This window comes from Lampris incognitus, chromosome 2 (assembly GCF_029633865.1).
Source record: "Lampris incognitus isolate fLamInc1 chromosome 2, fLamInc1.hap2, whole genome shotgun sequence".
NCBI classification, from domain to species: domain Eukaryota; kingdom Metazoa; phylum Chordata; class Actinopteri; order Lampriformes; family Lampridae; genus Lampris; species Lampris incognitus.
Genome location: NC_079212.1, coordinates 126,539,346 through 126,611,434, shown reverse-complemented (window position 1 = coordinate 126,611,434; position 72,089 = coordinate 126,539,346). Strand labels below are relative to the sequence as shown.

Genomic DNA, 72,089 nt, shown 5'->3' with positions numbered 1-72,089 from the left:
TAGCCACGCCCCCTTCTTCATTGAAAACCCTGCTGGAAGCAACATGTCGTGCTGCTGTGTACCATCCTAAATTCAACTGACACATTAAGATGCCATATGGCTAAATGTTTACTCCTCCTGCTATTATTGCAACAGACATTATGTACTTGTAGGCCTACTGTATGCATTGAGCTGCAGAGGTTGCATGTACATTTAACGTTACTGTATGCATTGAGCTGCAGAGGTTGCACCATGTACAGCCAGTTAAATAATATTGGGGTGACCAGTTTCAGTGTGACTAAAACATTAGAAGGGAGACAGAAGTTTGACGTTGAAAAATGTTTGCTCCTGTTTGTAGTCGCATTGGTGACTTCATAGCAGAAGATGAAGAGGACATGAAGAGGAACATGAGGGAGATAGGTGAGTTGTTACTGTCAGTACAATACAATTTTTCCAACATGTAGATTACTGCATTGTATAATATGTATATATATATATTCACTAATCTTTCAATAGTGGATAGCTCTGTTCTGACACATCATCTTGATAACAGGAAAATGTGTGGATTTATATTGCTTCCCACATGTATGACATATCCTCATGTGTCCAGTGAGGTTTGGGCGACTCTACCTGATCATGACTACGACGTGCCCCTTTCTGTGGAAGACAAGCTTGACGCAGTAAAGAAACGCATCGCTTTCCTGGAGGACGAAAATAAAAAGCTGAAAAGTGAGCGTTTTGGTCTAGAACGCTTCCAGTGTGCACCCAATCTGATCAGGTTTTACACTGGTTTTAAGGATTACCACACCCTCAAAGGACTCTTCCTAGCTTTACAGCCTACTGCAGAGTCCATGGTGCAATGGACTCAAATGCAAAGGAACAGCCATAACCTAGAACACATTTCTGTGTCTGGCTTCCATGCAGAGCATTTATCGCTGATTGATCAGTTTTTCCTGTTCTTGTGCCGTGTGAGGCAGGGCTTTTTTGCTCTGGATTTATCTGTACGATTCAATGTGTCGCCGGCCACAGTCAGCAGGAACTGTACGACGTGGGCCAACTATTTGCTCTTTATGTTAGGGACCCTCCCAATATGGCCTAGTAGAGCAGCAGTAGACGAGCTAATGCTACCAGTATTCAGGGAATTCTACCCAAACACAAGAGTGATACTAGACTGCACAGAGATCCGCATCGAGACAGCTAGTTCGAAGGTTTTGAACACCATGACATACTCCCATTATAAAAGTAACACTACACTGAAATCCCTAATTGGGATCACTCCCTCAGGGTCAGTTAGCCTGGTAAGTAATCTATACACAGGATGTATTTCTGATAAGGAGATAAGAGGTCAGGTGTTCTGGACCTCTTAGAGTCAGGTGATGAGGTCATGGCCGATAAGTGCTTCCTTATCAAAGACCTGCTCGATGAAATAGATGTAAAACTTGTCATCCCTGCATTTTTAGGCCCAAGTGGACAGTTTAGCTGTGATGAGCTCACAGACACACAGAGTATTGCTGGCTTGAGAATACACGTCGAACGGTCAATAAGACGCATAAAGGAGTACCACATTTTGATGGAGTCATACCCCTTTCACTAAGTGGAACAGTCAACCAACTGTGGACTGTGTATGCTCTCCTAACAAATTTTCAGGGACCACTGTTTTAAACCTTTGTTAAATTCAGCTGACAAGAAAATAGTGCACACAAACTTTAGATTGAAACATATTTAACTTCATTTCAGTACAGTCCCATTTTTTAGCCCCACACCTTGAGATGAGCAATCACTATCTTAGTTTAGTAAACAACTGATGATTTGAGTTGGTAGCGAGTTCCAGTTTATTGCTACAACAGAATGACAGTTGACCGAACATATTTTAGTTTAAAATGAACCAACAGTTTTGTTAAAGTTAAAGGACAAAGAATGAAAATATTGTAGATGGGACAATCTAATATATAAATATTGAATGTACAGTATAAAAATGAAATATATCTTATTTTTTTATTTTATTGTGATTAAACAGCTTCTTTGAATACAGCCCTGTGTGTGTGTCTCTCCTCACTGGCACAGGAGAAGCAGAAAGTACTCGAAAAAGAAAAGATCCAGCTTAGTTTTCATATTGTAGTGAATTCGGGGGACAACGCAACCACAGGAACTGCCGCGGCCGGGAAACAAACCCGTACCGCCCGCACCGCAGGAGACATCGCTAACCGCTCGACTAAAGGGTCAGGTCCACGAACCAGCGTGTCTTCTTATCCATGCACGTTACACTACCCCCCTCCTTCGGGAAGCGCGTCCCCGCGCTTAAGCATATCAGCTCCTTCACGCCTCAGGGCGCCTACGCTTCCGATGGCCTTATGGTCGCTCCATCCCACTTCTGACACCAATGTAGCGAATTCGGGGGACAACGCAACCACAGGAACTGCCGCGGCCGGGCGAACCTGTATCGCCCGCACCGCAGGAGACATCGCTAACCGCTTGACTAAAGGGTCAGATCCACGAGCCAGCGTGTCTTCTTATCCATGCACGTTACACTATTGTGGTAAATGACGGTAGGTGCTCGAGGTTGGTAGTCCAAACCATGTTTGCTGCTGGCCCCGGCTGCATTGATTTCCGATTGAGTAAGAAGGGGGGCGTGGCTAAATCCCCACCGCTTGTTTTAAAAAAAATCCAAGATGGCCGCGGCGTGAAATGGGCGTATACACCACTCTTAGCCAAGACCTCCTAGCTAAGGGTTAAACGAGTCTATGTATCCGTGCACGCTACACTACCCACCTACTCCCCTCCTTCGGGATAGGGCGTCCCCAGCCGGACCGTTTCAATTCGAGGGGCAGCCCTACCGGATCGTCACAGCCGGGGCGCGAACTCGTGTATTCCGAACTGCGGGCGACACCGTTAACCAGTCGACTAAAGGGTCCGAACCGTTAGTCAAGGACCAACGTGTGTACTTATCCATGCACGTTTCAATACTAATTGGAAATAAAGATATTAATTAAGTGCATTTTTTCCACTCTGTTACACTTATTTAAAGAAGCTATCTACAAGTATTGCATTCATTCAAGAATCAGGCCTTACTGATATGAAACTTTTGAAACGTAAGAGGGACTGGATCGGCCACATCTTTTTCCCTCTTTTACATCTAAAGCGAGAGGGATTGCTGTACTTACAAACAAAAACATAGTGTTTGACTTGAACTCATTTGAAAAAGATAAGAATGGTAGATTCTTGCTTATTGATTGTGTTTTGAATATGAATAGGGTGACATTGGTAAATATATACGGTCCCGACTATGACAACCCAGCCTTCTTTAATGACCTACTTCTTAGACTAGCGGCGGTTGAGGGAGCCTGCCTTATTGTTGGAGACTTGAATCTGGTCCTTAACCCAGCTATTGACCGCTCACTGCCCAAGGCACTTACACCACCTAAGGCAGCTTCAATACTGAATCACGGCATAAAAGAACTTGGAATATGTGGTATTTGGTGTACTCTCAAACTTAACAAGAAAGATTTCTCCTTTTTCTCTTATATCCACAATTCTTACTCTAGGCCCCCACTGTAGTCACGCAAGGTGGTGACTACAGTGGACAGCTATTCAAAAGCCCTTTTCTTGTATATGCATGGGTTTTAATGGTATAGTTGCACATCAGCCACCACAGTGGATGCTAGTGTACCATCCCATATACTGCGACCCACTGGCCAGAACAACACAAGCTGAATAGTACTCCTCTGAAAATAATTCCTTTCTTGGGCACAAAGAAAAGCCTCTCATCAATCACAAAGAACCCCATAATTTTGAACACCTTTGGGGCATGGCAGGAGTCCCACACAATTATAATATTATAATTATGATTAATTAATATAATATCCATCCATCCATTAACCCAGCCACTGAGGATGCACAAACCAGTGCATCCTTAGTGCCGGTCCCAAGCCCGGACAAAGGGGGAGGGTTGCGTCAGGAAGGGCATCCGGCGTAAAATCTTTGCCAAATCAAATATGCGGATCATAAATAAGACTTACATACCGGATCGGTCGAGGCCCGGGTTACCAACGACCGCCACCGGTACTGTTAACCAGCAGGGTGTCGGTGGAAACTATGCTACTGTTGGGCGAAGGAGAAGGAGAGGGGGAAGGCATGTCCAGAGGCAGCTAGAGAGGAGGAAGGGTAGGCATGTGGAGGTGAGAGTTGGAACTTTGAATGTTGGCACTATGACTGGTAAAGGGAGAGAGCTGGCTGACATGATGGAAAGAAGAAAGGTAGGCATACTGTGTGTGCAAGAGACCAGGTGGAAGGGGAGTAAGGCCAGGAGTATCGGAGGTGGGTTCAAACTCTTCTACCATGGTGTGAATGGGAGGAGTAATGGGATAGGGGTAATTCTGAAGGAAGAGTATGTCAAGAGCGTGCTGGAGGTGAAGAGAGTGTCAGACAGAGTGATGAGCATGAAGCTGGAAATTGAAGGTTTATTGCTGAATGTTATCAGCGCATATGCCCCGCAAGTTGGGTGTGAGATGGATGAAAAAGAAGAATTCTGGAGTGAGTTGGACGACATGGTGGAGAGGGTACCCAAGGAGGAGAGAGTGGCGATTGGAGCGGACTTCAATGGACATGTTGGTGAAGGGAACAGAGGTGATGAGGAGGTGATGGGAAGGTATGGAGTCAAGAAGAGAAATGTGGAAGGACAGATGGTGGTCGGTTTTGTGAAAAGGATGGAAATGGCTGTGGTGAATACATATTTCAAGAAGAGGAAGGAACACAGGGTGACATACAAGAGTGGAGGAAAGTGCACACAGGTGGACTATATCTTATGTAGAAGGCGCCATCTAAAAGGGATTGGAGACTGCAAGGTGGTGACAGGGGAGAACGTAGCTAGGCAGCATCGGATGGTGGTCTGTAGGATGACTTTGGAGACCAAGAAGAGGAAGCGAGTGAAGACACAGCCGAAGATCAAATGGTGGAAGTTGAAGAAGGAAGACTGTTGTGTGGAGTTCAGGCAGGAGTTAAGACAGGCACTGGGTGGTAGTGAAGAGTTGCCAGATGGCTGGACAACCACTGCAGAAATAGTGAGGGAGACAGCTAGGAAGGTACTTGGTGTGTCATCAGGACAGAGGAAGGAAGACAAGGAGACTTGGTGGTGGAATGAGGAAGTACAGCAAATTATACAGAGGAAAAGGTTGGCAAAGAAGAAGTGGGATAGTAAGAGAGATAAAGAAAGTAGACAGGAGTACAAGGAGATGCAGCGTAAAGCAAAGAAAGAGGTGGCAAAGGCAAAGGAAAAGGCGTATGGTGAGTTGTATGACAGATTAGACACTAAGGAAGGAGAAAAGGACTTGTACCGATTGGCTAGACAGAGGGACCAAGCTGCAAAGGATGTGCAGCAAGTTAGGGCGATCAAGGATAGAGATGGAAATGTGCTGACAAGCGAGGAGAGTGTGCTAAGAAGGTGGAAGGAATACTTTGAGGGGCTGATGAATGAAGAAAATGAGAGAGAGAGAAGTTTGGATGATGTAGGGATAGTGAATCAGGAAGTTCAGCGGATTAGCAAGGAGGAAGTGAGGGCAGCTATGAAGAGGATGAAGAGTGGAAAGGCAGTTGGTCCTGATGACATACCTGTGGAGGCATGGAGATGTTTAGGAGAGATGGCAGTGGAGTTTTTAACTAGATTGTTTAACACAATCTTGGAAAGTGAGAGGATGCCTGAGGAGTGGAGAAGAAGCATACTGGTACCGATTTTCAAGAACAAGGGCGATGTGCAGAACTGTAACAACTACAGAGGTATAAAGTTGATCAGCCACAGCATGAAGATTTGGGAAAGAGTAATAGAAGCTAGGTTAAGAGGAGAGGTGATGATCAGCGAGCAGCAGTATGGGTTCATGCCATGAAAGAGCACCACAGATGCGATGTTTGCTTTGAGAATGTTGATTGAGAAGTATAGAGAAGGCCAGAAAGAGTTGCATTGTGTCTGTAGATTTAGAGAAAGCTTATGACAGAGTGCCGAGAGAGGAGGTGTGGTATTGTATGAGGAAGTCAGGAGTTGCAGAGAAGTATGTAGGAGTGGTGCAGGATACGTATGAGGGAAGTGTGACAATGGTGAGGTGTGCGGTTGGAATGACAGATGGGTTCAAGGTGGAGGTGGGATTACATCAAGGATCGGCTCTGAGCCCTTTCTTGTTTGCAATGGTGATGGACAGGTTGACGGACAAGATCAGGCAGGAGTCTCCATGGACGATGATGTTCGCGGATGACATTGTGATCTGTAGCGAGAGTAGGGTGCTGGTTGAGGAGAGCCTGGAGAGGTGGAGGTATGCACTGGAGAGAAGAGGAATGAAAGTCAGTAGGAGCAAGACGGAATACCTATGCGTGAATGAGAGAGAGGACAGTGGAATGGTGAGGATGCAAGGAGTGGAGGTGACAAAGGTATTTGAGTTTAAATAATTGGGGTCAACTGTCCAAAGTAACGGGGAGTGCAGTAGAGAGGTGAAAAAGAGAGTGCAGGCAGGTTGGAGTGGGTGGAGAAGTGTGTCAGGAGTGATTTGCGACAGAAGGGTACCAGCAAGAGTTAAAGGGAAAGTTTACAAGATGGTTGTGAGACCAGCTATGTTATATGGTTTGGAGACAGTGGCACTGACGAAAAGACAGGAGGCGGAGCTGGAGGTGGCAGAGTTGAAGATGCTAAGATTTTCACTGGGAGTAACGAAGAAGGACAGGATTAGGAGCGATTATATTAGAGGGACCGCTCAGGTTGGACGGTTTGGAGACAAAGCAAGAGAGGCAAGATTGAGATGGCTTGGACATGTGTGGAGGAGAGATGCTGAGTATATTGGGAGAAGGATGCTAAATATGGAGCTGCCAGGGAAGAGGAGAAGAGGAAGGCCAAAGAGGAGGTTTATGGATGTGGTGAGGGAAGACATGCAGGTGGCTGGTGTGACAGAGGAAGACGCAGAAGACAGGAAGAAATGGAAACGGATGATCCGCTGTGGCAACCCCTGACGGGAGCAGCCGAAAGTAGTAGTAGTAGATCCATCCATCCATTCATTATCCAAACCGCTTATCCTGCTCTCAGGGTCGCTGGAGCTTATCCCAGCAGTCATTGGGTGGCAGGTAGGGAGACACTCTGGACAGGCCGCCAGGCCACCCCACCCCACACCACACCACACCACACCCCACCCCACACCCCACACACACACACCTAGGGACAATTTAGTACGGCCGATTCACTTGACCTACATGTATTTGGACTGTGGGAGGAAACCGGAGCACCCGGAGGAAGCTCATGCAGACAAGGGAAGAACACGCAAACTCCACACAGGGTATGACCCGGGATGACCCCCAAGGTTGGACTACCCCGGGGCTCAAACCTTCTTGCTGTGAGGCGACCGCGCTAACCACTCTGCCACGATGCCGCTATATGTTATAATATTAATATAATATAATTAATTAATTATAATTATAATAGATATCTCATTACTAAGAAAGGCCCCTTTATGGGATAACCCCAACATTCAAAATCTTATAGCTGATGGAACATTAAAGAAATGGGTCAATAATGGCATCAAAACTGAGACTGGCAATATACTGTCTACATTTCAACAATTATCTTCCAAATTTAATTTACCAAGACACAATATCTTTAGATTCCTTCAAATCACACATTGGGTCCAAGATAATTCAGTATATTTCCCATTTATTCCAAATGAATCACCCCTTGAGGATCATTTGCTTAACATACCAGTGTCCTCCACTAGGAGGCCGATATCGTCGTTATACAACATTCTATATAGAAATCTACCAATCTATGATAGGCTGTCTATTCAACGCAAATGGGAGACACAACTAGAATGCAATTACGATGACTCCAATTAGCAAAATATTTTGGAAAGATCTCAGACAGTTCTAGTCTCTACAAAACATAGGCAAATGCAATTTAATATTTTTCACGGAACATATCTCACCCCACACAGGCCAGGGCATATAGCTGCCATGTGCCAGAGGTGTAAGATAACTGAAGGCAATCTGCTCCATATGCACTGGAGTTGCCCTTACCTGGAAGAGTTTTGGAAGTTCATTATAACCACTGTTTCAGATATCATAAGAGTACTGAATACCATATGATCCCAGGATTTGGTTATTGGGTGACATTGACATGCTTACAGTAACTCACCATAAGAAATATTTCGTATTATTTGCCAGCACAGCGGGGGTGGGGGGGATTATCCTTATAAATTGAAAATCAGAAAACTCACCATCACAAAAGCACTGGCTGAATGAACTTCTATCATATTGCACTCCACAGAAAATTCTGTACAATGTCGGCAGAAAAGCTGCAATATTTAACAGAATCTGGGGCTCCTTCTTGGACTCTCCCCCTTCTCTAAATCCACATATCTGAGTCACTTGGTAGAACTGCTGTTGTATTATTATTCTTTTAACATATCTTTAAAGGACTCGAATTTGTGAATGAATGTTGAGTATTGCACCATTCTTGGGATGGGGTGGGTGGGAGGGTTTGTTTATTTTATTTTGCTTTGTTCTTCCCCTTTTCTCCATATTTTATTTTTTTCTCGTTATTTTCAATTATTGCACTTACAACAAAAATAACAGTGTGTTTGTTTGGTGCATTGTCAATAAATAAATCTTTAAAAAAAACAAAAAACTACAGGCCCATTGCCCTAATGTCTATGGTCATGGCATACTTAGAGATACTAGTGTTGGCCCACCTGAAGGAAATCACAGGAACCCTGCTCGACCCCCTACAATTTACCTACCAAGCAAACAGATCAGTAGTGGAGGATGCAGTCAACATGGGAATGCACTACATCTTCCAACAGCTCAACTCTGCAGGGACACACGCAAGGGTCCTGTTTGTGGACGTCAGCTCAGCGTTCAACACCATCATCCCAGAAATCCTCCACTCCAAAAAAATAAATAAATAAAAGCCGCAGAGAAAATCATTGGTGCCAACCTGCCCCTCACTCAGGACTTATACACCTCCAGACTCAGAAAATGGGCAGGCAACATCACTCACTGCAGACCCATCACACCATGGTCACAACCTGTTCCAACTCCTCCCCTCTGGTAGGCGCTACAGAGCACTTTAGCCCAAAACAACCAGATATAAAGACGGGTTCTTTCTGCAGGGTGTCATTCAAATGAATACTTAACACTGTCAAATAAATCCAACCATTTTGTATATACTGTACTGTACATTGTACATATACTGATACACTCTGTCATGTCCATCTACCTCAGGCCTGTATGTAAGTAACCTGCTAACATCTACTTAAGCATCTCTGATATATTCTCTGCACCATAGCACTTTATCACCTCTTATTTCACCTGTATATAGTCAATCCTTGTGTAGCTATCTGAAGATTGTTGTGTTGTAGTGTTGTTATTCTATGTTAAGTACATGGAGAGAGCCACGAAAACTGGAGTCAAATTCCATGTATGTACCTACATGGCCAATAAACATGACTGATTCTGATAAATTGGACCTTCCCTTTTGGTGATACTCTAGCTGCCATAGCATCCATTCAGCCATTCCATTATCCAAACCGCTTATCCTGCTCTCAGGGTTGCGGGGATGCTGGAGTCTGGCCCAGCAGTCATTGGGTGGCAGGCGGGGAGACACCCTGGACAGGCCATCACAGGGCCCACGCGCGCGCGCGCACACGCACACACGCACACGCGCACACACACACACACACACACACACACACACACACACACACACACACACACACACACACACACAGTTTAGTATGGCCGATTTGTCTGACCTACATGTCTTTGGAGTGTGGGAGGGAACCGGAGCACCCGGAGGAAACCCATGCAGACACGGGGAGAACATGCAAACTCCACACAGAGGACGACCCAGGACGACCCCCAAGGTTGGACTACCCTGGCGCTTGAACCCAGGACCTTCTTGTTGTGACAGCAATTATTGGTTAACAATGCTGGCTATAGATGGTATTTGACTCATCACTTAATTGTTCCAGAACTTCTTAGCTTCCTGTACATCTGTATAGGAAAATACATAAAACATAATATTCAAATAAGCACATTGCATTTTAACCATTTGTCAAATGAAATGGACTATCAAAAGAACTGAAAACAAGTGATTAAAAAATTTTTTTTTCCATTTATGTTGGTCTCCATATTTGATCTTTGACCAGATCTGAATTTATTTTCTAGGGTCTCTCTTAAAATCAATGTGTGTGTGTGTGTGTGTGTGCGTGTGTGTAAGTGTTTCAGGTATTTCTGGGAAAGCAGTGGGAGGATGCAGTGTGCTTAGCATTTATTTATAGTCAATGAATCTACAACCATGGAGCCTGGACTCCGCATGAAACTATCCTCAGACGCCTGGATACACAACAGTAGCCCTACTGGCTAGCTGTCAGCTGATTGGCTCGGATGAAACGGGACTTAGGAAGTTATAATGACTCAACATGATGGCTATGCGGAATCCCTAGCCACTATACAGCACTATATAAATAAAATTTTACTTACTTACACTGTAGAGCACAGAGCAACCTCTTCATGTCAGATAAATACACAGTAAGGGCATCTCAAAGAAAATATTCTGTTTTGAAAAGATACTGTAGGTGGAAAACCTCAAGCACTTCAGAAAAACTCTTTGTGAGATATGTATTCACCACAGCTATTAGCATCCTTTTCGCAAAATCCACCACCATCCGTCCTTCCACATTCCTCTCCTTGACACCATGCCTGCCCATCACCTCCTCATCACCTCCGTTCCCTTCACGAACATGCCCATTGAAGTCTGCTCCAATCACCACTCTCTCCTCCTTGGGTCCACTCCACCACTTCGTCCAATTCACTCCAGAATTCTTCTTTCTCTTCCATCTCACACCCAACTTGTGGGGCATACGCACTGATAACGTTCATCATCACATCACAGAAAGGTGAATCAGTTGATCTGGACACAAAGTTTATGAGATGAATTGATGAACTGATTCTGTGATTTCCTTACCTGGATTACTGAGCATGCATAAAGACATTCATCTTCACACCTTTGATTTCCAGCTTAATACTCATCACTCTGTCCAACAGTCTCTTCACCTCCAGCACACTCTTGACATACTCTTCCTTCAGAATTACCCGTCTACCCCATTTCTCCTCCTATCTGACCCTGGTAGAGGACTTTGAACCCGTCTCCAATGTTCCTGGGCTTACCCCCCTGCCACCTCGTCTCTTGCATACACCGTATAGCTACCTTCTCTCAGTCATATCAGCCAGCTCTCTTCTTTTACCATAGTGCCAACATTCATCGTTCTGACGCTCACCTCCACACTCTTACCCTTCCTCCTCTCCCACTGCCTTTGGACATGTCTTCCCCCTCCCCTTCTCCTTCGCCAACAGTAGCAAGGTTTCCACTGGCACCCTGCTGGCCAACAGTACCGGTGGCAGTCGTTGGTAACCCGGGTCTTGACCGATCCGGTATGGAAATCTAATTTATGATCCACATATTTGATTTGGCAAAGGTTTTACACCGGATGCCCTTTCTGACACAACCCTTCCCATTTAGCCGGGCTTGGGCCCGGCACTAACAATGCATTGTCTTGTGCATCCCCAGTAGCTGGGTTATTAAATCTACTTAAGTATCACAAGTAAAAGTAACTGCTGTTAATCCAAAAAACACAGTCAAATATCATTATCATCCATCCATCCATCCATTATCTATACTCACTTAATCCAATTCAGGGTCATGGCTATCCCAGCATGCATTAGTGGAAGGTAGGGAGATAACCTGGATAGGTGACCAGTCCATCAATATACAGATAAAACAAACAAACAAACAAACAAACAAAATAAGTATAGCTAGATTGATAACAGAAAGTGGGCCTTTATTTAAAAAAAAGAAAAGAAAAAAGAATTGCCTCCATTTAAGGATCAGAGGTGTAAATCAAAGTCAAGTTAATTTTATTTGTATAGCCCTGTTAGGGTTTGTAGAACGAACCCAATAGCGACAACACAAGACAAAGTAAAGCACCAACCTGGCAGGACTCGTAGAGGAGAGCCGGCCGGGCCAGGACAGAAGGGGGAGGCGCTTCAGGCCGAACTTGAGAATAGCTTCTTAAAAATGGGAAAACGTAAACTGCCCCCTTAATCCGAAAAGGAAAAAAAGTAAACTGCTCCTTTAAAGTCCGAAAGGGAAAAAACATAAACTGCTCCTTTAAAGTCCGAAAGGGAAAAAACACAAACTGCTCCTTTAAAGTCCGAAAGGGGAAAAAACACAAACTGCTCCTTTAAGGTAGAAGTCCAACCGAGTCATAAGATCCACAGTGAGAGAGGAGAAATTAGAATATCAAAAACTTGATCTCAACTAGAAAATCACGATGGGAAAATCCAATGGGGAAAACACAAAGAGAGTTCTTCTCCGAACAAGCTCTCAAGGAGAACTGACACAAGGGAATAATCAAACAAGCAAAAACACGGAGAATACTACAATCTGTACTCCACCGGGAGACACAGAAATGTCACAAAACTCGAGACGAAGAATTTACTCACGGGACTGTTCAGGACGAACTCGCGACGAGTTCTGGAAAGCAAACAAACTTATACTAGAGTGGTTAACGAGTAGGTAGGCTGCAGGTGTTTCAGACGCGCCCTTCCCCCGCTCTCATTGCTGGTTGCCAGGTTGGTCAACAGACCGAGCCCTAACAGTACCCCCCCCTCTACGGGAGCCACCAGGCGACCTGCCAGGCTTGTCAGGGTGACGGCGATAGAACTCAGCGAGCAGACCAGGGTCCATGATGAGCTGGCGGGATACCCAGCTTCGTTCCTCCACCCCATAGCCCTCCCAGTCAACCAAATACTGGAACCCCCGTCCCCTGCGTCGGACGTCCATCAGCCGACGGACCTTCCACTGTGGATGCCCATCCACAATCTCAGGGGGAGGCGGAGCTGGGGCCGGAGGCATAAGGGGGCTCTCGGAGACAGGCTTTACTCGGGACACATGAAAAACCGGATGGATCTTCATGGAGGCCGGGAGCTTAAGACGCACAACTGCAGGACTGGGTACTTCCTGGATCTCGAAGGGTCCAACGAACCGGGGATTCAGCTTCTTGGCAGAGGACTGAAGGGGGAGATCCTTGGTGGACAGCCAGACTCTCTGTCCGGGTTGGTAAGCTGGTGCTGTGGATCGGCGACGGTTAGCTCCTCGTCTGGCACGTTCCGTAGCACGGAGCAGCGCAGCCCTGGTGATCTCCCAGACACGACGACAGCGGTCCAGATGAGTCTGCAAGGAGGGAACCTCCACTTCGGACTCCTGTGCAGAGAAGACGGGCGGCTGGTAACCCAGGGATGCCTCAAAGGGCGAGAGGCCGGTGGCGGAGCTGACCAGGGAGTTGACCGCATACTCGACCCAGGGGAGAAACTGACTCCAGGAGGTTGGCTTCTTGGCAGCGACGCAACGGAGAGCAGATTCCACACTCTGGTTCATCCTCTCAGTCTGTCCGTTAGTCTGCGGATGATATCCCGACGAAAGGCTGACCGAGGCGCCCAACCCCTTGCAGAAAGCACGCCACACACGGGAAACAAACTGGGGCCCTCTGTCTGACACAATGTCCTTGGGAAGTCCATGCAAACGGAAGACGTGGCTCATCAGGAGGTCAGCGGTTTCTGAAGCAGAAGGAAGCTTAGGCAAAGCCACCAGGTGAACACCCTTGCTGAAGCGATCCACCACCGTCAGGATCACTGTGTTGCCCTGAGACGGAGGAAGTCCAGAGACAAAATCCAACGCCACATGGGACCAGGGCCGACTGGGAATAGGAAGGGGCTGCAGCAGACCAGCCGGTGCCTGGTGAGAGGCCTTGCTGCGGGCACAGATGGTGCAGGCCATGACGAACTCCTTGACGTCCCTCCTCATAGTGGGCCACCAGAACCGTCGAGCTATGAAAGTGAACGTGCGGTGGACTCCAGGGTGGCAAGCGAGCTGACTGGTGTGGCCCCATTTGAGGACCCGAGACCTCACTGAGTCCGGAACAAACAGTCGGCGAGGCGGCACGTTGCTCGGGGCTGGACTGGAGCGCAAGGCGCGCTTGACCACCGTTTCAAGGCCCCAGGTCACCACGCCAACGACCTTGGTCTCAGGGAGGACGGGACTTGGTTCCACCGTTACAGGTTCCTTAAGGTGTTGACGAGACAGAGCATCTGCCTTGGTGTTGCGGGAGCCAGGACGATAAGTCAGTGTGAAGTCGAACCGACTGAGGAAGCTGGCCCACCGTGCCTGCCGACCATTGAGACGTTTGGTTGCCCGGATGAACGTCAGGTTCTTATGATCAGTCCAGATGGTAAATGGATGCTCTGCCCCCTCCCCGCCAATGGCGCCATTCCTCAAGTGCAGCCACTACAGCGAGAAGCTCCCGATTACCAACATCGTAGTTCTCCTCGGCGGGAAGGAACCGGCGGGAGAAGAACGCGCAAGGATGAACCTTCTGGTCGGCCTCTGATCGTTGGGAGAGCACAGCCCCCAATCCGGTGTCCGAAGCGTCCACCTCAACTATGAACTGCCTCTTGGGATCGGGATGGAGTAGGACGGGGGCACTGGTGAACCTCTCCTTGAGCGACAGAAATGCAGAGCGAGCAGCTGGGGACCAGACGAACGGCTGAGAGGGGGAGGTTAGACGGGTGAGGGGTTCTGCTACAGAGCTGTAGTTTCGGACGAACCTCCTGTAAAAGTTCGCGAACCCGAGGAAGCTCTGCAGTTCCTTACGTGACTTAGGATCCGGCCATTCCACCACCGCTTTGATCTTGCGAGGATCAGCTCGAGTCTTGCCTCCCTCCACGATAAAACCTAAGTAGTCCACTGACTCAGAATGGAACAGGCATTTCTCAGCCTTGACGAACAGCCGGTTACGAAGGAGGCGTTCGAGAACCTGCCGCACGTGCTGGACATGCTCCTTGAGGGACCTGGAGAAGATGAGGATGTCATCAAGGTAGACGACAACGAATTGGTCGAGCATGTCGCGAAGGATGTCATTCATGAGTGCCTGGAACACCGCCGGGGCGTTGGTGAGGCCGAACGGCATTACCAGGTACTCATAATGACCACGGGGAGTCTTAAAGGCTGTCTTCCACTCGTCCCCTTTCCGGATCCGAACGAGATGGTAGGCGTTCCGGAGATCCAGCTTAGTGAAGACAGTCGCCTGGGTCAGGGGTTCGAGGGTGGAGCTCATCAGAGGCAGGGGGTATTTATTCTTGATGGTGATGTCGTTGAGTTGGCGATAATCAATGCAGGGTCGGAGACCACCATCCTTCTTCTTAACGAAAAAGAAACCAGCTGCCACCTGGGAGGATGAGGGTCGGATGAGCCCTGCCGCCAACGATTCTGAAATGTAATCGTCCATAGCAGCCTTCTCGGGAATGGAAAGGCTGTAAAGACGACTGCTAGGGAGAGAGGCCCCAGGACGGAGGTTGATAGCACAATCATATGGCCGATGCGGAGGGAGAGACTGAGCCCGCGTCTTGCTGAAGACCTCCCCGAGATCATGATACTCGGGAGGAACAGAGGAAAGATCGGGAGGAGGGGCAATCGGAACAGTCTGGACTGCTGGACCAGGTGCGGCCTGAAGACACCGGGCGTGACAGGAGGAGCTCCACTCCAAAATGTTACCAGACGACCAAGCAATGTGTGGCTCATGCTGAGCCAACCAGGGACGCCCCAAGATCACAGGAACTAAGGGAGACTGGATGACGAAGAACTGAAGGCTCTCCACATGGTTTCCAGCAATAGTGAGAGACACGGGACAGGACTGTCGGGTAACACTGGCCAGGCGGCGCTCATCCAGAGCAAAGGCCTCAATTGGCCTCTCCAATTCCTCACATGGAATGTTAGCTTGAGCAGCAAACGTAGAGTCCAAGAAACACCCATCAGCTCCCGAATCGATGAGTGCGCCTACAGTGAGCCGCTGGTCTGCCCAAGCCAGGGTAACGTTCACAAGATGGTTAGCCGGAGCAGGATGGCGGGAACAGGAAAGACGGCTCACTAGGATCTCCCGGGGTCCCAGTGAGCCTAATCTTTTGGCCGCGTAGGACACTCGCTGATCCGGTGTCCCTTAAGACCGCAGTAAAGACAGAGACCTGCCTTGAACCGGGCCTCACGTTCAGCGGGAGTCAGTCGTGTACGCCCAAGCTGCATAGGTTCCTCCTCTGTCACTGTCTGGGAGGAGAAGAGGCTTGCCACAGGGGAAGTGGAGTGCGACGAAGAAGAGCCCCCTTCGGAAGCTCTGGATGGCTGAGAGGTAGAAACGGTTCCCCGTAGACCTCGCTCGCGCCTTCTCTCGCGGAGACGTCCATCGATGCGGATGGCAAGGCTGATAAGGTCGTCGAGAGAGGTAGGATCCTCCCGGGTGGCTAGCTGATCCTTGACGGCATCGCTGAGGCCCCTACGGAAGGTTACCCGAAGTGACTGGTCGTTCCAGCCACTCTCAGCCGCAGCCAGCCTGAACTCGACTGAGTAGTCAGTGACACTGCCACTGCCCTGCTGGATCCTGCTCAATCGGACACCCGGATCCTGACCGTACACTGGATGATGGAATACCTTCCGAAGCTCAGCCACAAAGTCATCGTAGGAAGAGCAGAAACTGGCCCCCATGGACCAGGAAGCAGTGGCCCACTGAGCAGCGCGGCCAGTCAGCAGGTTAGTCACGTAAGCAACTCTTGCAGCATCTGTGGTGAACCCCCTGGAATGGTGGGCGAAGACAAGCTCACACTGCATGATGAACGTGGCACAGGTCTCAAAGTTGCCATCAAAAGGCCTGGGATTGGAGATACTGGGCTCCCGGAAATCCGAAACATAAACGGTAGGATTGTCCAAGGCAACGGCTGCGGGCACTGCTGGAGGAGGGGCGGCCGGAACTGGTGGGACAGCTGGCTGGATGGTGATAGCCGCTGTGAGAGTTTGCAACTGCTTAAGAACCTCCTCTTGTTGGCTCGCGAGCGCCGCTTGCTGGGCCGAAAGAGAATCCACCGAAGCCTGGAGGGGTTGCACCTGAGCCCGGAGGCCCTGCATGGCAACAGCGGCCTCTTGTAGTTGCTGGCCGTGGGAGGCTGTAAGCTGAATCTGCTTATAGAGAGCAGCCTGGACAGGATTGGCGTCTAGGTTGTCTGGGTTCATAGTGAGGGCGAGTTCGTACTGTTAAGGTTTGTAGAACGAACCCAATAGCGACAACACAAGACAAAGTAAAGCACCAACCTGGCAGGACTCGTAGAGGAGAGCCGGCCGGGCCTGGACAGAAGGGGGAGGCGCTTCAGGCGGAACTTGAGAATAGCTTCTTAAAAATGGGAAAACGTAAACTGCCCCCTTAAAGTCCGAAAAGGAAAAAACGTAAACTGCTCCCTTAAAGTCCGAAAGGGAAAAAACGTAAACTGCTCCTTTAAAGTCCGAAAGGGAAAAAACGTAAACTGCTCCTTTAAAGTCCGAAAGGGAAAAAACACAAACTGCTCCTTTAAAGTCCGAAAGGGGAAAAAACACAAACTGCCCCTTTAAGGTAGAAGTCCAACCGAGTAATAAGATCCACAGTGAGAGAGGAGAAATTAGAGTATCAAAAACTTGATCTCAACTAGAAAATCACGATGGGAAAATCCAATGGGGAAAACACAAAGAGAGTTCTTCTCCGAACAAGCTCTCAAGGAGAACTGACACAAGGGAATAATCAAACAAGCAAAAACACGGAGAATACTACAATCTGTACTCCACCGGGAGACACAGAAATGTCACAAAACTCGAGACGAAGAATTTACTCACGGGACTGTTCAGGGCGAACTCGCGACGAGTTCTGGAAAGCAAACAAACTTATACTAGAGTGGTTAACGAGTAGGTAGGCTGCAGGTGTTTCAGACGCGCCCTTCCCCCGCTCTCATTGCTGGTTGCCAGGTTGGTCAACAGACCGAGCCCTAACAGTACCCCCCCCTCTACGGGAGCCACCAGGCGACCTGCCAGGCTTGTCAGGGTGACGGCGATAGAACTCAGCGAGCAGACCAGGGTCCATGATGAGCTGGCGGGATACCCAGCTTCGTTCCTCCACCCCATAGCCCTCCCAGTCAACCAAATACTGGAACCCCCGTCCCCTGCGTCGGACGTCCATCAGCCGACGGACCTTCCACTGTGGATGCCCATCCACAATCTCAGGGGGAGGCGGAGCTGGGGCCGGAGGCATAAGGGGGCTCTCGGAGACAGGCTTTACTCGGGACACATGAAAAACCGGATGGATCTTCATGGAGGCCGGGAGCTTAAGACGCACAACTGCAGGACTGGGTACTTCCTGGATCTCGAAGGGTCTAACGAACTGGGGATTCAGCTTCTTGGCAGAGGACTGAAGGGGGAGATCCTTGGTGGACAGCCAGACTCTCTGTCCGGGTTGGTAAGCTGGTGCTGTGGATCGGCGACGGTTAGCTCCTCGTCTGGCACGTTCCGTAGCACGGAGCAGCGCAGCCCTGGTGATCTCCCAGACACGACGACAGCGGTCCAGATGAGTCTGCACGGAGGGAACCTCCACTTCGGACTCCTGTGCAGAGAAGACGGGCGGCTGGTAACCCAGGGATGCCTCAAAGGGCGAGAGGCCGGTGGCGGAGCTGACCAGGGAGTTGACCGCATACTCGACCCAGGGGAGAAACTGACTCCAGGAGGTTGGCTTCTTGGCAGCGACGCAACGGAGAGCAGATTCCACACTCTGGTTCATCCTCTCAGTCTGTCCGTTAGTCTGCGGATGATATCCTGACGAAAGGCTGACCGAGGCGCCCAACCCCTTGCAGAAAGCACGCCACACACGGGAAACAAACTGGGGCCCTCTGTCTGACACAATGTCCTTGGGAAGTCCATGCAAACGGAAGACGTGGCTCATCAGGAGGTCAGCGGTTTCTGAAGCAGAAGGAAGCTTAGGCAAAGCCACCAGGTGAACACCCTTGCTGAAGCGATCCACCACCGTCAGGATCACTGTGTTGCCCTGAGACGGAGGAAGTCCAGAGACAAAATCCAACGCCACATGGGACCAGGGCCGACTGGGAATAGGAAGGGGCTGCAGCAGACCAGCCGGTGCCTGGTGAGAGGCCTTGCTGCGGGCACAGATGGTGCAGGCCATGACGAACTCCTTGACGTCCCTCCTCATAGTGGGCCACCAGAACCGTCGAGCTATGAAAGTGAAAGTGCGGTGGACTCCAGGGTGGCAAGCGAGCTGACTGGTGTGGCCCCATTTGAGGACCCGAGACCTCACTGAGTCCGGAACAAACAGTCGGCGAGGCGGCACGTTGCTTGGGGCTGGACTGGAGCGCAAGGCGCGCTTGACCACCGTTTCAAGGCCCCAGGTCACCACGCCAACGACCTTGGTCTCAGGGAGGACGGGACTTGGCTCCACCGTTACAGGTTCCTTAAGGTGTTGACGAGACAGAGCATCTGCCTTGGTGTTGCGGGAGCCAGGACGATAAGTCAGTGTGAAGTCGAACCGACTGAGGAAGCTGGCCCACCGTGCCTGCCGACCATTGAGACGTTTGGTTGCCCGGATGAACGTCAGGTTCTTATGATCAGTCCAGATGGTAAATGGATGCTCTGCCCCCTCCAGCCAATGGCGCCATTCCTCAAGTGCAGCCACTACAGCGAGAAGCTCCCGATTACCAACATCGTAGTTCTCCTCGGCGGGAAGGAACCGGCGGGAGAAGAACGCGCAAGGATGAACCTTCTGGTCGGTCTCTGATCGTTGGGAGAGCACAGCCCCCAATCCGGTGTCCGAAGCGTCCACCTCAACTATGAACTGCCTCTTGGGATCGGGATGGAGTAGGACGGGGGCACTGGTGAACCTCTCCTTGAGCGACAGAAATGCAGAGCGAGCAGCTGGGGACCAGACGAACGGCTGAGAGGGGGAGGTTAGACGGGTGAGGGGTTCTGCTACAGAGCTGTAGTTTCGGACGAACCTCCTGTAAAAGTTCGCGAACCCGAGGAAGCTCTGCAGTTCCTTACGTGACTTAGGATCCGGCCATTCCACCACCGCTTTGATCTTGCGAGGATCAGCTCGAGTCTTGCCTCCCTCCACGATAAAACCTAAGTAGTCCACTGACTCAGAATGGAACAGGCATTTCTCAGCCTTGACGAACAGCCGGTTACGAAGGAGGCGTTCGAGAACCTGCCGCACGTGCTGGACATGCTCCTCGAGGGACCTGGAGAAGATGAGGATGTCATCATGGTAGACGACAACGAATTGGTCGAGCATGTCGCGAAGGATGTCATTCATGAGTGCCTGGAACACCGCCGGGGCATTGGTGAGGCCGAACGGCATTACCAGGTACTCATAATGACCACGGGGAGTCTTAAAGGCTGTCTTCCACTCGTCCCCTTTCCGGATCCGAACGAGATGGTAGGCGTTCCGGAGATCCAGCTTAGTGAAGACAGTCGCCTGGGTCAGGGGTTCGAGGGTGGAGCTCATCAGAGGCAGGGGGTATTTATTCTTGATGGTGATGTCGTTGAGTTGGCGATAATCAATGCAGGGTCGGAGACCACCATCCTTCTTCTTAACGAAAAAGAAACCAGCTGCCACCTGGGAGGATGAGGGTCGGATGAGCCCTGCCGCCAACGATTCTGAAATGTAATCGTCCATAGCAGCCTTCTCGGGAATGGAAAGGCTGTAAAGACGACTGCTAGGGAGAGAGGCCCCAGGACGGAGGTTGATAGCACAATCATATGGCCGATGCGGAGGGAGAGACTGAGCCCGCGTCTTGCTGAAGACCTCCCCGAGATCATGATACTCGGGAGGAACAGAGGAAAGATCGGGAGGAGGGGCAATCGGAACAGTCTGGACTGCTGGACCAGGTGCGGCCTGAAGACACCGGGCGTGACAGGAGGAGCTCCACTCCAAAATGTTACCAGACGACCAAGCAATGTGTGGCTCATGCTGAGCCAACCAGGGACGCCCCAAGATCACAGGAACTAAGGGAGACTGGATGACGAAGAACTGAAGGCTCTCCACATGGTTTCCAGCAATAGTGAGAGACACGGGACAGGACTGTCGGGTAACACTGGCCAGGCGGCGCTCACCCAGAGCAAAGGCCTCTATTGGCCTCTCCAATTCCTCACATGGAATGTTAGCTTGAGCAGCAAACGTAGAGTCCAAGAAACACCCATCAGCTCCCGAATCGATGAGTGCGCCTACAGTGAGCCGCTGGTCTGCCCAAGCCAGGGTAACGCTCACAAGATGGTTAGCCGGAGCAGGATGGCGGGAACAGGAAAGACGGCTCACTAGGATCTCCCGGGGTCCCAGTGAGCCTAATCTTTTGGCCGCGTAGGACACTCGCTGATCCGGTGTCCCTTAAGACCGCAGTAAAGACAGAGACCTGCCTTGAACCGGGCCTCACGTTCAGCGGGAGTCAGTCGTGTACGCCCAAGCTGCATAGGTTCCTCCTCTGTCACTGTCTGGGAGGAGGAGAGGCTTGCCACAGGGGAAGTGGAGTGCGACGAAGAAGAGCCCCCTTCGGAAGCTCTGGATGGCTGAGAGGTAGAAACGGTTCCCCGTAGACCTCGCTCGCGCCTTCTCTCGCGGAGACGTCCATCGATGCGGATGGCAAGGCTGATAAGGTCGTCGAGAGAGGTAGGATCCTCCCGGGTGGCTAGCTGATCCTTGACGGCATCGCTGAGGCCCCTACGGAAGGTTACCCGAAGTGACTGGTCGTTCCAGCCACTCTCAGCCGCAGCCAGCCTGAACTCGACTGAGTAGTCAGTGACACTGCCACTGCCCTGCTGGATCCTGCTCAATCGGACACCCGGATCCTGACCGTACACTGGATGATGGAATACCTTCCGAAGCTCAGCCACAAAGTCATCGTAGGAAGAGCAGAAACTGGCCCCCATGGACCAGGAAGCAGTGGCCCACTGAGCAGCGCGGCCAGTCAGCAGGTTAGTCACGTAAGCAACTCTTGCAGCATCTGTGGTGAACCCCCTGGAATGGTGGGCGAAGACAAGCTCACACTGCATGATGAACGTGGCACAGGTCTCAAAGTTGCCATCAAAAGGCCTGGGATTGGAGATACTGGGCTCCCGGAAATCCGAAACATAAACGGTAGGATTGTCTAAGGCAACGGCTGCGGGCACTGCTGGAGGAGGGGCGGCCGGAACTGGTGGGACAGCTGGCTGCATGGTGATAGCCGCTGTGAGAGTTTGCAACTGCTTAAGAACCTCCTCTTGTTGGCTCGCGAGCGCCGCTTGCTGGGCCGAAAGAGAATCCACCGAAGCCTGGAGGGGTTGCACCTGAGCCCGGAGGCCCTGCATGGCAACAGCGGCCTCTTGTAGTTGCTGGCCGTGGGAGGCTGTAAGCTGAATCTGCTTATAGAGAGCAGCCTGGACAGGATTGGCGTCTGGGTTGTCTGGGTTCATAGTGAAGGCGAGTTCGTACTGTTAGGGTTTGTAGAACGAACCCAATAGCGACAACACAAGACAAAGTAAAGCACCAACCTGGCAGGACTCGTAGAGGAGAGCCGGCCGGGCCAGGACAGAAGGGGGAGGCGCTTCAGGCCGAACTTGAGAATAGCTTCTTAAAAATGGGAAAACGTAAACTGCCCCCTTAATCCGAAAAGGAAAAAAAGTAAACTGCTCCTTTAAAGTCCGAAAGGGAAAAAACGTAAACTGCTCCTTTAAAGTCCGAAAGGGAAAAAACACAAACTGCTCCTTTAAAGTCCGAAAGGGGAAAAAACACAAACTGCTCCTTTAAGGTAGAAGTCCAACCGAGTCATAAGATCCACAGTGAGAGAGGAGAAATTAGAATATCAAAAACTTGATCTCAACTAGAAAATCACGATGGGAAAATCCAATGGGGAAAACACAAAGAGAGTTCTTCTCCGAACAAGCTCTCAAGGAGAACTGACACAAGGGAATAATCAAACAAGCAAAAACACGGAGAATACTACAATCTGTACTCCACCGGGAGACACAGAAATGTCACAAAACTCGAGACGAAGAATTTACTCACGGGACTGTTCAGGACGAACTCGCGACGAGTTCTGGAAAGCAAGCAAACTTATACTAGAGTGGTTAACGAGTAGGTAGGCTGCAGGTGTTTCAGACGCGCCCTTCCCCCGCTCTCATTGCTGGTTGCCAGGTTGGTCAACAGACCGAGCCCTAACAAGCCCATTATCACAAATTACAAATTTCCCTCAGTGGGCTTTACAGCAATACAACATCCGGTCCTTAGACCCTTGCAAAGGATAAGGAAGATTTCTCTAAACAACAACTTTTAACGGGGAGAAAAAATAGTTACAGGAAGAACAACAGAGGATGCATCTCTCCCCCAAGACGGACAGATGTGCAATGGATGTTGTGTGTACACAATTTACAGATTACAACATTGAAAGAGGATAACAGAATTATAAAATATATGAAGAATATGATGAGGAGGATGCCAAGAATTCACATTGTGCAAAAAGCAAATCCCCATAAGTTTTATGATATTTGGATCATTAAAGAGGTCACGGAAGACATGTTTCTATGTTGTATTGAATTGTGGAAACATCACAAGGGAACAGTGTTTGAATCCCAGTGTGTACCTTGCTCAGGAAAATCTCTTGATAATCTTTAACGAGCAACAAGAAAATCAGTTATGAATAGCTCCCTTATTATATCTGGTCATACTATTCCACTACTATGCTGACCGCAGGCATTGTGGGGTATGTGTTGCTTTTTCCGAATGTCGACATGTCTAGATGTAGGACTGATAGAGCTACAAGACCACCCATTAGGTCCTGCTGGGGGTTCTTTCTTCAGCTGGGGCTTCAACCTGGGTAAGCGCTCCTTCCGAAGGATTGTTTGCTTTTACACATTGTGGCCTTAAATGTAAGACTTCTCTGATTGGTAGTCCTTTTGAAAGCTCTCGATTACCATTTTGTTGAAATTGTGTCAAAAATATATCTGTTTGACATCCGGGTTGCGTGGCGGTCTAGTCCATTGCCTATCAATACGGGGATCACCGGATCGGATCCCCGTGTTACCTCTGGCTTGGTCAGACGTCCTACAGACACAACTGGCCGTGCTGCGGGCGGGAAGCCGGATGTGGGTATGTGTCCTGGTCGCTGCACTAGCGCCCCCTTTGGTCAGTCGGGGTGCCTGTTCGGGGGGGGAGGAGGAACTGGGGGGGAATAGCGTGATCCTCCCACGTGCTACGTTCTCCTGGCGAAACTCCTCACTGTCAGGTGAAAAGAAGCGGCTGGCGACTCCACATGTATCGGAGGAGGCATGTGATAGTCTGCAGCCCTCCCCGGATTGACAGCAGAGTGGGGTAATTGGCCAAATACAATAGGGGAGAAAAAAAAGGGGGGGGGTAAAAAAAATAAATATTCAGTTCAATTCATAACTTTATTGCGGATTCAGGGTTCATAACAGACAAAGACAAATAGGTAAAAGACAAACCCCAAACAATACAAAGCGTAAACACAATAAATAACATAAATGGAACAAGTCAGTGTCTTATAAGAAGGCAGCTATACCAGTGGTCTCACTGCCGGGATTGGTAGCGTATGGCACTGAATCTTATATTAGTTAAACTGCTGATGATTACATTATCAGAGTCATTGAGCCGGCAAATAAATTTATACATGAGCTTTCTTAGAAGAGTCTGAAAGGTATTGACTCCTGCAGCCACAAACATTTCATTTGCACTACACCATCTAGGTCTTTTTAGTAGTATTCTTATAGCATCATTATAAGCTACTCGAAGCCTCTGTAGGCTTGCTTTTTTATAGTTTGACCACAGGTGTGCAGTATAAAGTGGTGTACAATATGCTCTGAACAGAGACATCCTCACACAAACTGAACACATACCAAACTTGCGTGACAGTGTTTGGTTGTGCATACATCATGCCGCATTGTCTATATGTAGCGCTATCTATCCCTTTTTACTGTCAAGGACAACACTCCTGAGTTCTCTATACAACTCGGTATCCAATAAACTATTGAAGTATGTTAACTTCGCTTCTTATGTGTTTAAAGTATGTTCTAAAGGCTCTAAATGTCTTACAGTGTCATCTGGTAACTCCAACTAAAAAGGTTGACTACCTCTTTAAGGTGCTTAAATATGGCATATGACCCCTTAAGGCAATCTAACATGGTTTAGACACCTCAATGTGTCACCGAGTAACTTATATTAAAACGGTGGATTAGCCCTTTAAGGTTCTAAAATGTGGTGTATTAGCCCTTTAAGGTTATATACTATGGTCTACACATCTCTGGGTGTCACTAGGTTACTTCCAGTAAAAAGGTGGACTAGCCCTTTAAGGTTGTCTCAACATGTCACTTACCATAGCCTAGACACCACAGGAATAAACACACATGAATAATCCACACTCACACAGGTACATAGAATTATATATACAAATGTATTATGAGTAATAATTATTAGAATGAATGAAAGTAATAAGCCTCAATGGCTAACAAGCATCTGCATTCATATACACACAAATTAATCAGACTAACACATTAGCATACAGCTCAACAACCCTATAACTAAGCCGGCAATAAAATAAAAGAAAGTCAACCCCCAGTTGCAGGCCTGTTTCTTTATCGGGTACGTTGGGACCCTAAACAGCCCTCTTCGCTCCCCTTGGAAGCCCGCACTTCCAGCTTGTACTCACAAAGAATGAATGCTCCTCTTCGTCTCGCGCTTCCTGCCGCAGCGCAGCAGCGAACGTCAGGCCGGCAGCCATCCTAGCTAACTGGCTAGTCAGCCGTTAGCACCATCTCACGGTCGAACCGTGCGCTCGCCTCGGCAGCACAACAAGGCAACAGACGACTCCTTCTGCGTTCCTCGATGGTCGCATGAACACAACATTACACTGTAACTGATAACGTTACTTCGCTAAACTAGAAGACGGCCCGACTCACTGTGGGGCAAGCCCCTTACCGCACCCAGTCCATTCGCGCGTCTTGCTGTGCTAGCAACGAACACCGACTGGCTAGCTCGCTCCGTAACGTTGCTGGGTCCACATATGTGACTGACGAGTAGTCAGTTTGTCTCCCCAGTCCACACAAACAGTTCCCGGGATGGGTCTCGGTCAGACACCCGCACACATCACTGTTCACTAAACTTCAATTACATTTCTCTCACCGCAAAATAGCATATGACAACTCGACATCAAACTGCTCCGTTTTGCTCACACAAGGGACGAGTGACCTACTTTCTCTACCAGTTCAGTCTGCTCGCGCTGACGTTCCCCGCTGCCCTCTCAACCAATCACATTCAAGGTAAGTTATTCTGTCCACAGCCAACCAATCACAACAATGGTAAGTTTTCAACATAAAAGTAAATGCATTTCACATTGGTAAACAACTGTTTTGCAGAACAATATCAACAATATAATATATTCATATTCAAAAGGTAAACAAAATAACGAACATAGGCCAAACTCTTATCTAATAGTGCAATATAATATATCTAAGGCCTATAATTTAACCACAGGGTTACATATAAATATCATTATCGTCTGTCATTTGTTCAGTAATACAGTGTCCAAGATATTTCACCTTGTTACATACATGCTCCACACCATACACATAACATATATCAAAGAGCTGCTGGAGACCAGCGCTACAGGGACTAAGAATGACAAGGTCATTGCATACATAATATGGTTCCCCAAGGTATTACCAATCATACACCCAGTGTTACAGGCTTTCAGCTGCTTGGACAAGTCATCAATACATAAATTGTAGAGAACTGGAGACAGAATTCCCCCTTGTCTGACACCATTTCTAACCCCAAATGGGGCTGAAACGCCATTACCCTATTTCACTTACATAGTCTGGTGGGCATACTAATAAGCCAGAATTCTCACAAAGTATTGAGGCACCCCTCTTTGACTCAATTTAACAAACAACTTTCTATGATTAACACAATCAAAAACTTTAAAAGCATCAATAAAACATAAGAACTGATGAGTTTTGGCCTCTGTATTTGATTACCATTTCCTTTAAGGCATATATACATAAGTCAGTGCCATGTTTAGCTTTAAAACCAAACTGGTTATCTGTGGAGTTGATAAATCCATGCCCTCTATCCAGCAGGATTCTTTTTAGGATTTTTGACAGTATGCTAGCTAGAGCTATAGGCCTGTAGTTATCTAGGCTGCATACTTTACCAGCTTTGTCCTTAATGACTGGCACTAACAGTACAGACAACATGAGTCTGGTAACAAGCCATGGACCATAAAGCCAGTAAAACAGATAGCAAGGAGAGGAGCTATCCTCGGACTGGCATATTTAAGGTGTTCAGCAGTAATATGATCTAAGCCACTTGCCTTGTTAAAAGACAGCTTGTTTATAGCTTGGTACGCCTCGTGTGAAATGACCACCATTGAATCATCACTCTCAAAATTGCCCACCTTATACAGATCACTGTGGACACAATTGAAGAAGATACTATAATGCTGTCGCCATAACTCAGCAATATTGTCTGTACCAGAGATACCATCAACAGTGCATGGTAGAGATGTTTTATAGTTGTTGAGAGCTCTCACTTCTTTCCAAAAAGTAGCAGGATCATTTCTTAGCAGCTTCTTAGCCATGGAATCTGTCCTCATGGCTTGCTCATTTTTACAGATGAAGCAAATGGCGTACTTGTATCTTGCATTAGTGAGCTTCTTGTGTCCAAGCTTGGGCCTTTGTCAGGGTCTGCCTGCCATAGCCCATGATTTAAAGGCTTCACACACTCCTCATGATACCCAGCTACATACTTGTTCCAACCAGGCCTGACATTATGTGTCTTATTTTTATACTTATAGTAGGGCTTACTACCTTCATACAGGGCACTAACAATATCATCATACATGCAGCAGAGATCTCTCCTATGCCTCATATCCTTAAAATGAATGTCTCTGCACATAACTGCATCTCTAAGCAGATGTATATTACCTAATGTTTCATCTGTATGGGCATGATAGGCTAAGATGTCCTCCTTTGTAAGAGTTAACCAGTCCAACCTTTCTTCATTATCACTATCAATCAATCAATCAATCAATCTATCTATCAAGTTGCATTTTCTCCATTACTAGACAGCACAGGTAGATGTTGAATATTTATAGCCATAGCAAGAGGTATGTGATCAGTTGTTGCTGCCCCATGCATAATACCCATACTCCCTAACAAGGCATGTGCATCAGGAGTGCAAAAACAGTGGTCCAGCCATGACGTAGTGTACCAGGCCTCACTTATGTATGTAAAAGTATTTGTAGGCAACAAGACTTTGCTTGACAATATCAGATTATTATCTTGACAGAACTGAACCATGTGATTAGCAAATAACGAATTCCTGTCTGAGATATCAGCATTCAAATCCCCAATGACATACACACTGGCAGAAGTATTATCTCGAATAAAGGAAGTGATGAATGCAAGCCTATTTAAATATTCATCTTCATTCTGCTGGAATTCATAGGGAGTATACACATTTAAGATAAATAATTCCCTGTCTTTGTTAGTAAACTGTATTGCAATGCACCAGTCAACACCAAGCCTAACCACATTTATCAATGAGTCGAGTTTCTTATTCCATAGAATAGCCACACCCCCTGGTGTCCTGCCTCTGACTATATATATATATATACATATACATATATATACATATACATATACATATGTGTGTGTGTGTGTGTGTGTGTGTGTTTGTGTGTGTATGTGTGTGTATGTGTGGGTGTGTGTGGGTGATTCTTCAATTTGGGGCACTTTTAGCTTTTGAAATTTTGAAAAAATAAAAAATTACTTTAAAATCTTTTTTTTCCCATAAGCTCTATTAAGTGTTAAGTGGTCTGGAACAAATATCTTAGCATAGCTTTGATCGTCCTACAAAATAAGTTTGATATTATGATGCTTTTTTCAAAGTTGTAACAGCAAAATGTGATGGTAATGACACGTGATGGTAATGACAATTTTCACTTTTTGGAGAAAAAGTTGGCTAAGTCTTGGATTTGCTAACCTAACTTGTTAGCTAGCACACAATGTGCAATGACTATATGTGAAAAAGGTGAAATTTCTTATTTCTGAACTAAAATACTCAATTAGTAACTTGTTTGGTAATGATACCTAATAAACATACTCTCAGATCAGGACATATAAATCTTCAAATTACTTACATTTGTGGACAAGAAAAAGTCACGCTTCCGCCATGACTGGTCATGCGCCTCTGGCTCTTCTCATTTCCATGGCACCCACATTGCTGTTGTTTGAAAAAAGGTTATTGCTCTCTAAAATGTTCGGTGGGATGGTAATGACAGATGTATGAGGGACAGCGATATTTAACTATAAAAAATGTGCAAATTGCACATAGATAAGCCATATGAATTTGAAATATTATGAGAAAATGCAAAGTAAAGCTTTAATTAATCTAACCATTTTTATTATTTTATTATAGAGGGGAAGTTAAAAAATCTGGGTTGGGGACAAGGCCAAAACAGTGAGATTCTGGCACATCTGAATTTTCAACATACTGAAAAAGTATTAAAATGTCATCATTGAGACACACATCTTTTTTTCATAGCTAACACAGCCTAACTAACAAATACAATAATTGTTTCTTTTTCAAAAAATAAAGTTTTTTTCTTGACTATCTACCCTGGGGACAGAAAAACTCCCTTAATTGAAGAAACACCCTTATATCCATCTCTCTCTCTCTCTCTCTCTCTCTCTCTCTCTCTCTCTCTCTCTCTCTCTCTCTCTCTCTCTCTCTCTCTCTCTCTCTCTCTCTCTCTCTCTCTCTCTCTCTCTCTCTCTCTCTCTCTCTCTCTCTCTCTCTCTCTCTCTCTCTCTCTATATATATATATCTATCGTTCATTATTCATCCGTCATCCTGTGATGGATGAATGATGACTTGAGCGATGATTAAAGTGAGGAAGAATTGCGCATCATCAACCCCACTCTCTCGTCCGAGACCACCAGTGGCAAGACTAAGCGAGACGACTGGCAGTGGAGACGGACGCAGATTTTTCCTCAGAGTTTCTTTCCGAAGCCTTTCCTGTAGACAAGTATACCCGCAAGGCATCAGAGTTTTATCCAGTGAGTCAAGTAAATTCTTTATGAGACAGCACAAGCCTGTTTCATGCTTTCATAAGCAATCATTAGCTGTCAGCACAGTGGCTTTGTTGACAGCTGATGATTGCCTATGGCATGAAACAGGCTTGTGCTGTTTCATATTGAATTTACTTGACTCACTGGATTATTTTGCTCCTTATTTGTTGAGCATTTATATAAATTTAGCACACAAAGTAAGGAAATTTGTGTTTGGTAGATTATTTCTTTGTTGTAACACTTCTTGGCAATAAATCTTATATCAGGCACCTGATTGTCAGCACCTGGGGAACCAGAAGCTCAAAACAAGAGTTAATAGCAACAGCAAAATAAGCTGTTTGGCATTGGCAGAGAAGACTTTGCAAATTTTTCATGGGCACAACTCACATACTCAGCTCTGCTGCTCATCCCACAAATGCATGTACCTTACAAATGTGGCGCCATGTAAAAGGGAAATAAACAGGCTTTCCAACGGTATAAGATTTATTGCCAAGAAGCATTGTTACAACAAAGAAATAATCTACCAAACACACATTTCCTTACTTTTTGTGCTAAGTATATATAAAATCCTGTTATTGACAGGTCACTCACTGTCTTTGCGTGGAACAGTAAACGTTTGGATGCTAGAAAGACATAACAGACTCAAGTTTCATTGTTATCCTTATTGTTTTATTATTTAACACAGCAATGCAGAGATTACAACATTACACCTGCACTGGTACACACACGTGTATACACACACACCTGCATGCGGCCGAACAAAGAAATACCCTCCCACCATGGTGTCTGTAGACATGAACTGAGGGTCAGGTGATGCTTGCCATCAGTGGATCATTAACTTAAGTTTACTGAATACCAGTACAAACTAGCTCAGATTTAAACAGGGTACATTGGGGCACTGAATGATGTAGGTACTGGGGGGCTTAGCCTAAAAAACATAGGGTTTGAGGGATTCTGTGAAGGGAAGTGAGAGTCAAGGGAAATACCATGTTACCTTGTGTCAAAATTATTAGTATCGGTAACTATCACACAGCACATATTGTGAATGTTTATCAAATATTATATGAATGGATTATCAGTTTCCATATTCACTGGAAACTTTGAGCCAGCACACAAAATTAACTGTGGTGTCAACTGCAAAAGCTGAACTTGCAGCTTTTGGACTGTGACCCATATCAGATAATCTCTAAAATCACCACACAAGTCATTTATCCCAATTCTAGTACAACACATCAACACATCAAGATAAATCTTTAAGAGTGTTACAGCCTATTGACAAGTCAAACTTCAGAGCAAAGTTCTTCTCACAGGCTTGTCACTGGCTTTGACGTTTCCCTCCGTTTGGGAGAAATATGCAGACATACATGAAAGACAAAAAAGCTTACAAAATATACAAAAAGCACAACATCCCATACTTACTTTCCATACTTTTTCTCCAAAGATATTATCACCCTTAATAACTGACATGCAGATCTTTGACTTTTCTAATCTTTGGTACCACTAAGTTTAGCAACAACAACCCCATTATCAGATCTAAAAGTTGTACTGGGGTTAAGTGTATCTGTGTAGAGGTATGTTTATAGGCCTTTGGTGCACTGATGTAGTAGATACAAAGATTAGCCAAAACATTAAAACCATTGACAGGTAAGTGAATAACATTGATTATCTCATTACAATGGCACCTGTCAAGGGGTGGGATATATAAGGCAGCAAGTGGACAGTCAGTTCTTAAAGTTGATGTATTGGAAGCAGGAAAAATGGCCAAGCACAAGGATCTGAGTAACTTTAACAAGGGCCAAATTGTGATGGCTAGACAACTGGGTCAGAGCATCTCCAAAACGGCAGGTCCTGTGGAGTGCGCCTGATATGCAGTGGTCAGTACCTACCAAAAGTGGTCCAAAGAAGGACAACCAGTAAACCGGCAACAAGGTCATGGGCTCCCAAGGCTCATTGATGTACATGGGGAACAAAGACTAGCCCGTCTGGTCTGATCCCACAGAAGAGCTACTGTAGCTCAATTGTTGAAAAAGTTTATGCTGGCTATGACAGACAGATGTCAGAACACACAGTACATCACAGTACATCACAGCTTGTTGCATATGGGGCTGTGTAGCTGCAGACCGGTCAGAGTGTCCATGATGACCCCTGTCCACCGCCGAAAGCACCTACAATGGGCACGTGAGTGTCAGAACTGGACCATGGAGCAATATAGAAGAAGGTGGCCTGGTTTGATGAATCACATTTTCTTTTACATCATGTGGATGGCCAGGTTTGTGTGCGTCATTTATCTGGGGAAGAGATGGCACCAAGATGCACTATGGGAAGAAGGCAAGCCGGCGGAGGCAGTGTGATGCTCTGGGCAAACCTTGGGTCCTGGCTTTCATATGGATGCTATTTTGGCACTTGCAGAACAGGTACACCCCTTTATGGCAACGGTATTTCCTGATGGCAGTGGCCTCTTTCAGCAGGATAATGCGCCCTGCCACACTGCAACAATAGTCCAGGGATGGTTTGAGGAACATAACAAAGAGTTCAAGGTGTTGCCTTGGCCTCCAAATTCCCCAGATCTCAATCTGATGGAGCATCTGTGGGATGTGCTAGAAAAACAAGTCCAATCGATGGAGGCCCCACCTCACAATTTACAGGACTTAAAGGATCTGCTGCTAAAGTCTTGATACCAGATACCAGAGAACACCTTCAGAGGTCTTGTGTAGTCCATGCTTCAATGGATCAGAGCTGTTTTTGTGGCATGAGGGGGACTTACACACTATTAGGGTGGGTGGTTTTAATGTTTTGGCTGATCGGTATATATTTATATTGCGAAGAAGAGGCATTGTTTATCTAGTCAGATAATTAGTGAAAATAAACCAGGGTTCTGTTGTGTTTAAATTTTATATTGTATCAGATAGATGATAATTTAAAGTGGTTTAATAACTCAGAACCTTTTGTTTTTACACATCTAGCCTTTTTTGGGAGCGAAGCATAGTCATGGCTAAATCTAGATATAAATAAACCAAGTCTATTTTAATCTAATTATTGTGTTTCCTCATAGCATGATCACAAACAATGTTGAAACATGAGTAAATGTAAACACTGCCCTGTGTTTTTCACCATTTACATATCGCCGTATGATAAAATAAGGGGTCATGTAGCCTGCCTCTGAGTTATTATTCTGCTCTCCATGTTAATTGCTTTTTTGTTTGTTTCCATTTTAGTGAATACTCCTGAAAGCCATTTCCACGTCTAACACACCGTTGGCATGCATACTATCATTCCGCTAATTGTTGTGCATAATATGTTTGTTTCTGTTATTGTGTAACTGTATCGTTTGTGATAATATGTGGAGTGTCTGCTGTTGTCCATGTATGTATTGTGCTGCGGAGTTTAACATATAGTGAAAAATTCCACTGGCCTTGGTCGTGTGGCTAATAAAACTATCTAATCTAATTTAACCTAATCTAATCCAATCTAGTCTAGTCTAATCTAATCTAAGTACAATAGTCACTATTTGCACAGTCATGAAATGTGAAAATGTCCTTTTGGCATGACCGTATTTTTGATATTTGCAAAAAGGCCATAATGTGAAAAAACTACCTTGATTTGATTACAAATTGTAAATGATTAGTTTATTTCTTAAGTCCATACACAAAGCTGAATTGCCTTGTTAAGGCCAGCCTCTTACGTCTTATGTAGTAACCTATTCAATTCGGCAAGAGGTTATTGGGAAAAAAGACCAACCCTTTGCTTTGGCAGGAAGTGAAGGTTTGAATTTAAACGCTAACCCAAATACAAGTATACACTGTGTACATTAACTCATATTTGCAAAAACAAACAACTCAATGAGATAGATCAGACCTCATTGGAGGGAGAGAACTGAGACACCCAGCAAGACTGGTGGCTGAATGTCGAAATAAGTAAGAATATCACAAACGAGTCTTCATATGTTACTTCCAATTTACTCCCAGTATGCCTCACCTTTTCCGCCATGGCAACAGGCTCGTTGGATAGCTGCTTTATGGTGGGTTTCTAAACTGAATTGGCTTTTTTTCGATACCTCGTTCAAACCGGTTTGTAGTTCAGAAGTTGACCTCCCAGACACTCCCCTAAAGCCTTACGAGCCCTCCAATCAAATCACGCCATTCACATGTTATGTAATTGGAAGTCTGCATGTGTGCAACTCTCTGGGTTTGGATTGAGGTGGAGAGCAACGGTATTCACTTGTTCGCTCTCTTCAAGCCGGTGGGGAGGACTCGAGTCTTCAATTTGCGGAGTAAGACTGACTTTCTAACATTTCTTTGAAAATTTAGACTGCGTTTCCTTGTGCAGTAGTGAGTCTCATGTTCTGAAGCGTTAGTCTGATCGTGCTGCTTTGCATTCATTCATTGCCATGTCAGGTTGTTGTTGTTTTTTCATGGAAAAAAATGTGGCGAATATTTGTTTACAACTGCTTTAAAAGGGTACCTGTCATGAGTATTTTGCGGGTTGATAAACCTGATGTCGCACGCATGAGGATAGGATAGTTTTGAAAACTCCTTGCAATATTTCGCTGGATGATTGCCTCATGTTGAGCCCATCGATTCATCCCCTGTAGAATATGTATCCAAGAGACATGACTGACTCGGTTTTAACACGAAAAGTCAACGCAGTGAACAACACGAAGTTAGATATGTCCATCATTACAACGTGATCTGCATGACTTCTTCCACGCACACATTAGTTAGCTCCCTGCGCCTTCGTGCAGAAAACAAGGCATTTATTTTGCTTCGTACTTTTAAAGTGGACTTTGGTTAATTACACTTCCATTTCACCAGAAATAGCAACATGTTGATTGATTGTTTGAGTGTTTTACTGTTGTTGTTTTTTATAATCAGCGCGGTTTCACAATCAAAACAGCGTGACAGGCAGGCGAGTTGTTAGTTTCTCCTCTGCGCACATGTATTGAAAACAGGGGACACACACTGCACTGGCACATTTGACCAACGCTTCATCTGCGTAGTTGTCAAGTGCCGCTGGACGCCTCCTGTATTCTTATTGGTCAAAACCAAAGGCATGCCCAAGCTCTGTAATGTGATTGGCTGCAGCAGGTCGTTGGGGAAAGCGCAACCCACCCCCAAGGGTCAGCCAGCTCCAGCTCTGAAAGGCAACATGGCTGATATGTTATAATGTGTAATCTAGTTTAATTAGACACATTCATATCCTGCCTGCAGTGACACCCCGGTCTATTAGACGGCGCACGGTGATATGTTTGAATAACATTACAAAATAAATAGCAATAGGCATTATTAATGGTAAATAATGAGCGGTCTTCAACTATGTTCTTCAACTATTCAACTATTCTTTTCTTTTCTTTTTTTATTGTTTCAGTTCTTTTAACAATACAATATAATTATTCAAATAACAATTCAATTCAAACAAATATTACTGTAAACATACATATAAGCGAATAAAAGAAAGACTAAAAAATATATGCCAGGGGTCAACATAAGAAGTAAAAACATTAATATGGGAGCAGTTTTAATAGCGTTTTTGTTTTATTTTGCTGAAGTTATTATCTTAATATATAGTACAATTTATTTCTTGAAAACACGAAAGTGAGGTTTAACTTTATCAAATTTACATTTGTGAATGTAAAGCTTTGCAAAAAAATATAATGAGATTGATTAGAACATACTCTTTTTCATGTATTGTGCTCCAGTAGAAGCTCAAAGTTACAGATATTATCCAAGACAAATCTACAAATATCTTGCCACAGTTTATAGGTATGTATACATTTCCGAAATAGATGGACAACAGTCTCAGTATGAGAATAACAGAAGGCACAGCTTAAATCGGTATCATTTTTAAAATTTAACTAAGAAAGCGCTAACCAGGTAATACTTTAAATGATACTTCTTTAACCTTCTTGACCAAAAGAATTTCTGTGGGAGAGTCCACACTTGTTTTTAAGTTGTTTACACGACTATTCCAAAAAGCTATTCCAGGTGAAACGGAACAATATTCCATTCAAAAAGAGCACGGATCTCATGATTGTTCTTATATCCAGATGGGTCAAACCCGTGACCCTGAGAGCAGGATAAGCAGTTAAGATAATGAATGAAAAAGGGTCAAACAATGTTATCATTGAACCATCTCATCTCATCATTAGCTGCTTCTCTGGGGTTGGGTTGCGGTCCATGAACCATTCCTTGAAAAATAGAAATCTGTTTTTGTAAAGCACATCTATTATTTCATATAGAACAGCGTTGTGGTGAAAAATTGTGCTTGTGTATCATAGACCATGCAAGCAGTGCTTTTTTTGTCAAAGTTAGAAAGGTGAATAGGAATCTTTTCAAAGTTATAATCGTACACTAATACAAATTGTAATCCACCAATTTCAGAGAATATATGATTGGAAATACAATTCCATATTGAATTTGAAAAAAAAACGTTTTTTTTAAGAATTACTCAATCCAGTTAATCTTAAAGGTATTGTTCAAAGTATTGAAATCCAGAAAATTGAGACCCCCCCATTCTTATATGTATTCATAATGACTAATTTTATTATGTAATGCTTTTTATTCTTCTATAAAATTTTGAAAATTAGCAGGTCTATGTCTTTGATTGTTTTATTATCGATATGTAACGAGAGGGCAGCATAGGTAAGCATAGAAATGCCCTCTGCTTTTTTTTTTATTGAAGTTCTACCTTTCAAAGACATCCCTGAGAAGTCCTGGTTAAATGTCCTCTGCCTTTTCTATGATTGAGGTAACATTCAAAGTACTTCTAGTTTTTTTTTAAATTTTTGTATCCTTACTGATAGAGATCCCTAACAGTATCTTTGACAGGAATGTTTGATATTGAGCAAATAAGAGTCTTTCACTGCAGATTCATATTTGTTTATATTCAAGTATAGTCCAGAAGCCTTAGAGAATACATGAATTAAATCTAGAGCACAAGATACATCAAGTCTTTTTTTTTAAAACGGTGTCATCTGCTAGCTAATTAATGACAATTTCTTGTTCAGCTATTGTAACGCCTTTCAAAGTTCTTGTTTTAATATGACTGGTTATAAGCTGGTTGATGAGGGGGAAGACATAAGGAGAAATTGGGCAACCCTGCCTGATCCCCAGTTTTACATCAAATCATGGTGTTTTGCCAGAGTTTGATTTAATAGAGCTATTACTATTAGCAAATAAAGTGTGACTGTCTTTGCTAAAATAATGCCCAAAACCAAATTTTTCGAGTGAATTGAAAATAAATTTGTGTTTGACTGAATCAAAAGCCTTGTGGAAATCTAAAAAGAGGATGGAACTGTTATCATGGATTAGTTCAGAGTAATCTAACATATCTAGTACTACTCTAATAGCATTTGATATGTGCCTATTATTCCTGAACCAAGATTGTGATTCGTCTATGATAGTATCCAAAATTGACTTAAGACATTTGGCAAAGGCAGTTGCTAGCACCTTGTAATCATTATTTAGAAGACAAATAGTATGCCAATTATCAATGGACAGTACATCCTTTTTGGGTTTTGGAATAAGTGTGATTAATCCTTGTGTTAATGTAGGAGTGAGCGATTCATTAGATATATTTTCTGAGAAAGCCTTCAATAAAAATGGGGGGAAATGTTCTGTAAAATTCTGATGTAATTCCATCCACCCTAGGAGATTTTTTTATGCTTAAGGCTATTAATGAAATCAGTCACCTTTTGTAGAGTCAGTGGAGCATCACAGCATTCTTGGTCTATAATATTAATGGGATTAACCAAGTAGGCATTTTTCTGAAAGCTCCGCATACACAAGTCATGACATGTTGTTGATGTTTTCAGAAATGGCAGAGACCATGAAAGTTCATTTTTTGGTGGATGTAAGTTAATGTATGATCATTTTAGTTATATAGAGTTTTTCATAGTAATTCTATGTCTGAGGAAAATGTTGATGTTCCCAATGGCCTCATCTTTTTCCTCTGTCATTATGACTCTGCATTTCCTGCATTACATGGAGGAGGAGGAGACTTTTGGCATCCATGTTGCGTAGCAGCTGTGTTCTCACAACTGAACCACTTGAACGCCCAAGCATAACATGTACCCAACTTCCGAAGTCGTGTTTATGACATGGGAAGCATGAAAGCAGCATATTCTTAGGGAGAACACATGATCAGCCCCCTCTGTTTTGCCTACAGGAGCATCAGAGATGCCGAGACCCATGTGATGTAGGCAACACACATGGAGTTCAGCACATCTGACTAATGAAAAATGAGGCCAATACAAATGCGCAATACTCTCTAAAAACAGAAAACAAGGTAAGCATTGTAATGCAAACACAATCATACGCGCAATAGTTTTTTTAAACTCTTTTTTTTTTCTTCCTTGTATCTGTTGCTGCCTTTCCAGAATCGTGTAAGGTTCGAGGATGAAGATTGCTGTGATTGGTCAGAGCCTCTTTGGCCAGGAGGTATACAAGGAGCTAAGGAAGGAAGGCCACACCATCGTCGGAGTCTTCACTATACCTGATAAGGATGGCAAGGCAGACCCATTGGGTGAGAGTGGCAATGACTGGTATTATGTAGGGAAACGAATGACACCAGAGTTGTTTCAGTAAACCATGATTAACACATGGGAACGTGCAGTTACAACAATAGGGAATTGAATGCTGTGAATAAGAACTTTTCAGTTGAGGTTTTGCCAGTGATATAACCTCCACACGCGCACCAAAAAAAAAAAAAGATTCTGGGGCATCTGGGTGGCGTGTTGGTTCTATTCCATTGCCTACCAACACAGAGATCGCCGACTCAAATCCCCGTGTTACCTCCGGTTTGGTCAGGCAGCCTTACAGACACAATTGGCCATGTCTGTGGGTGGGAAGCCGGATGTGGGTATGTGTCCTGGTCGCTGCACTAGCGCCTCCTCTGGTTCGTCGGGGCACTTGTTCAGGGGGGAATAGCATGATCCTCCCACGCGCTACGTCCCCCTGGCGAAACTTCTCACTGTTAGGTGAAAAGAAGCGGCTGGCGACTCCACATGTATTGGATGAGGCATGTGGTAGTCTGCAGCCCTCCCCAGCTCGGCAGAGGGGGTGGAGCAGCGACCAGGACGTCTTAGAGAGCGGGGTGATTGGCCAGGTACAGTTGGGGAGAAAAAGGGGGGAATAAAAATCCCCTCCCAAAAAAAGATTCTTTCTGGAAATTTGTCATATGGTATAGATCTACAGTATACAGACAAATGTATTATTTTGGGATAAATTGTAAAAAAAACAAAACTTCACAATGGCAAAAGGAATTTGAACTCGTAGTATTACTTTTCCTATCATCCCTACACCCTAAACTAACAAAAAGAAAATAAAAGTATTTCTCTTATCAATGTGGCATGGTTATGACTTTAGATAGTCTCTTTCACTGCAAAGTGGTTCAACTGTCTTATCTCCTCATGTTTGATATGGAAGTGACAGACAATAATTAGCAAATATTTTAAGTTTTACCGTTGTTACTATACTGTCGACATCTGTGTTTGTAAAATCAGGAGGAACTGGTAAATAAAGATCATCTTGTCAGGGTGTGTTTTGGCTGAAAGATATGTAGTCGGTCTCGCTTATGAACCTTAACACAAACATACATGTAGAAATTCTTTTGGTCAAGCAGGTTAAAGAAGTCTCATTTAAAATGTTACCTGGTTAGCTTTTTATTTTTGCAACACAATATCTGTCTTCCTACAACCTAATGTCCCTAAATTCAAAGATAAACCTTTACCCTTGAGATCCATACATTACAAATACAAAAGCATTACCACTCTTATATTTGTTCTTTCCTCACAGCTGCCGAGGCTGAGAAGGACGGTATGCCTGTCTTTAAGTTCCCCCGCTGGCGTGTGAAGGGCCAGGCTATCCCAGAAGTGGTAGCCCAGTACAGAGCCACCGGCGCCGAGCTCAACGTCTTGCCCTTCTGCTCCCAGTTTATCCCCATGGAGGTCATTGACCACCCCAAACATGGGTCCATCATCTACCACCCGTCCCTGTTACCACGGCACAGGGGCGCCTCCGCCATCAATTGGTGAGCCAATGGCAGGAAAGAACTTGCATTTAATGGTTCAGCAAACCAGAGAAAGCACAGCAAAAGCTTTGTTAGTGCACTCTCTGTATAGTTAACCGGTCATTGTTTGTTCAAGCATATTAAATCACTGAAACACTGTTGCGAGGTAACACTTCGGACACAGGATTTTGTGATTGTTTTGATGGAGGGAGACGCATTGTTTCACTTTGATCAGTTAGAAAAAAGGGATTCAATATTTGCCAAAAGCAAACAAACCTAACAGAGTAATGATAAGTATTTGCGATATGTATGTATGTATGTATGTATGTATGTATGTATGTATGTATGTATGTATGTATGTATGTATGTATGTATGTATGTATGTATGTATGTATGTATGTATGCATCAGCATTCAAAACGGCCCAGTCTCTTGCACACTGACTCTGACCAAACAGGACTTTGATCCATGGTGACAAAAAAGGCGGGTTCACAGTGTTTTGGGCTGATGATGGATTGGACACCGGACCAATCCTGCTGCAGAGGGAGTGTGATGTGGAACCTGACGACACTGTCAACACCATCTATAAGAGATTCCTCTTCCCAGAGGGAGTCAAAGGCACTGTAAGTATTGTGATGCATTTTGAAATTTGTGTGTGTGTGTGTATTTGTGTATTTATACAGTGCATCCGGAAAGTATTCACACCCCTTTACTTTCCCCACATTTTATGTTACAGCCTTATTCCAAAATGGATTAAATTCCTTTTTTTTCTCATCAATCTACACACAATACCCCATAATGACAAAGTGAAAAAGGTTTTGTAGAAATTTTTGCAAATTTATTAAAAATAAAAAACTGAAATATTACATGTACATAAGTATTCACACCCTTTGCTATGACGCTCAAAATTGAGCTCAGGTTCATCCTGTTTCCACTGATCATCCTTGAGATGTTTCTACATCTTGATTGGAGTCCTCCCGTAGTAAATTCAATTGATTGGACATGACTTGGAGAGGCACACACCTGTCTATATAAGGTCCCACTGTTGACAGTGCATGTCAGAGCAGAAACCAAGCCACGAAGTCAAAGGAATTGTCTGTGGACCTCCGAGACAGGATTGTATCGAGGCACAGATCTGGGGAAGGGTACAAAAAAATTTCTACAGCTTTGAAGGTCCCGAAGAGCACAGTGGTCTCTATCATTCGTAAATGGAAGAAGTTTGGATCCACCAGGACTCTTCCTAGAGCTGGCCGCCCAGCCAAACGGAGCAATCGGGGGAGAAGGGCCTTGGTCAGGGAGGTGACCAAGAACCCGATGGTCACTCTGACAGAGCTCCAGTGTTCCTCTGTGGAGATGGGAGAACCTTCCAGAAAGACAACCGTCTCTGCAGCACTCCACCAATCAGGCCTTTATGGTAGAGTGGCCAGATGGAAGCCTCTGCTCAGTAAAAGGCACATGACAGCCCGCTTGGAGTTTTCCAGAAAGCATCTTAAGGACTCTCAGACCATGAGAAACAAGATTCTCTGGTCTGATGAAACCAAGATTGAACTCTTTGGCCTGACTGCCAAACGTCACATCTGGAGGAAACCAGGCACCTCTCATCACCTTGCTAATACCATCCCTACAGTGAAGCATGGTGGTGGCAGCATCATGCTGTGGGGATGTTTTTCAGCGGCATGAACTGGGAGACTAGCCAGGATTGAAGGAAAGATGAATGGAGCAAAGTACAGAGAGATCCTTGATGAAAACGTGCTCAGGACCTCAGACTGGGGCGAAGTTTTACCTTTCAACACGACAACGACCCTAAGCACACAGCCAAGACAACGAAGGAGTGGCTTCGGGACAAGTCTGTGAATGTCCTTAAGTGGCCCAGCAAGAGCCCAGACTTAAACCCCATTGAACATCTCTGGAAAGACCTGAAAATAGCTGTGCAGCAACGCTCCCCATCTAACCTTACAGAGCTCGAGAGGATCTGCAGAGAAGAATGGGAGAAATACCCCAAATATAGGTGTGCCAAGCTTGTAGCTTCATACCCAAGAAGACTTGAGGTTGTAATCGCTGCCAAGGGTGCCTCAACCAAGTACTGAGTAAAGGGTGTGAATACTTATGTACATGCAATATTTCAGTTTTTTATTTTTAATAAATTTGCAAAAATATCTACAAAACCTTTTTCGCTTTGTCATTATGGGGTATTGTATGTACATTGATGAGAAAAAAAAGGAATTTAATCCATTTTGTAATAAGGCTGTAACATAACAAAATGTGGGGAAAGTGAAGGGGTGTGAATACTTTCCGGGTTGCACTGTATATATATAATCAAACGTTTGGACACACCTACTGATAGTAGGGTTTTTCTTTATTTTTACTAAATTTGATCAAGATCGTGCCTCGGTTCTGTGCTCTCTTGTACTTTTTCTGTTTTATTTATTTTTGTTTCCAGCACCCACTCACTGATCACATACAGCTAGGAAGAACTTTTAAGCCTCCAACTGTCCACTGGACAAACTGAATAGACTTTTTTACTGACTTAAACTGAAGGTTTTCATGAAACTCTTGCTGACCTTTTGCCTCTGTGTGGGCTCCGGCGGAGACACCGATGAGGTAAGCGAGCTGGCGTGCTCATTAAACTGTGACAGCGGGGATTCCGAACCACACTTCTGTCAGTCCACCTGGCGAATGAAGATTGGTGTATGGATGTCACAGTGTTGAAGAAATCATGCAGCGCTCACATAGAGACCTTTTTCATTGACTGTAAACCATTCCATTCACCGCTGGAATTTTCATCATTTATTCTGGTCGGTGTATATATCCCACCCCAAGCCTGTGTTAAAGAGGCGTTAAAACACCTGGCTGATCAAATTACAAACATGGAGCACAAATATCCAGACCCCTTACTCATTTTTCTTGGGGATTTTAACAGAGAAAACCTCAGCCACGAACTTGCAAATACAGACGGCATGTTAAATGTCCCATCAGAGACAATCACTCTGGATCATTGCTACGCAATATTAAAGGACACCTATCGCTCTGTCACCCGTGCAGCCCTGGGCCTCTCTGATCACTGTCTGATTCATCTCATCCCAACCTACAGGCAGAAACTAAAATCTGCAAAGTGTTTGGTTAAAACGGTGAAGAAATGGACCAATGAGTCAAAACTGGAGCTCAAGGCCTGCTTTGACTGTACTGATAGGAGTGTTTTTGAGGCTGCATCTACAGACCTGGATGAACTTACTGACACTGTGACATTGCACATAAGCTTTTGTGAGGACATGTGTGTGCCCACCAAAACTTTCTGTACTTTCTACAACAATAAGTACCCAATTTCACCTCGGGGATGAATAAAGTATTCTGATTCTGAATAAGCCCTGGTTCACAGCAAAACTCAGGCAGCTTCGTCACTCCAAAGAGGAGTGAAGGTAGGATCCAGTATAACAAAGCCAGAAATACACTCACAAAGAAGATCAGAGTGGCAAAAAGGTGCTACTCTGAAAAGTTGAAAAATTAGTTTTCCACCAATGACTCAGTATCAGTCTGGAGAGTTTCAAAAGACATTACCAAGTACAGGAGACCATCCCCCCACACTGCAGGGAATCATGATTACCTAAATGGGTTTTACTGCAGGTTTGATAAGCGCACTTTCGTACCCCTCACCCTCACCGACCACAACACACAACCAACTACACCCCCTGCCAGCCCCTTTCCCCTCCCCACTGACCCCCGACCCACACTCAGGATCTGTGTTGAGGATGTGTGCCAGCTCTTCCAGAGACAAAAGACCAGGAAGGCACTGGGCCAAGATGGCGTGTTCCCCTACTTTCTTACAGTCTGTGCTAACTAGCTGGCCCGCATTTTCACACTGATTTTCAACAGATCATTGGAGCTGTATGAAGTCTCCTCCTGCTTCAAGAGCTCCACTATCATCTCGGTCCCCAAGACACCCCATCTCCCAGGATTAAATGACTACAGGCCCATTGCCTTTATGTCTGTGGTCATGAAATCCTTCGACAGACAGGAGACCTGAAGGAAATCACAGGCTCCCTGCTTGATCCCCTGCAGTTGCCTACCAAGAAAATAGGTCAGTTGAGGATGCGGTCAACATGGGATTGCACCTGTGTTACCTCCGGCTTGGTCGGGCGTCCCTACAGACACAATTGGCCATGTTTGCAGGGGGGAAGCTGGATGTGGGTATGTGTCGCTGCACTAATGCCTCCTCTAGTCAGTCGGGGCACCTGTTCGGGGGGGCAGGGGGGAATAGCATGGTCCTATGCGCAACGTCCCCCTGGCGAAACTCCTCACTGTCTGGTGAAAAGAAGTGGCTGGCGACTCCACATGTATTGGAGGAGGATGTGGTAGTCTGCAGCCCTCCCCCGGATCAGCAGAAGGGGTGGAGCAGCGACAGGGATGGCTCGGAAGAGTGGAGTAATTGGCCAAGTACAATTGGGGAGAAAAAAGGGGGTAAAAAATCCTACCAAAAAACAAACAAACATGGGATTGGACTACATCTTCCAACACCTTGACTCCTCAGGGACACATGCAAAGGTCCTGTTTGTGGACTTCAGCTCAGTGTTCAACACCATCGTCCCAGATATCCTCCATTCCAAACTCACCCAGCTCACTCTACCAGCCTCCATGTATTAGTAGATTAAAAACTTGCTGTCAGACAGGAGGCAGCAGGTGAAGCTGGAGAAAATCACATTCAGCACCTAGACAATCAGCACTGACACCCCACCCCCATGGATGTGTACTCTTCCCCAGGACTCTTCTCCCTCTACACAAATGACTGCACCTCAGGGGACCCGTTTGTTAAACTCCTGAAGTTTGTGGCAACACAACCATCATTGGCCTTATCCAGCATGGGGATGAGTCTGTATATAGACCGGAGGTTGAACAGCTGGCCCTCTGGTGCAGCCATAACAACCTGGAGCTGAACACGCTCAAAACTGTGGAGATGACAGTAGACTTCAGGAGGAGCCCCCCAACACTACGCCCCCCCACCATTCTCAACAGCATGGTGTCTGCGGTGAAAACCTACAGATTTCTGGGCTTCACAGTCTCCCAGGACATACAGTGTACAGAGCACTGTACACCAGAACAACCAGATATAAAAACCGTTCCTTTCTGTAGGCTGTCATTCAAATGAACGCTTAGCATTTTCAAATAAATCCATCCATTTTGTATGTACTGTACATTGTACATATACTGGTACGCTCTGTCATGTCCATCTACCTCAGGCATGTATTTAAGTAACCTGCTAAGATTTATTTCAGCATCTCTAATATATTCTCTGTACCATTGCACTCTTATTTCACCTGTATCTAGTCAATCCTTGTGTATATATGACTGAAGTTTGTTGTGTTGTAGTGTTGTTATTCTATGTTAAGTACACTGACAGTGCCACACAACTGGAGTCAAATTCCATGTATGTGCAAACCTACATGGCCAATAAACCTGATGCTGATTCTGAAATTTCACTGAAGTACTAAATGAAATAACTTGTTGGGCTGGGGGGCATTGCAAAATATATATTTCTTGAATTTAAAATTGTTTTTAAAAGAAATTCAGAAATACAGAAAAGGGTAATGTCTCAAGATTTTTTAAAAACGTGCATTCAATCAGGTCTGTCCAAACTTTTGACTGGTACGGTATATAAATATACAGTACTGTATACTGTATATTTTTACAGTGCTTTTAAGTCACAGCCTGTCCTGTAGCATTTAGCAGAAAAATATTAATATTTAAAGACAATTTAACAGGAGCAGCTGAAAGTAGTAGTAGTAGCTAACAGGTCACCATAATGACTTGATGAAATACAATTTTTCTGTAAACGGTGTCACCTTTTTCAACATATCACAACTGCAAAGTCAGCTAAGCTTATGTTAACTTTGACACTGAATAAAACTAATGCCAAAGTCACATCAAAGAAACACTAATGTTGCATTTTAACCACAGAATTGATTTCCACAGCTTTACTAGTTCTCTGCTGCACTTTCCTCTAATAATGCTTTTTTTTTTTTTAAGTTGTTTTTCTGATTGCCTGCAGGTAGAAGCAGTGAGGCAGATTGCAGCGGGGAAGGCCCCAAGGATCATCCAGCCAGAGGAAGGAGCGACATACGAGTGTATCCAAAAGAAAGACAATGCCAAGGTAGTGTATGGGTCAGGTTACCCTGACAGAGTGCTTGACTGAGGAGTCCATTTATAAGACACGATGCCCTCACTACACTGTGAAGGGGTTGTCTTATAAAAGCCAGGATGTGGGATAACATAACTTTAATCATCATCATCAGGTCGAGTATACTCGGATGAAACTAATATTTTGAGAATTATTTTTACAAACATTGTCGAATAGTTCTCAGCTTTTTCAGTGTGAATATGGCGGGATTATTTGGAAGCAATTGATTTCTGTAAAATTGGATTGCACAATAACCATTTAATCTCATTTGATTTAGAATAATTTAAATAAAAATGCAGAATTGGTCATCAACATTAATGGTAACAGCCAAATTACCTGAGGTTTAGATAAATGGTTATAAAATCTATCAGAACAGACTGATTCTCAAATCAAATTCTCCTGGCTGTGTCTATTGACAGATTGACTGGAATAAGTCTGCTGAGGCCATTCACAATTGGATCAGAGGGAATGACAAAGTACCTGGTGCCTGGGCAGAGGTTGATGGGCAGGTAATGGCAAACTGTACTCCAAAGTAGTCTACATACATGTATTGATTTATATTTTATTTAAAGAAACATATGTTGTAATGTCTTGATGCATGCTCAATAATCCAGATAAGAAAATCAAAGAAGGTTGAATCAGTTCATCCGAATACAATGTTTATAGTCAGATACATTTCATCACTCATCTAAGTGACCTCTTCAGTCTAAACTGACTGCAGGTATCCCCACCCTTATAAACAATACAGTTGCATAATGACCAAAGCCAACAATCAGTTTCATTTTCTATGGCCATGTATACTATTCACAGAGGATTTGAGAATGTTTGCAATCACAGCGTTGTAAGATGATGACAGTCTACACCAATCTACAGGCCAGTGGCCACTCTTTCAGGGATGAGGATATGCACATCCTTGATAGGGAGGAACATTGGTTTTAAGGGGGAGTCAAAGAGGCCATCTATGTGAAGAGAGAACGACCATCCCTGAACTGGGAGGACATGCAGGCATGACAGAGGAAGATGCAGAGGACAGGAAGAGATGGAGACGGATGATCCGCTGTGGCAACCCCTATCAGGAGAAGCCGAAAGAAGAAAAAGAAATTGGGGCTCCTACCCAGAGTGACCTAAAGAGAATGCAACAATAGAATAAGCTTAAATAAAACAAAAATGAACTAGAATGCATATGCAAGTGAGAAGTGCCAGCGAATGAGATAGAGCAAGAGATAGACGTGGGATTCTATTAGTTCCTCCTCCATTAGATTTGATAACTGGTTTTAATCAATTAGTTTGTTTTATATTGTAATTAATTTAGATCACTTTGTAAAAATGTGTTTTCACGTTGACACAAAACAGTCTTTTTCTGTTGATCAGTCTAAAAAAGCCAAATGAAATCCACTGTGATTCATTGTTGTAAAACAATAAAACATACAAACTTCAAGGGGGTGAATACTTTTTATAGGCACTGTATACTAAACATTCTGTAGTAAAATATTTGTTTCATTTTGGATTAATTTTCACCTCAAGACGGACTACGGTTGTACCATGATGTTTTTTGTTGTTGTTTTTTTTCACAGAGAGTGACATTTTATGGCTCCACTCTGGTTGACAATGGCACCACAGTTAATGGTCAGCCCTTAGAGATCCCAGGTGCCAGCCGCCCTGGTGTGGTCACCAAGGCAGGCCTGGTGCTCTTTGGCAATGATGACAAGACGGTAAGTCAGCTTGGTTTGGTTCTGCAGCATTTGTGTCACTTATATGGGTAAGAAAAAGTTGCAGCCACTGTTGTATCCTTTTTTTGTTGTTATTTCCATATTCTGGTAGCCACTGTAAACATTTTTGGCACTTTGCTTTACAAAAATTCCTATTTTTTACACGTTATAATCCTTCTAGTTTTTTTTTAGTTTTTTTACCATATGTATGTTCATTAGATATGAGATCCCACTGTTACAATCCAAACATTTTTCCATTATAAAACAGAATGCTATATGAACAGTTTTTCCCACAAATTCAATAAGGTTAAAATTTGCCCCATAATCTTTCAGCATAAAAACAGTCGATGGTTGCCAACACATTGTTGTTCTTTCTCAAGACAGTTTTCTCATATTGGGATTTTTCAGTATATGTCAATGACTGTAATTTGTGAAAACGTATTTTGTAGTTGCAAAAGTAGTTGCTTTTGGAGATCACTCTGCTATTATAAGATTATCATTACATGGTTTGTTTCATGAGAAGATGGATCATCACCACTGCAACTTAGTTTTTCATTGAGGGAGAATTGTTTTCTGACCTTCATGCCACAATACAGGATAGCGTATTCAAGTGTTGATCCAATGAAATGGCAGAAATGTTGCATCTCAAGGTGGCGTAAAGCAAGATAGTGTAAGTCTATATCCAGAGTGTCAGGGTTGATTACCAAGATAGCCTTTTATGCCACGCCTGGCTTTTAGTTTCTTAACTTCTGTTAACTTATTTTCAAGTTCTGCTGGCATTGAGCAAGTTGTTTATTTTGTTCATTTTCAACTCTTAAAACAGCACCAGTTAACTTTTTTTTAAAACTTTAATATTTATTGAGTATATGTTTGTGCATACAACCAAAAGTATTGTGTATGTTAACTTGTGACTTATTTTACAACCAGAAAGATAAAAAAGAAAACAAAAACAAACAAAATAAACAAAGAAATTAAAAAAAAAAAAAACAGCCATGATTATAGGTGTCCATTATCGAAGAAGGGCATATACAAATCCACTATCTTGAACTTTATATATCAGTTAGTCCATAGGCATTTTCTACTGTAGTAGACCACCACTCAGCCACCTTGGTCATGGCAAATGTCAGTGGTTTGTCGTCCACAATTGCCATGAACTGGCGGGCCTCCAGCAGGGAACGGAAGTGTCGAATGGCGAAGTAGAGGGCGAGGAGCTCCCGATCGAAGGTGCTGTACTTCCGTTCGCTGGGGTGTAACTGCTGACTGAAGAAAGTGAGCGGCTGCCAAGCACCGTTCACCCACTGCTCTTGCACCGCACCGACTGCATAATCCGAAGCGTTTGTGGTAATGGCAATCAGAGCCTTGGGTGATGGGTGTGCCAGCATTGTTACGTTAGCCAGAGCAGTCTTGGCATCCACAAACACCTTGTCCTTCTCTGCGGACCAGTCCAGAGTGTGTATGGTGGCCTTGCCTTTCAGGGCCTCGCACAGGGGTCACATGAGTTGAGCAGCTCGGGGGATAAAGCATGGTAAAAGTTCACCATGCTGAGGAACTCCTGCAGGGACTTGACGGTGAGTGGTCATTGGAAGTTCACAATGGCGTCCACCTTTGACGGGAGGGGTACTGCCCCATCTTTGGTGAGTCGGTGTCCAAGGAAGTTGATGGTGGTCAGCCCAAACTGGCACTTGGCAGGGTTGACGATCAGCCCATGCTGGTTGAGCCGCACAAAAAGTGTCTGGAGGTGAGACAAGTGTTCCGCTTTGGAGGTGCTGGCGATGAGAATGTCGTCTAGACAGATGAAGATGAAAGGCAGGTCCTGTAGAACTGAACCCATGAGGTGCTGGAATGTCTGTGCAGCATTTTTGAGGCTGAATGGCATGCGGCAGGAACTCGGAACAGTCTAAATGGGGTGATCACTGCCGTTTTGGGGACATCCAGTGGGTGGGCGGGCACCTGATGGTATCCACGGATCAGGTCCACTTTGGAAAATATGATTCTTCCAGCCAGGTGGGCTGGGCTGTATCTATGGGACTGGGTAGCGGTCCAGTGTCGTTGCATTGTTGAGTCGGCAATAATTGCCACACTGGCGCCTCCCACCGCCGGGCTGCGGGACGATGTGGAGGGTTGAAGCCCACAGGCAGTTGGAGTAGCGAATGATGCCAAAGTGCTCCATATTCTCAAACTCCTCCCTGGTGACGGTGAGCTTGGCCAGGTTGAGATGCCAAACCTGAGCATAGATTGGTGGGTCAGTGGTGGCGATGTGGTGCTCCATTCCATGCTTGGCAGTGGATAATGAGAAGGTGGGCTGCGTGAGGACAGGGAACTCAGCGAGAAGCCAGAGAAACTCATCTGCGGCAGAGAGCATGCTAGAAAGTGACCTGGGGGGAATAGCGTGATTCTCCCACGCACTACGTCTTCCTGGCAAAACTCCTCACTGTCAGGTGAAAAGAAGTGGCTGGCAAGCCATATGTATCAAGAGGAGGCATGTGGTAGTTTGTAGCCCTCCCCAGATCGGCAGAGGGGATAGAGCAGCGACTGGGACAGCCTGGAAGAGTGGGGTAATTGGCCAGATACAATTTGGGAGAAAAATGAGGGACCCCCCACCCCAAAAGACAACACCCGGTCTTGGTATTGGATTTTTTTTTTCTTCAGGCTTCTTTTAGTTACCATCTCCTTTATTGTGTACTGAAGAACATTCACCACAATAGCATAGACAGAAATCACAGTGTGGGTGGGTACAGAAAAAATCAGGTGGGCCTTCCCTATCCAAGACCAATCATACTTAATAGTTCTGAAATGCATATGTTAATGAAAATAGGCAATTACAACTATACTTGCCTGGATGCAACACAGTTGAGTCATACAAGGCTTATACATAATCACAGGTAATGTTACAGGTACCAAGACAAACATTAACAGCATCACATAGCCTGGCAGGGTGGACACACACACACACACACACACACACACACACACACTCAGCTGACAGATGCAACAGCATCATTAATCATTATCTACGGATAGAGATACACAGCCACCAACATGCTCAGTAATGTTAAAGATGACACTTGAACATAGCCTGGCATAGCAGCCACAAACACACACACACACACACAGACACACACACACACAGATTATTGACTCTTCTGTCTCTGTATGATGTCTTCTCCTTTCTCTTCTCCTGTGTATGTGAATGGTGTGATGTGAGTCTCCCCTGTGCACATGTAATCATGCAATCCATTTTGATTTTTTTTTTCTTTAAAAGCAGTGTACTGTTTTCATTTTGTCTCCCAACTCCCATTATACCATAGATTGAGTCCACCTTGCAGTTTCATCCCGGACTATATGCACACATTGAACATTTAATTTGTATTTTGTATAAATGACGTCCTAGTGTCTCCCTGTACACTTGCCATTCTGTTCCCAGTTCTTAGTAAACTTTATCCTCCATTTTACTAGAATCAGTATATTCACCCTACTTAGTTTATTTTCTGTCATCTGTCATCCGGCTACACTTTATTCCATTTTATTTCTTACACCCATTATACCTGTCCATTTTCAAAAAATGAATGTCTGCTACTGGTTGTGAAAATAAATATAATGTGTACTGTGCTACTTTGCAGGAGTCACCCTTGTCCATCATAGCGTTCTTTAATATTTGCATGAAAATGCAAAACCTGAGCTGTGACATGTTATGGGATATATGTCTAAAATTCAAGATCTCACAGAATAACTTCCATACCTGTGTTTACATTTTTGCTGACATAATCACGTAATTGTCTGATATTAAACTTTGTCAGTTACTTTTTACAAGATGTACCATACTAAATAAAGAAAACAATTTGCATGTACCAATTATTTTGTTTAATCTTCTCTCTTTTTCCCTGGGTTTCTCTCACACTTTTTTGTGCAGTTGTTGGTGAAGAACCTGCAGTTTGAGGACGGAAAGATGATCGCTGCAGCGCAGTACTTTCACTCCGGGAGCAGCGCTGCACTGGAGCTGACAGAGGAGGAGAAGGCCTTTGCTGAACAGATGAGAGTAGGTCCTCTTTCCGATAGTTGTCCTCTTATCTCACAACAACTGGTAATAGAATGGCGAAAAACCTTACTTAAATGTGGACTCTCCGAATTAAAATGTCCAAGTTTTGACTGAGTTAGGATTTCTGTCAGGATTTCTGACTGATTTCTGCTAAATGATATTGTAAATTGTAAAAAAATAAAAATTGATTTAAAATGGGGGCGGGGGATTTCACTGTGTGTCCTTCTCACAGGCAGTGTGGCAGAGCATTCTGTCTAACGTTGCTCAGATCGAGGACTCCACTGACTTTTTCAAGTCTGGTGCAGCTTCCATGGATGTGGTCAGGTAACATGAAAGAAAATGTAAATGTGGGTTTCTTTATTTATCTAGAATCACTATAACGTCATGCTAGGTAGCGTAGCAGTCTATTCCGTTGCCTACCAACATGGGGATCCCGGTTCGAATCCCTGTGTTACCTCCGGCTTAGTCAGGCATCCCTACAGACACAATTGGCCATGTCTGCGGGTGGGAAGTTGGATGTGGGTATATGTCCTGGTCACTGCACTAGCGCCTCGTCTGGTCAGTCGGGGCGCCTGTTTGGGGGGAAAGAGGAACTGGGGGGAATAGCGTAATCATCCCATGCACTACGTTCCCCTGGTGAAACTCCTCACTGTCAGGTGAAAAGAAGTGGCTGGTGACTCCACATGTATCGGAGGAGGCATGTGGTAGTCTGCAGCCCTCCCCGAATCAGCAGAGGGGGTGGAGCAGCGACAGGGACGGCTTGGAAGAGTGGAGTAATTGGTAATTGGCCAAGTAGAATTGGGGAGAAAAAGGGGGGGGGGGTGGAATTATACGATGTAATAATTTTTTTTTACATCCACTGTGCCCATTGTTAATTCTCATTGTTTTCTACCCACTTTCTTTCTCATTATCTTGTTTCTGATATTTCCCCTCCTTTTCTGCCCAGTTTTCCCAACTCCTCCTCCTGTCTGTTCATATTCCCCTACATCCTCTCCTCTGTCCTCTTTCCCTGTTCTCCCTCTTTCTCCCCCCATCCATAGGCTCGTGGAGGAGGTTAAACTGCGGGCTAGTAGCTGCCAGCTACAGAATGAGGAAGTGTACATGAACACCAGCTTTCAAGATTTCATCCAGATGTGTGTCAGAAAGCTCCGCGGTGAGGACGGGGAGGAGGAGCTTGTTGTCAATTATGTAAGTCCCTGGTTTGTCTTTGTTAGTATGAGGGATGTACCGATATCACTTTTTCTCTGCCGATACTGATTCCAAGTGTGAATCTTTTAAGTATCAGGTATCACCAAGTACCAATCTGTCCATTACTTTTGCTGAATTGTGCAGACTTGGTACATTAGTTTTTGGGTCAATGGGCAAAATAATCAAGATAGAATAAGTTTTTTTCCACCATTAAAGAAATACAGAGTCAAAGGGAAGGTTTACAACAAGATGATAGTGAGACCAGCTATGTTATATGGTTTGGAGACAGTGACACTTACGAAAACACAGGAGGCAGAGCTGGAGGTGGCCGAGTTGAAGATGCTAAGATTTTCATGGGGAGTGACGAAGAAGGACAGGATTAGGAATGATTATATTAGAGGGACAGCTCAGGTTGGACAGTTTGGTGAAAAAGCAAGAGAGGCAAGATTGAGATGGCTTGGACATGTGTGGAGGAGAGATGCTGGGTATATTGGGAGAAGGATGCTGAATATGGAGCTGCCAAGGAAGAGGAAAAGAGGAAGGCCAAAGAGGAGGTTTATGGATGTGGTGAGGGAGGACATGCAAGTGGCTGGTGTGACAGAGGAAGATGCAGAGGACAGGAAGAAATGGAAACGGATGATCCGCTGTGGCGACCCCTAACGGGAGCAGCTGAAAGTAGTAGTAGCAGAAAGAAATACAGACTTCCATGTGCGAAAAATACAGTGAATCAAACTATTTTGTTTCTATTTGTGGCATGTTACTCATAGCTTTTTTAATCAGATTCAAGCCTTAGGTAAAATCTCTGATACCAATACTCCATTTCAGCCTGTTATTGGCCAATATCCGATACCATTATCAGTGTTGGTGCATTCCTAGTTAGTAGCATTAACATCAGTCAAAACAAAAGAAGTAATATTTTAATCAACATAACGAGCATTGCCATTATTTAGTGACTAGCATCAAGTTAAAGCTGGTGTCATCGTCATCATCATGGTCATCACTGTGTTATCAGGAGCATTTGTTTAAATAAACTGAATGTGAGGTGTCTTTGTGGCTCAGACAGTAAGGCTCTGTCGGCTCAGGTCTGATCGCTGTATGTCTGTCCAAACTCTTCTCTACCTTCTGTTTCCTTTCCAACGAAAAGGCAAAAATGCCAGGTAATAATAATAATAATAATGATGATAATAGTTATGAGCATCATCATCATCATCTCTGGATGTCGGCTCTTCATCAGTGATGCTTACATTTGTGATGCATGTCATTTCCATCAGCGGGGTCATTTCAGTTCAACCTGATGTGTGCTTTAATGTGCGATAACACTATGCACTTGTATCGCCCTCCACTCTCCCTGAGTTTGTACACTGTTTCAAACATTCCCCAGGTGGAGAAGAACATTAACAACATGACCATCAAGATGCCCCACCAGCTGTTCATCAATGGAGAGTTTGTGGATGCAGAGGGAGGGAAGACCTACAAGACCATCAACCCTACAGATGGCACGGTAGGGTGGTGGTGCAGGAGCTGATAGGAGAAGACAAAAAGTTGTGGGCTCATAGAGTGATTTAATTCATTATTGACCACTTTCAGTTGTGTTGTCATTATTTAGAATCAAGTGTCCAGCAATGATTTGGATCTGAGCCTGACCTGATTTTCTGAGTGTGAGTCTTCCGCTGCTGACTGTTTTTTGTAACATATAATAAGCCTGTTTTTCATATTGTCTTTTAGGCTATCTGTGATGTGTCCCTGGCCCAGATTAGTGATGTGGACAAGGCCGTGTCAGCTGCTAAAGAGGCCTTTGAGGAGGGAGAGTGGGGCAAAATGAACCCAAGAGACAGGGGCAGACTCATCTACAAGTATGTGTATTAAATATCACACAATAGAGGTGGTACATAAACCATGTAGCTTGGCAGGGAAATCCCATGATATTTCCTAAAAGTGCATTTTGAAACAGATTAATGGTCATCCCACCTGATTTGCATTTGTACTGTAAATAAGGTGGGATGGTAATACCGCCACAGATAGTTAAATTCTAGTTTCATTCAGAAGTCGACTTTTGGGGGCATCAAAGTGGCATGGTGGTTTATACCATTGCCTACCAACACGGGGATCACTGATTTGAATCCCCATGTTGCCTCTGGCTTGGTCGGGCCCTACAGACACAATTGGCCGAATCTGCAGGTGAGAAGCCGGATGTGGGTATGTGTCCTGTTCGCTACACTATCGCCTCCTCTGGTCGGTCTGGGCAGCTGTTCCGGGGAGAGGGGGAACTGGGGGGAATAGCATGATCCTCCCACACGGTATGTCCCCCCTGGCAAAACTCCTCACTGTCAGATGAAAAGAAGCGGCTGGCGATGCCACGTGTATCGGAGGAGGCATGTGGTAGTTTGCAGCCCTCCCTGGATCGGCAGAGGGGGTGGAGCAGCGACCGGGATGGCTTGGAAGAGTGGGGTAGTTGGCTGGATACAATTGGGGTGAAAAGGAGGGGGGGGGTCTACTTTTGCTCTCAGATTTGACTTTTCACACATTAAAATGTATTCTATAAAACTACATGGCAGCGTTAAAGAGATCCCTTTCCTAGTGTATATCTTTTGAACACCTATTTTTCTACAATATCTGTTTGGTCCCCAAAACATACAGAATACATGTCACAAATCACACATGTGTCATTTATAGTCTCGTGAATAATGTTCAGTTGTTTTTTGTTTTTTTTATAGTATCTGAATAAGTATGTTAGAGGTTACTGACCCCTGAATAACTTGTAGGCTGGCTGACCTAATGGAGGAGCACCAGGAAGAGCTTGCTACAATTGAAGCCATTGACTCTGGGGCTGTGTACACCCTGGCTCTCAAGACCCACGTAGGCATGTCCATCCAAACCTTCCGCTACTTTGCTGGCTGGTGTGACAAGATCCAGGTGAGACAATTCTGCTTGAACGGCCTGCTTTCTATTCATTAACCACATTTGATCTGCTGCTGAATGTCTGCCACCATTTGATAAAGATAGCCGTATGTGGAATCTTTATGGAATGTCCTTCTTCACAGGGCTGCACCATCCCCATCAACCAGGCCAGGCCCAATCGTAACCTCACCTTCACCAAGAAGGAACCAATAGGGTGAGAGATGGATAAATGGAGGGAAGTATAGAGAGACTTTTGAAATTTGGGGAATTTGGACCACTTCACTGTTTATATAACAAACAGTGAAGTTAAAGAAATACTTGCATCAAAATCCGACTTTTCCTGTTGTTTATCGATGTAAGGAGTGTGGATCTGATCGATGAGACAAATGGTAGCCCTAAAATCACATTTATGGCCAGATGAGAGATAGCGGCGGTCGAAATCATATTTCCGGTTGGCGAAAATGTGGTAACTTTCCGCATCACGAATTACCATTAGCATAGAGGGCGTGTCCGTAGCGGGAAGCTATAAAAGCAGAGATGCACCCCTTTGGCTCGAAAGAATACAGCTGTATTGGCTGAGCAACATATTTGTGAGGCGAGTAGTCAACTTCCACTGAGAAAGAGGATTTGTCTTCCACTTCCATATCTTCAACCTCAAAGCTGCTGTCGGTGGTCTCATCACTTGACATTTATTTTATTTTATTTTTTTGTGAAGTGACGACAGAGCAGGAAGCAGGGTTGTCACCAGTGAATTTCTCATTTTTCTACGGCAAGCGGCAAGTGGTTAAGCCCCAGTGTTTAGCCCACCCAGCCACACCCACATGACCGCCCTGAATTTCAGTAGCCAAGCTATGAAATCATAAAACCACATCTACCTTTCAGTTGTAATTCAAACCACCCATGTTAAAAAAGTGCTCAGAAACAGCATGAAGGTATCTCTTTAAGAATTTGCTCTTACTCATATCCCTCTCTGACATTCATATACACATTAGACACACCACAGAGGGGTTGAAGGACAGGGGCTGAACCCTGCTTGCTGGCGAGGCTCTTTTTCGGTTTAAGGAAATTTTGAAAGGCACATCAATCAATCAGTCAGTAAATAAGAGGAAAGCTTAAAGTTGCTTTGAGAAGTTTTTCACCGATTATGTAATTTTGCTGCCTCTATGTGACCAGCATAATCAAACGAGACCACCAGAGAGAAGATGAGCTATTGATATTTAATGATTCCAAATGCTTGTCTCTGGGTTGGATCACAGCAAAACCTGGTGAAACAATTTATGGCACACTGATGGGATACATAGTCTCAATTAGAAACACATCACCTCATCACTGTATATCTTGCAAACGGCTGTTTTTATGTTTTTTTTTTCTCTTCAAAATACCACAACAACTCTCAATTCAAATCAAATGCACGAGATACTATAGGGTGAATGGGTGTCTTGGAGAAAAATTAAGTTATTCTTCCATGAAGCACTTCCGCTTTTGTCCACGAGGGTGCACAAAGTCAACAAAAATCCAAAACTCCTGATAGCAGCTTTTAAGTAAACGAGACCTAGTATATGGCTGGACCGTGTATGGTCAATGTTCAAAACTATGGCCAATTTTTTACAGGGATAGTCAGTGGTAGTGTCTATATGTAAATTCCTGGATATTATGAGCAATTTTCTGTAGTGGTCCCAGTAATGTTTGTTTTTAAGGTGTACTGAAGTAGCGTATCACATGACATGGTTAAGGGTAGAACAAATAGGATTTGCTGTTTGTAAACGCAACATCCAAAGTTGGCCTATTCTCCTTAACTCAACATCACCAGAGGACATGCCCCCTGGCCACAGTGTACAGGCCAACTCCGCATTGCTCTTCATTCCCATCCTCTCCTTCAGTGCTCACCAGGAGGTGAAAGACAACCCCAGATTCACTCTCATTTTGGAACAAACTTTGTCTGCTTGGCGTTTCGCCTCACTATTATTTGCGTCTTTTTGGCGCTGTGTCTACCATTGTCGTAGCTTCCTCTTGGATGCGTGCTTATGATCTCAATCTGGCACCTGGTCGCTACGTTTTTATAGAGTCCTGCTGCCCAAAGGTTAACGCCCAGAAACGTCCTGTACACAGCAAAATAAGAAAATACAGGCAGAGGACAGGGTCTCTGCAGATATAGACACCACCACGCATGTCTAGTGGGTCATAAGTGGTGACTGAGAGGGATTATTTTTGTATGAGTCTATACATTGTTTTTTAGGAAAATCCTACTCATTCTACCTTTAAGCTAGAGTTGAGTGAAAAGAAAAAATTATAAATGCAGTAGCAAGAACAATGCTTTCCACTCATATCTTGGGGTGCTTGATTTGAAGGAGAACTTAATTTAATTGACATTATAACTATTCTAATTCTCTGTTAACTCCCCCTGTTCTTTCATCTGTTTCTATCTGCGGATGTCTTGCTTTTCTAAGACTCAACTCTGTATTGAGTGTTTTGTCAAAGAGATTGTCATTTGAGGTGCTTTATCTGTGTGCTCTCCCTCATGCCTCTCGGTGCATGGACACTTGTTTTCTCTCCTACTCTGCTCTCTGCTGGACTGTTACAGTGCATAATCAGATGCAGAAAGAGCACCGATATATTATGTTTGTTAGGGTGTGATAAGTGTGGAATGACCTGGAACCGCTGCACCGATTCATTGTGAAAGAGCAACGGCCAGTAGGAAAACTCTCACTTCCGTGTTTACCATCGACGTCATTGGTCGGCTGATCAATCGTGTAACCTCGGTGATATTGTTAAGTCACCTAATCCAGTGGCCCAATCATGTCAAACGTGATCACTCAGTCAGACAGTCACTCTAAACATTCAGCTACATACGTGTTTGTACGGCTGGCCTGCGTGTCCGGTCCAGCCAAAAATATATTGGATAGAAAGAAGGAAGAAAAAAATACATTTTTTTTTGTTATTGTACAGTTGTTCACCATGCCCATAAAGAAATAGATGTGGGATATAGAATATACAAAATATATATAAAAAATACATATATAGATGACTAGGGTAAGGGAATGTATGCAAGCATGTATACTACACAAATGCATATTTATCGACAGTATTGGGGAAAGGTATGAACTCTGATTAGGGTGGGGAGAGGAGGGTTGGTGTTGAAATGGTGGAACCCTGGTTCAGGTAAGGCATGTCATAAGCTTGCCTAGAAACACAGGAAGAGACGTCACCGAATCGGTTTACACACTTGGTAAATGAATACCCTTTTTTGCTCTTCCTTCCTTTCTGTTCTCAAGTGTGTGTGCCATTGTGATTCCCTGGAACTACCCGCTGATGATGCTGGCCTGGAAGACTGCAGCCTGCCTGGCAGCTGGAAACACAGTGGTGCTTAAACCTGCCCAGGTCAGCTTCTCCTCTAGGAAACACACACTATTCACACCAAACATAGCAAATATGTCCACATAGACTCCCTGTGAATGACACTATTGATCGGTGGGAGACAAAAGTCTGTTTTAATTGTTTTCCAGGTAACTCCACTGACAGCTGTAAAGTTTGCCGAGTTAGCGGCAAGAGCGGGATTCCCCAAGGGTGTGATTAATATTCTACCTGGATCGGGTAGGAATGAAGACACACGTGCCCGCACACACATAATAACTTGTACATGGTATGTTGGATAGTGGCTAATGATGAATGCCATATTTTTAAGTGTAAGGATTTAGTGAATTATACCACAGTTAGAGCCCAGAGGACATTTTAGTTTTATGACAAAATAATTTTTATGAGCCTCACAAGCCACATCTATGCCACAGTGGATGAACTTAGAGTTATTGTTATCATATACTATAGCATATTAACATCTTATTTTGGTGGAACAAAGCTAGTTGTAACCTTGACCAATTAAATGATTATGTTTAGAGGCATTGCTTGTAAGCTGGCATTTTTCTGTTTCTCCCTCTGCCAGGCGCTCTGGTGGGCCAGCGTCTGTCTGACCACCCCGATGTGCGAAAGTTGGGTTTCACTGGCTCCACTGAGATCGGTAAACACATCATGAAGAGGTGAGGAATTGAACGCATTAACATAACCTACTGTGTGACATGCATATGATGCAGTAGACTGTTAAATGTACTGTGCATCGGTACGTATATAAACCTACATTACCTTTCATTTTAACATGTGTCTTTTTCGTTCTCTTGAAGCTGTGCAGTCAGTAATGTAAAGAAGGTTTCTCTGGAGCTCGGGGGAAAATCCCCCCTCATCATCTTCAGCGACTGTGACATGGACAAGGCTGTGCGCATGGTCGGTCAATCCACAGGAGTAGACATATTTAAGGCTTTTTTGCACACATTTTAAAAGTTACAGAATTATAAGTATTATAAGCAGTCGTGAAAATGTGTGTACATTCCTGTACTTTCACGACAGGGCATGAGCTCGGTGTTCTTCAACAAGGGGGAAAACTGCATTGCAGCTGGCAGACTATTTGTGGAAGACTCAATTCACAACCAGTTTGTGAAGAAAGTGGTACGTGTCATTTCAGTGATTTAATTAGATGCTAAAATATTTTAAAATTGCTGGAGAAGAAAAAACTCGATCTGTTACTATTATTCTGATGTGTATTTGCTCAGATTGAAGAGGTGAAGAAGATAAAGATCGGTGACCCACTTGACCGCTCCACGGACCATGGCCCTCAGAACCACAAGGCCCATTTGGACAAGCTTGTAGAGTACTGTCAGACGGGAGAAAAAGAAGGTGCCACCCTGGTGTGTGGCGGCAAACAGGTTAACCGTCCCGGTGAGAGATTATCCTCTTGTATGACCTTGATTTACCTTCTACTGTATCTTTAATTTAGAAATGGTGACAACACTCAACTTTAATCCTGCTCCAGTACCGAGCTGGCTCAAATCACTTCTATTGTATTTATTGTGTCCCTGTGTTGTCTCACTTATCAATGATGGTTGTTCCAGGCTTCTTCTTTGAACCCACAATCTTCACTGATGTACAAGACCACATGTTCATTGCAAAGGAGGAGTCGTTTGGTCCCGTCATGATCATCTCCAAATTCAAGGATGGGTGTGTAACTGGGCAAAGCTGGCCTTAAAATATCCACGGGTTTTTCGAAGGTTTATGTAGTGTCCTTTTTATGGCTTTATTTAGTAGAAAAGTGTGAGCGTACAAGATTCAGATGATATCCCAAGACTAACTTTAACTTCATTATCCTTTCATCTCTTAACTTCGTTATTTGTTCATTGTAATATCTCCTCACCTCCCTCTCACTTCACCATGTCCTTTGTTTCACCTCCTTTCCTCACCCAAGAGAGGTGGATGACGTCCTAAGAAGAGCCAATGCCACAGAGTATGGTCTGGCATCAGGCGTCTTCACACGTGACATCAGCAAAGCGTTGTATGTCAGTGAGAGGCTCAATGCCGGCACGGTCTTTGTCAACACCTATAATAAGACCGATGTGGCCGCACCCTTCGGAGGCTTCAAGCAGTCTGGCTTTGGCAAAGACCTGGGTAAGCTAAGCTACTGCGATTGGTCCTTGTGTTGTATGCAGGACTTGGTTGGTTCAAGGTATGCTTGGAGACAGGAGTCTTTCAGCTGAATCATATCAGACAGTGGCTTGTGTATTTTTTTGTTTTTAGTAAATCTTTTAAAAAACATTTAGGAGGTGTCCAGGTAGCGTAGCAGTCTTCTATTGCCTACCAACATGGGGATCGCTGGTTCGAATCCCTGTGTTGCCTGCGGCTTGGTTGGGCGTCCCTACAGACACAATTGGCCGTGTCTGCGGGTGGGAAGCTGGATGTGGGTGTGTGTCCTGGTCGCTGCACTAGTGCCTCCTCTGGTCAGTCGGGGCATCTGTTTAGGGGGAAGGGGGACCTGGGGGGAATAGTGTGATCCTCCCACATGCTATGTCTCCCTGGCAAAACTCCTCAGTCAGGTGAAAAGAAGTGGCTGGAGACTCCACATGTATCGGAAGAGACATGTAGTATGCAGCCCTCAACGGATCGGCAGAGGGGGTGAAGCAGCAACCGGGACGGCTCAGAAGAGTGGGGTAATTGGCCGGATACAATTGAGGAGAAAAGGGGGGGGGGCATAAAAAACATTTAGTGAATCTTTATTTCTTGTGTATATGTTAAACAGTAGACTGTAAATCATGCTGACAGGATGTCAAGTAGCTGTTAGCCCTTTGTGTGGAGTCCACAGTGTTCTGATGTACTTGTGATGAATCTCAGGTGGTTAATGACTTTACTTTACTCCAACAGGGCAAGAAGCGCTCAACGAATACCTGAAGACTAAGGCGGTAACGATTGAATATTGAGTGCCATCTTCGGTACCTGAAGGTTATGGCAGTGATCAGCCTTACTAAAAAGAGACTCAGAGGAGAGATGTTGAGAGAAAGGCTGGCTCATATGAACAGTTTTGTCATTTTATTGATATGCGTTCAGAGAGTTGAAATACTCATACGCATTTCTCGTACTAGGTCATGCCATTAGAGTTTGACCCCCTCTCCCAACTTGTGACTTCTGACGGTAATTGTGTGCATTGATAACGTTTGTAAATCACATAAGTTTACTTTGTCAAATTCTCATGAATGTAGAAGCAATATTGCACTTTTGTGCAGCATTACAGTTGGATGATGTAAAATCCTGGGCTACGGTTGCACACATTGCTTGGTATTCACAGGGACTGACTTCTTAGGAGGTTAAATTGTTTCGTTATCAATATTATTGACTTTCAAGACAAGGAAATAGAAAAACCGCGTTAATTTTCTAACATGGCTTACATATACTTACTTATGAAATGTAACATTTCTGTTTTCTTTTTTTTTTTAACCGTATTTGGCAATGTCACAATGTCAAAATGAAATAGGTAGAAAATAGTTATTAAATGACACTGGAATCTAAATGGGCATCACATTTAATTTATTTATTGGTTATCATTATTAAAAAAAACTTTTTGCTCACCAGCGGATACAATTCACAACTTTGCAAATATGAACCATGGTTCTTTCCAGATTAACAAAAAAACAATAATAACTTGACACAAAGTTTCTCCCACAAATATTGAAACCCTAATTATTGTTGTTTAAAGTATTATTCCACTACTGTATTCACCACAGTAGGTACAAACTGCTGTCATGAGAATTCACTTCTGTCTTCAACAACAACAGCAAAAAGACTCCTGAAGGCGAAGGAGGAAGTGTAATGTATAAAGAGTATTAATTATAATAAGTTCATGGGTTTGACTGCTACAGAGATCTTCTTTAACTGAGACAAATATCCTGGCTCAAACTAGCAGACAAAACACACAACCAACTTCATACAACCTCTTGTAGGAAGGTGAAGTCAATGGTTTACTCAGTGCTGAGAAATGGGCATGACTAAAAAAAAACCAAAACAGTTTGTGTTCAGTGGTTGTTTATGTCACTCGCAGAGCTTTATTACAGTACACTTTCAAAAGTGTCTGGCTTTAGGCATGCAAACACATCACACCACATCATGCCACACCACACAAATTGTATTCATCTCCCAGAAGTGTGAATGTTGTGAGAACTGCTGGCTGTGCCAGTGCTAAAAGCAGAGACCAGCTGACCACCATATCTTACTGAAACACGTAATTACTTAGTGAATGTATTTTGAAGTTTCAAAAGTAGATAAGAATTTGAGCTATCATGTAAGTCAAATGTGAAACCTTTTATTGCGGAAACGAAGTCATGATAGCCATGCACCAACAAGAGACTGGATGTTTACATACATACCGGACCATCTCAGCAAACATCTGCATATCTTGAACCATCATATTTAGGTTAGTGTTTAAAGGTATGCTTACGTAGCGAATTCAGGGACAGCCGGGAAGCGAACCCAGGTCACCTGCACCTTTAGTTGACTGGTTAGCACAGTTGCCCATGGTGCAGGCAACCCGGGTTCGCTTCCTGGCTGCCCCTGAAGTCGTTACATTGGTGTCAGAAGTGGGATGGTGAGACCGTGAGGCCATCGGGCGCACTTATACCCAGAGGTGTGAGGGCGCTGATATGCTGAAGCACGGGGGCACACTTCCCGAAGGAGGGGGGGGGTAGTGTAACAATCATGGCTGTCTAGACTTGCTAGCCCTTGGCTAACGGGTTGGACCCTTTAGTTGACTGGTTAGCGCAGTCGCCCGTGGTCCGGGCTATCTGGGTTCGATTTCCAGGTGCGACGGATTCCTGGCTGCCCCTGAATTCGCTACACTTACTTGTGCAGGCTAAAAACATTTGGGCATATTCGGGAAATAATTTGGGTATCTGAATAATTGAAGATTAGTGTGCAGGAAAAAAAGAGTAATTTGCTGCTAGGAACACCAAATATCTACAGAGCATGTCCTCTATCACATGAACTTTCGTGTGATTTCTAATGGCCTTATGTTCAAACCCTATACCACAAATGCATATTAATAGATTAAGTCTCTCCCCCATGTGAATTCTCATTTGACAAACTGTATTTCGGCTAAATCCTTTTCCATAGATACATCAGGTAAAAGGCCTCTTCACTGTAAGCATCTTTGTTCGTATCCTTGAACATCGACTGTGAGGTGATCATGCATCATATTCTTTACAGCGATGTGATTTGTGATCTTTGTGAATCCATGTATGCCTTTTTAAATTAGACAATGTTGTCATAGACATTACATTGGTTGGCCTCAACATATTTTTGCAAGCATCTGATCAGATTTTGTGTATGTGTTCTGTGATTGTCAGAACTGAAAGTGGCTTTGTGTGTGTGTGTGTGCGTATGTGTATACATGCATACATAAGCTCATATATATAGTATATTTATTCAAAGACACATCCTAGATACATCCTAGGATGCACTGGGACACATCATCAGTGATGTTTCTTGAGGTCCTTGTGTATTTCAGGTCTTTCAATATCATACACTGTCACTCAGGTGACCAGCCAGGGCTGATTAGGCCCTGGCTTGTGTCCCAGCAGCATTGGCCCACAGATCACTCCTTCTGATCCAAAGCCACCTGGGGGCCCTCTCTTCAGCCTCCATGGAAGACTTGATGGCTTTCCTTTTAGCAGCCCTAGTGATGCCAAGTAGAGTGTAGACGTTGCACAGTGAGCAGCCAGCGAAGCCTCTACACCCCACTTCAATGGGTTCACAACGCACCTTCCAGCCTCTCCTCCGGCACTGAGCCACCAGCTCCTGGTACTTGGACCACTTCTGCTCATTTGCCTCCTCCATCCGGTCCTCCCAGGGAACCGTTAGCTCTAAAAGGAGCACCTGTTTTGAAGAGGCTGATGATAGCACTATGTCTGGCCTCAATGAAGTTATCATAACGTGGTCCGAGAACCTGAGCTGCGCCCCCCGCCCCCAAGTTGACTCGCAGATCCCAGTCTAACGCAGAGGTTTGGAGACCAGCTGCTGATCTGGGCTGTGACTGAGGCTGCTCACCAGCCCTGACAAAGGCGATGTTCCTCTGTCTGCAGGCTTGCTTGTTGTTGGCCACAGTTTTTGGCCATAGTCTTCATCACCTGGTCAATTTGCCAGCAGTAACGGTCCTCCCCTGGGGCTGATGGGCAGCTTCTGAGGATGTGTTTGAGTGAACTTTTTCCAGGGCACAGAGCACATGATGGAGAATCAATCTTGCCATTCTCAACCACCTTTGGCGGTGTCTCCCATTTGGACTTGGGGACTTCCAGTCTGTATTCAGTACAGATATTCCTGTACACTATCCCAGCCACTTGGTTATGGCTTTCAGTGTACACTTTCCCAGCTAGCATTTTATACCCTGCTACTAAGTGCTGGACTGTCTCAGGGGTGTCTTTGCACAGCCTGCATCTTGGGTCTTGTTTGTGGTAGACCCTTGCCTCAAATGATCTGGTCTTGAGTGCCTGTTCTTGTGCTGCTATGATCAGAGCCTCTATGCTGTCCTTCAGTCCAGCCTTCATGGACAAGGGCTGAGATATATCTATTTAAGGTCTGGCATTTGGCCAAAGGGATTTAAACACTTCAACATTGTATAGGTTCCATTTTCTTAGGCAAGGCAAGGCAAATTTATTTGTATAGCACATTTCAGCAACAAGGTAATTCAAAGTGCTTTACATAAGACACAAAATATAAAAGGCAGTAAGGCAAAATGTAAAAGTAACAAAAGGCAAGTGTGAACACTAGTCCTGTTCACAAATAGTTTCAGTTTATTATTTTTCAAAACCTGAATGAGACCCTCTACCTTCTGTCCCGTCAGCTGTTATCCTTATTTTCGTCTTCACAACAGTGTAAAGATACTCCACAACCACTTCCTACAGCTTCTGGTCTCATTTGCTGAATTGGAGTCCTGGCTAGAGAATTGTCCACATTGTGGAAAACAGTGTGATTAGGGTGATGCGGCGCGGTGTGTTCACACTAAAAAATTGATTTTACATGGTAGTTAGGGCATGACGGTTGATTACTATTCCAACAACACATCAGTAGGATAAAACTAACCCGTCTCACAGCAGTATAAACCCAGCTCATGGTTCAACTATCCAGCGCTTGGTGACTTCTGCTTCACGATGATGGGAAGAGCTGAAAACAAAGGTTCTTGACAGCACCAATGTTCCTGGGGCTGTTGGGATGGCAGGGTTTGTGCATCCCTGTTCATAAATGTGTTACACTATTCATCATGCCTTACATTAGTGTACACCTCTTTCACATAGCATGACTTCCTAATACGGCAGTGAGAAAATTAGAAGTTTAACACTGCTAAGTTGTTGAAATTGAATTTTCAAAACATGAACAAGATAAAGAGCAGAGAGGCAAATTAAGAGGCACAGAGCAGGGGCATCCAGGTAGTGTAGTGGACTATTCTGTTGTCTACTAACGGGGATTGCTGGTTCAAATCCTTGTGTTGCCTCTGGCTTGGTCGGGCATCCCTACAGACACAATTGGCCGTGTCTGCAGATGGGAAGCCGGATGTGGGTATGTGTCCTGGTCACTGCTCTAGCGCCTCCTCTGGCCAATCGGGGCGACTGTCTTGGGGGGAGGGGAACTGGGAGAATAGCGTGATCCTCCCATGCGCTATGTCCCCCTGGCGAAACTCCTCACTAACTGTCAGATGAAAAGAAGCGGCTGGCAACACCACATGTATGGGAGGAGACGTGGTAGTCTGCAGCCCTCCTCGGATTGGTAGAGGGGGTGGGGCAGCAACCAGGACGGCTTGGAAGAATGGGGTAATTGGCCGGATACAATTGGGGAGAAAAAGGGGGGGGGGGGTCCAAAAAGAAAAAGGCAAAGAGCAGTAAACATTTTCTGAATTAATGGTCTTGCCTGTAACTGGATTTAGATGGCAGGCTACAAGATTGACCTACATACCCCACAGCAAAATAAAGTGACGCACTGCTTAAATTCAAATAAGTCATCAACTCCATAACATTTTATTGGTCTAATGTCTGAATGCAGAGGAGAAAGGGTACAGTGCATTGGCATCAGCATGCTAGTGTCATTTAAAACAGTCTAAAATACTGTTAAATGAGAAATGTTCCACATTCGCTATCAAACAATTTACATATAAACTTGTTTCACACTAAAGGTCAGTCCATGATGTTGATAATAAAACGAATCAGTCTATTGGCCTACAACAGCTAGGTATTATCAACTGTAATCTGTTTCATCTATTTCATAGTGTGATATACTGGGTTGAATTGATCTTTGACATGTTGAATGGACATGTCAAGGGAAGGAGACTAGAACAGGCTGGCACAAACTGAAAGGGCAGGTTAATAAAAAGCAAACATTGATGAAGCGCTTCTGGCTGGCAGCAGTATTATTGTCATGTTTGCAGACAACACAGGCTACATGCCCGAGATGAATGTCAGCAGTAGTATCCCAGTGTCCTGGCCTGAACCAGTGAGATGGGTGGAAGAGAAAGCAAAACCCAAAATCTTCTCCAGAGAGTCATCCACGTCTGTGTGCCTCCAGGTGCTTCCTCCATACCTGGTGGCGGGGCTGGGGATGGTCACTGCAGGCATGGTGCTGGACAGGGTGCAGGTTAGTAAAATGGTGGGCGGTATTTAACCAGACATTTTTAGATGATCCATTGCCCAAGCTAATATTTGTCCTGGAAATGCTATACAACAAAAGAAAGAGAGAGAAAACATTATTTTATTTTAATTATTTCCAGCTGAACTGCCATGCAGTATCTTTTGAAACTGATAGTTATTGGCTGTTGTTAAACAGTCTGTGGTTAACAGCAAATAGATACTCAAATATGAAAACGACTTGCACTAGGAATATGATCTGTAGGATATCACGTTTAGCACTTTAAGTACTGAAGTCAAACAACAATGCAAAATCTCTCTTTCTCGCTCTGTCTCTCTCTCTCTCTCATTATGTTGAGGTGACGGAACTGTGGGATTATGGTGAGGTGACTGAACTGTGGGAGAGTTTCACTGTGGGAGATGGTCACTTTGGCCTAGCCGATCTGATAAAATGACCTTACTACAAGGAGACAAACAGATGTTGGCAAACATTAATTTTGAGGGTTGGTGGCCAGGGTTGGTGGCTCTAGTTTCTGCTCTTCTTTTATAGATCCATGTAAAAAAAAAAATATATATATATATATATATATATATATATATATACATATATATATATATATATATAATGTTAGCAACAGCCCTCTGATACATACAAATCACCTACGCTTGTTGACCTTCCTACATCCTACATACAATGCAGCTGTGGAAGCTGTGATTAAGCACTCTACTCTCTTTTAATCTGCTATTTATCTGAGAAGTTAAATGGAATCCATGCAAACAAATGTTCTTTATGATACTTTCCATTGCTGGCAAGACAATAGTTGTGTCCAAATACCCACACCACAGCTGTAGTATAGTATCTATTTTGAGTATACTAGATTGAAATATCCATAGTATGGGGGAACCCTGGTGGTTCACCTGGTAGAGTGTGTACCACATAAGGCTGAGTCCTTACCGCAGCGGCCTGGGTTCAAATCCAGCCCAGGCCCTTTGCTGTATATCATCCCCTGCTTTTCCCGTCTCTCTCTACTGTTACTATAAAATAAAGCAGAAAATGCACAAAAAAAATATCCATAGTGTGGGAAAATCTAGTATACTAGAAATGCCAAGATGTACACTATTTTCACCAGAAAATCAATTCTGAATCAACTGGACACTAATAGAGAAGGAAATGATGACTTGGTGTGGTTACCATGGAAATAAATCTTCCAAAGCTGTACACTTGATGTCACTTCGCATGTTGGCTAAAAGATAGTATAATAAAATAGATAATAGAATAGAATAACACTGCATACTAAATGCGCTTTGAGCAAATGATATGTTATTAATGGTATGTAGTAGTGTTGGCATGCAGTAAATATATAGTATGCAGCCGAGTATTCAGATACAGCCATTGGCTGATCTGCAAATATCCAAATTGTGACTGCTTTAATGGTTGCTCATTTTCACAGTTGGTTGTGTAGGACTCTCCTAAGGAAAATTATACTGCACGTTGCATTTTACTATTATGCAACAGGGTGCCAAAGAACAGCGGAAGCCCAAAACAGGCAAAACTCGGGTTTAACCTTGTATCTCTTTGGTCAACAGATAGGAAGGTGCTGACACAAGCATTCTCTTGACTGTTTCATCTTGAATGGATCACTGGGATTTTGGGTGTTCAAACACTAGTGCAGTTACTAGTATTGCTTTGTGATACATTATCTGTTTGTGTTAGCATGTTAAACAAACATGTGTATTTTCAGGATAATGGGGCTATTTGTTTTTCTACCATAGCACTGATCTCTTATCTATCTATGTTCTGTATATATATTCTGCTTAAACATCCAACAGAATTGACACCAAAAATAGGTTTTGTGAAAAAGGCCCCTTGCCAGAAGGATAATTAAGGATAATTGAGTCCAGAGTACATGATTTTGCCATTTGGATGGAGACCAATAAAAGCATTGTATGAATGTCCTGGACAGGCTCAGCAATTAGAAAACCCTTCTATCCCCCACTTTGACCGATTTCACTCCCTTAACGGTGTCTACAAGAGTCATAAGCCTTTAATAGTGTTTAACCTCTTGCGTGTCCTTGCAGCTGTTGCTTCACAATCCAATACAGGCAAGTGTAAGAGCAGTGAGCTGCAGGGAGCACACTCTCTACGTCATGTCTCAGGGACACTTTTCAGCTGAGTCATTCTGTGTGTGTGTGTGTGTGTGTGTGTGTGTGTGTGTGTGTGTGTGTGTGTGTGTGTGTGTGTGTGTGTGTGTGTGTGTGTGTGTGTGTGTGTGTGTGTGTGTGCATGCGCATGTATGCATATTATCTGTGTGTGTGTGTTGTGTATGCAAGCACACGTGTGCATATTGTGAGTGTGTGTGTGTGTGTGTGTGTGTGTGTGGAAATGCTTGCATTGCACTTCTATACAGGTTATTGCACACGAAAGCTCTCATGTGATGCCCATGTGTCAGTTGTGGGTGGAGGGGAAACAGCGAGGTCCAAGACAAGTGTTTGGAAAATTAAGATGCTCATCTTTGTGTCTCAGCTTAAAAAACATGCAGCCTTTAAACCGGCACCAGGTGCTGAACACACAAAGGCTATCATTTGTCCTCTCCTGACAATGTGTGCTTCAGAGAATACAAATGTTGGGAGAAGTAAAAACAGACAGATATGTTGATGGATGAACAGACAGATAAATGGATGGATAGTGAGACTTAGTGAGAAGTGATAGACTAAATTGGCAAGTAGTCCTCTGAGACTGAGATGTGACAGCCTGTGGTCTGGATTCCCCATTTAACCTCTATCAGAAAAGATGTGTCCTTTTGGGCAGCAGACAAAACCCACGTGTTGATGACAGGTATGGCACCTGCTGGTACTCTGAAGTGCGTCACACGTTCAAAGGGAAAGGACATCAACGAATGGAGGAGAGAGAGAGAAAGAGAGAGAGAATTAGAGAGAGAGAGAGAGCAAATGGGGAAAGCAGAACTACCTTCACACATAGATTTCAAAAAGAAATCAAGATGGAGTTGCGGAGGAGCAAGTAATCTTCAGAGGAAAACCGAGCAAATGAGAGAGAGAGAGAGAAAGAGAGAGAGAGAAACAGAGTCCATTTGTTACAGTCCTGTCACCCTGTTCTGGCTTGGATTCCAGCAGTGCCCCCCCCCCCTTCTCCTTTCCTCTCACACAGCCTACCATCACGACTCATCCATCCTCCTGCAACCAGAGGTAACCTTCGCCGGCGACAATGCAGCTGCTGTAGTGAAAGTCCTTCAGCACCAACCAGACAAGGTCCACATCTCTAGGAGGACATCAACGACATCACCCCCTCATCCTCCAAACACACACACACACACACACACACACACACAGAGCTAGACGTCGGTCCCACTTTTGTGTATTCTGCTCAACATGAGGAAGGGGCTCCAGAGCGGCCAAGCTCTCGCAGGGCAGCGGTGCAGCAGCGAGGAGAAAGAGGGGGAGTCAAAGAGGGAGAGGGAAGAGGAGGCAGAGGAGGATCAGAAAAGGCAGAGGCAGAGGAGGGCTGAGAAGAAGCTGTTTGCTTTCTGGATGTCCTTGTCCCACAGGACCCGGACCTTCTTCAGGCCCCGTGAGCGCTCGGGCTTCCAGCGCTCCACCTCGGCTGCCCGCCTACTCAAGAGTGAAGTGTGAGTGTGAGTGTGAGTGTGTGTGTGTGTGTGTGTGTGTGTGTGTGTGTGTGTGTGTGTGTGTGTGTGTGTGTGTGTGTGAGAGAGAGAGCGGGTTAGTGTGTGGAGATGGTGGGCGAGATGGGCTTTCTGTCGGTGGCAGAGTGTGAGAAGAGGCTTTCCAGACTATCTCAAGAAGACATGTACGTGTGTATTCAATGTGTGTGTGTGTCTGTGCGTGTGCGCGCATGCGTGTGTCTGTGTGTCTGTGTGTCCTCCATTCGAGAGGACAAAGGCAGTTTGTTCCGGTCCTCGGCATGGCTCACAATTTGAAATAGCTCTTTGCTGTTATTTTACGGACACTGGATACCTCTTGGCAACAAGTGAAGGACAGAACCAGTTCTTATAGTCATTCACTCATGGCTTCTGGACGTTTAAGGAAAAATCAAACGTTAATATCAACTGTTGTCA

The 72,089-nt window shown here is 44.6% G+C and overlaps 1 protein-coding gene across 1 annotated transcript; it reads left to right on the top strand.

Annotated features, from left to right (window-relative positions):
* Positions 1–34,205: 34,205 nt before the first annotated feature.
* On the top strand, positions 34,206–62,902 carry LOC130134274 (cytosolic 10-formyltetrahydrofolate dehydrogenase-like). The gene is made up of 23 exons (XM_056302177.1): positions 34,206–34,289; positions 38,394–38,539; positions 39,811–40,045; positions 40,481–40,646; positions 46,064–46,165; positions 46,612–46,701; positions 47,767–47,904; positions 51,812–51,937; positions 52,170–52,261; positions 52,978–53,125; positions 54,507–54,626; positions 54,851–54,978; positions 55,888–56,038; positions 56,167–56,237; positions 59,296–59,401; positions 59,527–59,614; positions 59,961–60,054; positions 60,196–60,295; positions 60,419–60,517; positions 60,622–60,787; positions 60,961–61,066; positions 61,311–61,510; positions 62,261–62,902. Exons 2-23 carry the CDS (start codon positions 38,413–38,415, stop codon positions 62,314–62,316), a joined length of 2,709 nt encoding a protein of 902 aa, XP_056158152.1. The 5' UTR covers positions 34,206–34,289; positions 38,394–38,412; the 3' UTR covers positions 62,317–62,902.
* Positions 62,903–72,089: the final 9,187 nt, after the last annotated feature.

Excerpts from the sequence above, each read along its gene's own strand:
- LOC130134274 (XM_056302177.1), top strand. The coding sequence starts at position 38,413 with ATGAAGATTGCTGTGATTGGTCAGAGCCTCTTTGGCCAGGAGGTATAC. Across the intron at positions 59,402-59,526 it reads TGGTGCTTAAACCTGCCCAG|GTAACTCCACTGACAGCTGT; the intron begins GTCAGCTTCTCC and ends ATTGTTTTCCAG. Across the intron at positions 60,518-60,621 it reads ACCAGTTTGTGAAGAAAGTG|ATTGAAGAGGTGAAGAAGAT; the intron begins GTACGTGTCATT and ends GTATTTGCTCAG.